This window comes from Sapajus apella, unplaced genomic scaffold (assembly GCF_009761245.1).
Source record: "Sapajus apella isolate SASKATOON/1434 unplaced genomic scaffold, GSC_monkey_1.0 scaffold158, whole genome shotgun sequence".
Classification (NCBI taxonomy): Eukaryota; Metazoa; Chordata; class Mammalia; order Primates; family Cebidae; genus Sapajus; species Sapajus apella.
In genome coordinates this window covers 2,064,302-2,127,902 of record NW_022437098.1, presented here as the reverse complement: position 1 = coordinate 2,127,902, position 63,601 = coordinate 2,064,302, and the positions used below count along the sequence as shown (strand labels likewise).

The 63,601-nt window shown below is 43.7% G+C and overlaps 2 protein-coding genes and 1 long non-coding RNA gene across 10 annotated transcripts in view; all 3 read left to right on the top strand.

Annotated features, from left to right (window-relative positions):
• Positions 1 to 2,978: 2,978 nt before the first annotated feature.
• On the top strand, positions 2,979 to 32,128 carry ZNF367 (zinc finger protein 367). The gene is made up of 5 exons (XM_032266349.1): positions 2,979 to 3,988; positions 22,884 to 23,034; positions 24,290 to 24,409; positions 26,763 to 26,901; positions 30,510 to 32,128. Exons 1-5 carry the CDS (start codon positions 3,584 to 3,586, stop codon positions 30,730 to 30,732), a joined length of 1,038 nt encoding a protein of 345 aa, XP_032122240.1. The 5' UTR covers positions 2,979 to 3,583; the 3' UTR covers positions 30,733 to 32,128.
• A 3,227-nt stretch (positions 32,129 to 35,355) lies between these two features.
• Positions 35,356 to 63,601, top strand: part of SLC35D2 (solute carrier family 35 member D2) — a 67,856-nt gene continuing 39,610 nt past the window's right edge. For 2 of the 8 annotated variants that reach the window (XM_032266419.1, XM_032266416.1), the window contains exons 1-4: positions 35,367 to 35,585; positions 49,179 to 49,212; positions 53,073 to 53,159; positions 57,069 to 57,136. In XM_032266419.1, coding sequence (XP_032122310.1) covers positions 35,428 to 35,585; positions 49,179 to 49,212; positions 53,073 to 53,159; positions 57,069 to 57,136 — 347 coding nt within the window. In that variant the 5' untranslated portion in view covers positions 35,367 to 35,427. Of the gene's footprint in view, positions 35,586 to 49,178; positions 49,213 to 50,220; positions 50,418 to 53,072; positions 53,160 to 57,068; positions 57,137 to 63,601 lie in introns of those variants that run through there. The other 6 variants (XM_032266420.1, XM_032266418.1, XM_032266415.1 and 3 more) reach the window with 5 other exon arrangements.
• On the top strand, positions 40,981 to 42,403 carry LOC116541911. Its single transcript, XR_004265001.1, has 2 exons — positions 40,981 to 41,570; positions 41,884 to 42,403. It is a non-coding gene; the product is annotated as an uncharacterized LOC116541911 (long non-coding RNA).

The window sequence follows — 63,601 nt, the reverse complement described above, 5'->3', positions numbered from 1 at the left end:
TTTTTGAGACGGAGTTTCGCTCTTGTTGCCCAGGCTGGAGTGCAATGGCGCGATCTCGGCTCACCGCAACCTCCGCCTCCTGGGTTCAGGCAATTCTCCTGCCTCAGCCTCCTGAGTAGCTGGGACTACAGGCACGCGCCACCATGCCCAGCTAATTTTTTGTATTTTTAGTAGAGACAGGGTTTCACCATGTTGACCAGGATGGTCTCGATCTCTTGACCTCGTGATCCACCCGCCTCAGCCTCCCAAAGTGCTGGAATTACAGGCTTGAGCCACCGCACCCGGCCTATGCTTCCCCTTTTTAGACCAAATGGGGTAACTTTCTGAGCTTGCCATGGCATTTGTAAACTGTCATGGCGCTGGTGGGAGTGGAGCAGTGAGGACTCGTGGCCATTTTGGTGTTGGTGGGTTTTGGCCAGCTCCTTTACTGCAACCAGCTTTATCAGCAACGTCTTTATGGCCTGCTGGTCTTAGTGCTGACCTCCTATCTCATCCTGTGACTTAAAATGCCTTAACCGTCTGGGAATGCAGGACAGTAGGTTTCAGCCTCATTTTACCCAGCTCCTGTGTAAGATGCAGTTGTTCTGGTTCACAGGCCTCTGACATTATGGGCTGTTAATTACATCTGAGGCAGAACAAAGACATCAGGAATAGGATCCACACACTTCAGACAGCTTCCTCATTGCATGAAAATGGAGCCAAACAAGCAAAGATCTGATATGACCTCAGCTTTGCTCCTGGAATCACCCTCTGCCCAGTTCACACATTCCTGGCATGTCTTTCATTCTCTTGGGGGAAGAGAGCAAGTGGAGTTGCCAGGTTACTGTTGATGAAGGGCAATTTTTAGAAGCAGAAAGTCAGCGTCCTGTGCTGGATGATTCATCTTGCCCTCTGGGGCATGCTCTGAATGTTAAACAGTAACTATTTGTTGGTGATTAATCTGTTGGATTTTGCTCAACCCCTAATTCAAATGTCCATGATGGATAGATCACTTTTTTCTTTACACTACCTGTCAAGTATAAAATAGATGGATAACATTTCCCTTCCAACTGACTCAGAAAAATATGTTACAATTATTTGGTATTAAACTGTAAAAACAAAATGTTTACTAAATTATGTTAAAGTAGAGCTTGAACTTTCAGCTTTCTAGATCAACCATTACAATATGAAATTAGATTTGCCCTTAAACCCTCAAAGTTCTGGAATATGAGAAATTGAACTCAGAAATGTGTGAGTCCCATTTTTCAGCCTTTTCTTCCTTTTGCTTTGCAGATACTGAGATATAACCCATAGGCAGTTTTCAGATCCATTCTTCCAAAGGATTATGTAATCTTGCACAAGCTTCAACTTTTCTCATTTGTAAAATGGGATTAATAATATACTGAATTGTTGGGTCAAATGTGAAACACCCATATATCATTGCATATCAGTACATATATGCTATTTTTGTAGTAGGCCTCCAGAAAATGGAGGCTATATTACTGTTTCTCTTTCCCTCTCTTTCTTACTTCTTTTCTTTCCTCCCTTTCTTTTCTTTCTGGACTACCGGCGCCGCCCACCACCATGGCCGGCTAATTTTTTGTATTTTTAGAAGAGACAGTTTTACCCTGTTAGCCAGGATGGTCTTGATCTCCTGACCTTGTGATCCGCCCGCTTTGGCCTCCCAAAGTGCTGGGATTACAGGCGTGAGCCGCCATGTCCGGCCCTATTTCTTAAAAGGATACTTTCACTTGGTTCAAATTTCAAAAGATACAGTTATATGTTGTATCTCTTGAAATCTTTTCATTTCTATTCCCAGCCACATAATTTCCCTCCATGATGTGTTAGTTTCTTTTGCATCTTGCCAGATATTTTGTATACGTCTAAAAGTAAAAATGTACATATTTTCCCTACTTTTACAATTTTACATAATATCACATTATTGCCTGTTTTGGCTTTTAAAATAAAAATACATTTTTGAAATTGTTCATATCAGTATTTGCTTTTAAACAATTGAAGCTTAATTTAGGCATAGCTGTGCATTTGCGTGTCTCTCAGAGAAAGCCTGTTCAGCTTATGCAGGCGAGTTCTAACTTAATTACCAATTCTAACCCTTAGCCACTGGATATTCATTCATGCAGTCAACAAATATTTATTGAGACCCTACCGCGAGTTAGCCAGGGCCCTGGGAATCTGTATTCCCAAGAACAAAACGCAGCTCCCCAGTCTACCTCCAGCGGGTAGGAGACTGGGCGCCCCCTCCAGCTGGTCCCCCGTTGCGCCCTCCGAGCCCCTCCCGGGCAGCGGTCGGCGCCCGCCAGGCGGGGCTGGGGCGGGGCGGGCCGAGGGCAACAGGGCTCCGAGCGTCCCGGCGCGAGGACCAGGACGCTGCCAGGGAGGTGGGGGCTGTGCAGAGCGGGGCGCCGGCCCGACCCCCAGAGGAGCCGCTGGGCAGAGCGGGGTCGCCAGGGTGGGCGATCCCCAAGGCGACTTCCGGGCATCGCTCCAGGGAGAGAGCGGACACTCGTTCGGCTCTTGTGTCCTCTGCGCCGCAAGCGGCCCGCGGGGACTTACGGAGGCCACTTCCCGAACTCCTCACTTGCCACAGACAAGGATCCCGAGGCCCACAGTGGGCAAGGGGGAGTCAGAGCGGCGCTGGCAGGGCTGGCGCACAGCGCATGCAACAGCTGAGCAGACGAACTCGATTAAGAAACCAAGCACGCCGGGTGCCCAACAGGACCTCGGGCAGCAGAGGCTCCGGCCGCCGGGCTCGTGGCGGGGCGGGCAGCTGGCCCCCAGCCCTTTAAACTCACTGCGCGCGGGAACCCCTGCCCAACAACCAACGGCGGGTGGGGCCGAGCGGGGCGCGCGCTCTGCCGCCCAACGATCGCCCCGACCCCGCCCCGCCGCTGTCCAATGAGCTGCCCTCTTGCCGCCAGTCTCCCCGGCCCTACGAACCACGCGGAGGGAAGGCGGGGCGGGGCGGCAGGCGGGTGTGTCCCGGCAAGCGCGGACGCCGCGCGCTCCGCTGGAGTTTCGAACGCTGTTGGCCCCCGAGACAGAAAAAAATATAAGAGCGGCGGCCAATGGCGAGGTGGGAAGGACCCGCGCGCAGACCCGGCCCCGCCCCCGCCGGAGGGACAGAAGGCCGGGCCTGGCCATTGGCTCGCGCCGCCTGTCACTCGTCGGTGCGACCAGCGGGCAGCGGCCTCGCGGTGACTGGTTCCGCCCAGGCGCGAAATGTAACGCGGGAAAAGCCAGGGCAGGCACCGCGGCGGCAGGTTGTTATTTTTGGGGGCTCAGCGCCGCGCGTCCTGCTTTCCTGTCACCGCAAGTGCCCGGCAGTCCGCCGCTTCCCGCGGTTGCAGCCTGCGCTGCGGCGTACGAAGAGCGGAGGGCGCTTGACCTGGGGCCGGGGTCCAGCCCTGCCCGCCCGTGCCGGCCGCTCAGTTCCTTAGGTGGCCGCTGCGCAGGATTCCGGGACGCGTCCGTCTGCAATGAGCCGGCAGCACTGAGCCGGCGACTCGGAGCAGAGCGAGCGAGGGACAGAGCGGTGCTCAGGGGTGCGGCCCGGGGCCGCCGGAGCTGCGGGTCGGGCCGGGCGATGATCCGGGGCGTGGAGGCGCCCATGGCGGAGAACCCGCCGCCGCCCGTCATCTTCTGCCACGACTCCCCGAAGCGGGTGCTGGTGTCGGTCATCAGGACGACCCCGATCAAGCCTACGTGCGGAGGGGAGCCGGAGCCGCCGCCGCCGCTCATCCCCACCAGCCCCGGCTTCAGCGACTTCATGGTGTACCCGTGGCGCTGGGGCGAGAACGCACACAACGTGACGCTCAGTCCCGGGGTCGCGGGGGCCGCCGCCTCGGCCGCCCTGCCCGCCGCCGCCGCCGCCGAGCACTCGGGGCTTCGGGGCCGGGGCGCGCCCCCGCCTGCCGCCTCGGCCTCCGCCGCCGCCTCGGGAGGTGAGGACGAGGAGGAAGCGAGCAGCCCAGACAGCGGCCACCTCAAGGTGAGCGGCGCGGGCGGGCGGGGCACGAGGCAGCCGGGGCCCGTTAACGGCGCGGCAGGCGGGGCAGACTTGAAAACGCGAGGTCGATCTGGCCGCGGCGGGGGCTGTGGCTGACAGGATGCTGACGTCACTACCGCGCGCCAAAAACCGGCCCCCGGCCGGGGGGGGGGCGCTGTCACGTGACAGGCGGGAGCGGCGCGGGAGACAGTCCTTGAGGCAGGTGCAGTGGGCGGGAGCGCGGCCCGAGTTCGCTGGGGAGACGGGTCAACGGCCCCTGCCATCCTCCCGGCGGGCTCCCGAGTCCTCAGTTCCGACAGGAAGGGAGGGGGATGAAGGCCTTGAGTAGTTCCACCGAGTGCGAGCGGGAAGGGAGCGCACAGTGTCTGCTCTGTTACTGCAGATCGCCCTGGCCCTGTTCAAAGATGCCCTGCAGAGACAGCCGAAGAGCAGGAAGGGACTTCGGGGCGTCTTCTGCGGCTGCAGTTGTGCTTCGCTGCCTTTCGTTTATCCAGCATACTACTTGCTAGGTGTTGAAAGCACGTAGTGGAATGGGACGCTAAAATTGCTGGCAGTCTCAGACTGCTTAAAGCTGGGAAGATTGTGACCACTGGTTCAAATCTACATTTTTCAGATGAGGCAGCTGAGGCTTAGAGTGATTAGTGAGGCGACCTCCCCATAATCGCACAGCTCGATAATGGGACCGCCGGGACTAGGTCGAGGCTTTGTGGCTCTTAGTTCTGCCTGTGTTTGGGGGGCTTTTCTGCTGACTAATACTGGGCTCTCTAGACTGTAAGCTCCAGGAGAGCCAGGAGTATTTCATCTGGAAGACCATATGACTTTAATATAATATACTCCGTAAAAGTGCTAAAAAATATTTGTGTAATGGGTGCTAACAGAAGGTTAATATCCAGGTTCCATTTGTTAAGTGGCTGTATAACATAAGCAATTTGCAAGACGTATAACGAGTAAATCACATAGTGGATATCTGCATCTGTACCACCACATGATGCATAAGTTGAAACGAGTTTGATCATTTTACATGCAGTCACGATGAAATTCTACATTGTTTGAGCTTTGAGGAAATGGATACATTTTATGTGACGTTATTATTAAATATAAAGTTATAAAACTATAGGTTTTGACACACTTCAACTCTGGAAACTGCACCTCAGTAAACATTTGAAAGAACAAGAGCCTGGTGAGGAAGTTCATGCCTGTAATCCCATCGGGAGGCTGAGGCTGGAGAATCACTTGAGGCCAGGAGTTCAAGACCAGCCTGGACAACATAGTGAGACCCTATCTGGCAGCCTGCACCTGTGGTCCCAGCTACATGGGATACTGACGCAGGAAGATCACTTGAGGCCAGGAGTTTGAGGCTACAGTGAGACATGATAGCACCACTGCACTTCCGCCTGGGTGACAAAGCAAGACTTCAACTCTTTAAAAAAATTGAAGCTTGCTGGGTGTGGTGGCTCATGCCTGTAATCCCAGCACTTTGGGAGGCGGGTGGATCTCTTGAGGTCAGGAGTTCGAGACCACCCTGACCAACATGGTGAAATCCTATCTCTACTAAAAATAGAAAAATTAGCCGGATGTGGTGGTGGGCACCTGTAATCCCAGCTACTTGGGAGGCTGAGGCAGGAACCTCGTTAGAATCCAGGAGGTGGAAGTTGCAGTAAGCCGAGAACATGCCATTGCACTCCAACCCGGGGGGACAGAGTGAGACGTCATCTCCAAAAAAAAAAAAAAAAAAATTGAAGAAACTAATAATAAAAGCATTGATAATATTGCTGAGTATTGCTGAAGGCTACAATTAGATATATGGGTATCCTAGATATTTTTGTGGTAATGATTTATAAGTTTTAGTCTTTTCTAAAAAACACATTAGATTATGTAGTTGAACAATATAAAGGCATTCATCCACAAATTCTTCTTTAAGATTTTGCCTTTATGATTTTATTATAAATCTAGTTCTGGGTCACCCAAGAAGATTAATGTTATATAAATGAAATCTATAGATACATTGTTTTTGGTCTAAAACAGACTTATCCTCACTCACCCAAACATTTTATAAAAGTTGCTAGCAGTGGCCAGGTACCATGGCTCATGCCTGTAATTCCAGCACTTTGGAAGGCTGAGGCGGGGTGAATCATGAGGTCAAGAAATAGAGACCATCCTGGCCAAAATGGTGAAACCTCATCTCTATTAAAAATATAAAAATCACCTGGGCGTGGTGGTGCATGCCTATAAGTCCCATCTACTTAGGAGGCTGAGGCAGGAGAATTGCTTCAACCTGGGAGGTGGAGGATGCAGGCTGCACTCCAGCCTGGTGACAGAGCGAGACTCTGTCTCAAAAACAAAAAAAGTTGCTAACAAGATGCATAGGTTTGAAGTGTATTTCCTGATGTATACCTCTTTTCAGAGGTAAAGTATACCAGAAGTTGTGAAAAACGTGTAAAAGTGAAAAGGCTGTTTTTATAGTTCTGCTTTTTTCCTTTCTCATGCAGTTTTTCCTATTGTAACTTTCATAAATTATTTGATCAATTGATTCGAATGTGTCTTTCTATTGAGGAAGCAATCCACATGCAGCTCCAAAAATTCATTTGTTTAGCTTTCCCACGGTAAGAGAGAAGGGTCTGGAATATATCTTTATTTAAGGAAGTTGCTAGACTGTTTTGTGGGGCAAGAAAAAAGGAAAAAAATGGGCCGGGCGCGGTGGCTCAAGCCTGTAATCCCAGCACTTTGGGAGGCTGAGGCGGGTGGATCACGAGGTCAAGAGATCAAGACCATCCTGGTCAACATGGTGAAACCCCGTCTCTACTAAAAATACAAAAAATTAGCTGGGCATGGTGGCGCGTGCCTGTAATCCCAGCTACTCAGGAGGCTGAGGCAGGAGAATTGCCTGAACCCAGGAGACGGAGGTTGCGGTGAGCCGAGATCGCGCCATTGCACTCCAGCCTGGGTAACAAGAGCGAAACTCCGTCTCAAAAAAAAAAAAAAGAAAAGAAAAAAATAAGGAAACTGCTTAGTTTGATTTGTGGTCAATACACTGAACTTAAAAAGATAGGTAGTCCCAGCCCCTTTTCTCTGTTTTGCTTCTTTAAAGTACTTTTTCTTTATCTCCATGTGTATCATAGGTGAATTGTGCTGACCAAGGCTCCTCATTTTTGGGGAAGACAGGAGACAAGTTAACATGCTCCCAATATGCCACATAGAGGCACTAACAGCTGTGGGTTTGAGAACAACATTTGTGTTCATTTACTGTCTATTCTTTGCCACTGCTCCCAGGGGAGGTGTTAACATCTGAGTCCTGCACACCCTGTGTCAGTTTTCTCTTTGTCTTTTGTTTGTTCCTGCCCCACACTGCCTCCCTCGCCTGTGGGAACACCTACCAGCTTCTTCTGGCTGCTCATCACACGATTGCTTAGCACTGTCGGCATATAATTATATATTGTCTTATTCTGGATTGCAGAATTCTGAGAGAGAAGAAAGCAGGTCTGACTGCCTTCTGCCACAGGATGTTCCAAGACTCCCCACCTTGTCCCTCTACTCAGACTGTGTTTGAAGTACTTCTCCACTGTGGGGCCGGTGGGGTCTGGGTTCTCAGATACTATTCACCCTGTAGGATCCACCAGCTGCCTATCCTGTTTCCCTTTTCTGTGTCACCTGAGCACTACAAACACCTAGACTGCACATACTATTACGAATAGCTGGCTTTTAAATACTTTTTGGGTAATACATAAATTCATACTACTTATGAATAGTACTTTTTGAGCACCATGTTAAACCTAACGTCATGTTAACGTAATAAGCACTATTTATTGCCTGGCACAGAGTAAGCATTTCATAATGTTAGCAGCAAACTAATGGGCTCTGTGTTGAGCATTTTGAATTATTTAATTCATTTTATCCTGTTTAACTGTTGAGGAATGAGAAATTGAAGAGTCCCCAAGACAAAGTTTAGTTAAGATTGTATGGTAAGTGGCAGAACTGATTGGAACCTTCCAGAGTCCCTGTTCTTAGTCTCTATACCACACCGCTCCTGGGACTATCACGTGTAAATGGACTTCAGGGTTTTGTTTGTTTTTTTGTTTATTTATTTTTGAGACAGAGCTTCACTCTTGCTGCCCAGGCTGGAGTGCATTGGTGCGATCTTGGCTCACTGCAACCTCTGCCCCCTGGGTTCAAGTGATTCTCCTGCCTCAGCCTCCTGAATAGCTGGGATTACAGGCACCCGCCACAATGCCCAGCTAATTTTTGTAATTTCATTTTTTTTTTAGACGGAGTCTCCCTCTGCTCTGTCTTCTGGTCTATTTTTACTTTTTAAATGTTAAGCTGATATAAGTAGACATAAGACACACTACTGGCCGGGCGTGGTGGCTCATGCGTATAATCCCAGTACTTTGGGAGGCCAAAGTGGATGGATCACTTAAGGTCTGGAGTTTGAGACCAGTCTGGCCAACATGGTGAAACCCTATCTCTACGAAAAATACAAAAAAATTAGCCAGGTGTGGTGGTGCATACCTGTAGTCCTGGCTACTCGGGAGGCTGAGGCAGGAGAATCCTTTGAACCCTGGAGACGGAGATTGCAAAGAGCTGAGGTTGTGCCACTGCACTCCAGTATGGGTGACAGTGAGAGATTCTGTCTCCCAAAAAAAAAAAAAAAACTTACTATTTATAGCTTATCTATATCTCAATTGAGGTGCTTTATAAGAGTGCACTCAATTCAGTAAACTGGAATTAAAATTTGAGAAGTGAAGATAGGTCAGGATGAGAAGCAGGGTTAGGAAGCATGTATGCGAGCCATGGAAAGTTTGCATCTAAATCTGAATGTGAAAAGGTTCACACGCCTCCCTCTGAGACTTATTTCCTTCTACATTGTGCTTGTACCCTTTATTTGAATTCTACTTAAATAAAAATGTGTCAAGGACTTTTAGGTTTTTTAGTTATCATATGACTAAACACTTTCAAAATCACTAATCTACATTCTAGAGGTATGGCGATTATTTTCAAAATTACATTTACTAAGGTATGCACAAGTTTTTTGGCAGTTTAATAATTTTGTGTTGCAAATCGTCAACAGTCTTGACAAGATTTGTCCCTTAGCCTACAGGTGCACCTGGCTGTCGATGAGTGTAATTGTCTGAAGATGCCTTGAAACATGATTTTCTTTTTTTTCTTTTTTTTTTTTTTTTTTTGAAACGGAGTTTTGCTTCTTTTTCCCAGGCTGGAGTGCAATGGCGGGATCTCGGCTCACCGAACCTCCGCCTCCTGGGTTCAGGCAATTCTCCTGCCTCAGCCTCCTGAGTAGCTGGGATTACAGGCACGCGCCACCATGCCCAGCTAATTTTTTGTATTTTTAGTAGAGACAGGGTTTCACCATGTTGACCAGGATGGTCCCGATCTCTTGACCTCGTGATCCACCCGCCTCAGCCTCCCAAAGTGCTGGGATTACAGGCTTGAGCCACCGCGCCCGGCCTTTTTTTTTTTGAGACAGAGTTTCACTCTGTTGCCAGGCGCCAGGCTGGAGTGCAGTGGCACAATCTTGGCTCACTGCAACCTCCGCCTCCCGGGTTCAAGCAATTCTCCTGCTGCAGCCTCCTGAGTAGCTGGGACCACAGGCGCACGCCACCGCGCCCAGCTAGTTTTTTTTGTATTTTTAGTAGAGACGGGGTTTCACCAGGTTGGCCAGGATGGTCTCGATCTCTTGACCTCTTGATCCGCCCGCCTCGGCCTCCCAAAGTGCTGGGATTACAGGCTTGAGCCACCGCGCCCGACCATGATTTTCTTATTGTTAACGCCAAAAGGAAGAGGGTCCTCTTTAAGTAATATTGCTTATTTTAATATGTATTGTTAAAAGATGGTATTTATTCATGTATTTAGCACATTATATGATTATTTGTCTTGTCTTATTTTCTCAGATAAAAGAATGCACTTATTAGCCAGGCGTGGTGGTGCATGCTTGTAGTCCCAGCTACTCTGGAGGCTGAGGCAGGAGAATCACATGAACCTGGGAGGCAGAGGTTGCAGTGAGCTGAGATTGTGCCACTATTCCAGCCTGGCGACAGAGCAAGACTCCGTCTCAAAACAAAAACAAACAAACGAAAGAACGCACTTAGTGAAACCCTTACCTGTATATGGCCAGTGTGTTGTATTATGCTGTACCCTTCAGCACTGCATTTCTCATTTGGAAAATATAAATGTGTTGCTGGTGGCGGAAACAGTCTCAGAGTTGCTAGGAGGCAGCCATATGGTTAACTTTTTTTTTTCCCCCGAGATGGAGTCTTGCTCCGTCACCCAGTCACCCAGGATGGAGTGCCGTGGCGCAATCTCCGCCCACTGCAACCTCCGCCTCCCGAGTTAAGGCGATTCTCAAGTCTCAGCCTCCCAAGTAACTAGGACTACAGGTGTGCATCACCATGCCCTGATACTTTTTATATTTTTAGTAGAAACAAGGTTTTACCATGTTGGCCAGTCTGGTTTCAAACTCCTCACCCCAGGTGATCTGCGCGCCTTAGCCTCTCAAAGTGCTGGGATTACAGCTGTGTGCCACTGCGCCTGGCCAGTTTTTGTATTTTTAGTAGAGATGAGGTTTCACCGTGTTGGCCAGGCTGGTCTCAAACTCCTGGCCTCAAGTGATCTGCCTGCCTCAGCCTCCCAAAGTGCTGGGATACAGGTGTGAGCCACCATGCCCTGGCCTATGGTTAACTTTTAATGTTTCCCCACTATTAGACATGCTTATTAATAGTAATGGTTAATCTTAAATTTTTGATGTTAACTAGTCAGTTATTTCAGATTGCAAGAGTCAGCAGTATGTTCTTGCATATTTATTTGTTGACTTGTTTTTTATGTTTTTGAGACAAAGTTTCACTGTCAGCCAGGCTTAGTGCAGTAGCACTGTTAGGGCTCATTGCAGCCTTGAACTCCCAGACTCAAGAGATCCTTCCACCTCAGCCTCCTGAGTAGCTGAGACTTCAGGTACATACCACATCTGTCTATTTTTTTTTTTTTTGTAGACAGGGGTCTTGCCATGTTGCCCAGGCTGATCTCAAACTCCTGGATTCAAGCAATCCTCCTGCCTCAAATTTTCAAGTGATAGGATTACAGGCATGAGCCACTGCGCTCAGCCCTTCTTACATATTTAAAAATACTAATTTTTAAATAGATTTTTTTTTTTTTTAGACCTTTAGCAAGCAAGACTTGAGCTAAGTGTGGCTACTGAGGATCACAGCCAAGGAGTAAAGAAGATGAAAGAATTTGAATTTGCCACAAGTTTATTTGTCAATTTGTACTTTAGTGATAAGTCATGGTCTTTTTAGGATCTTGCTAATTCTTGCTTCATTATACATGGAAATTTCTTGAGGAATTTAGTAAGGACAGGAAAAGACATCAGTTATGTACCTCTTTCGGCATTCTTAATATCAACAAATAACTGATGAGCTCTTTATTTCATCAACAGATATTTGTTACTAACACACTGAGTCAGTTAGCTTAGGCTAAAAAGCAGGCTGCAGAATGAAACTTCAAGATGGCAATCTCAGCCTCAACGTGGCTCATGTTATATGTTCTAGAAGGGTTAACCACAGGTGTGTTCCTATTCTGTTCATTCTAGAACCTGAAGGAACCTTTCCAAGCTGGGACAGATGGGCCTCAAAGCAGAGAGAAAAAGAGAGATGGTAGAACCACATGTTGTATTAGTCTGTTTCACATTGCTATAAAAGAATACCTGAAGCTGGGTGATTTATGAGGAAGATAGGTTTATTTGGCTCGTAGTTCTTCAGGCTTTACCAGAAGCATGGCACCAGAATCTTCTTCTGGCAAGGAACCTCTGGGAGCTTCCAATCATGGCAGAAAGCAAAGGGGAGCAGGTTTCACATGGTAAGAGAAGGAACAAGAGGGAGGGGGGAAAGTGCAGGCTCTTTTTAACAGTCAGGGCTCATGGTCACAGTGTGAGCAAGGACGCATCTAGAAGTTCATGGGGGATCTGCCCTTATGACCCAGAGACTTCCCACTAGGCCCTGCCTCCAATATTAGGGATCAGATTTCAACATGAGATTGGGAGGGGACAAACAGCCAAACCACACATGCTACTTTCACTCACATTTTATTGGTCAAAGCAAGTTATATGGCTAAGTTCCACTCTGGACCCACAGTGAGAGGGCCAGTGAATGTTTTTGCAATAATGTCTGCCACAGTGCCTTCTCACATTTTAAAAACTGTGGTTAAAAACCCCATAATATTTACCACCTTAACCATTTTTATGTGTACAGTATAGTAATGTTAACTATACATAAACGGTTGTGCAACAAGTCTCTAGGTTTGCTCCTCTTGTAAAACAAACTCTATACTCGCTGAACTCGCCTTTCCTTCCTCTCTCTAGTCCCTGGAGACTGCCACTCTTCTAAGAGTTTGATGACCTCAGATACCTCATATAGGTGAAATTATGCAGAGTTTGTCTTTTTGTTATTGGCTTGTTTTACTTAGCATAATTTCCTAAAGATTCATCCATGTTACGGCATATGGCCGGATTTCCATCTCTGAAGGCTGAGTAATACTCCATTGTTACTCACACACTGAATCAGTTAGTTAGGCTAACTGTATACAGCATTGGTTATCGAATCATCAGTCAGTGGACATTTGGGTTGCTATAGATTGTGAATAATACTGCAGTGAACACAGATGTGCAAATATCTCTTTGAGATCCTGTTTTCTTTTCTTTTGGATATGTAGCCTTCCCATATCTTCTTCTTTTTTTTTTTTTTAAATTATTTATTTATTTATTTTACAATAGCGACAGATTCTTGCTATGTTGCCCAGGCTCAAGTGACCCTATCACCTCAGATTCCCAGAGTGCTGGGATTACAGGTGTGAGCCATTGTGCCTGACCCCACATTCTTAATCATTTAAAAAGTTAACTGTAATGGGTAATGAGAATTTATACTATCAACAAAAAACATATTTCTTCAGTTATTAATAATTTTTAGGTGTTTCTGTTTAGTACACTGCCTGTATCTAAAGACTAAAGGAAAAATAGGTAAAGACTCCACTAAATCTTTTGAACACTTTCTATAGACAGAATAAAAGTAAGTATACAATTAAGTTGAATATTCATGCTATAAGACTGAAATCAGGTCATTAAGTTGTGCTGAATATAGATTTTATTATCTAAGGATTTTCTTAAAACATGATTTATCCTAGAAGGTAACTCATCCATGTAGGGATTGAGCTTTTCTTTCTTTCTTTTTTTTTTTGAGACGGAGTTTTGCTCTTGTTACCCAGGCTGGAGTGCAATGGCGCAATCTCGGCTCACCGCAACCTCCGCCTCCCAGGTTCAAGCAATTCTCCTGCCTCAGCCTCCCAAGTAGCTGGGACTACAGGCATGCGCCACCATGCCCAGCTAATTTTTGTATTTTTGGTAGAGACGGGGTTTCACCATGTTGACCAGGATGGTCTCGATCTCTTGACCTCATGATCTACCCGCCTCAGCCTCCCAAAGTGCTGGGATTACAAGCGTGAGCCACCGTGCCCGGCGAGATTTTCTTTCAATGTGAAAATTTGACTGAAGGGAATTTTGCTGTAGCTTTTTATTATCTGTCAAGGTTTCAGGCTGATGTTTAAGGCTTTGGGAAGACTTTGAGTTTTGATATTGAAAGCCCACGCCTGTAATCCCTGCACTTTGGGAGGCCAAGGTGGGTGGATCACGAAGTCATCCTGGCCAACACGTTGAAACTCTGTCTCTGCTAAAATACAAAAAATTAGCCGGGCATAGTGGTGCATGCCTGTAATCCCAGCTACTTGGGAGGCTGAGACAGGAGAATTGCTTGAACCCAGGAAGCAGAGATTGCAGTGAGCTGAGATCCCGCCACTGCACTGCAGCCTGGCTACAGAGTGAGACTTGTCTCAAAAAAAAGGCCCTAAAAGCATCTTCATTTTAGATGTAGTTGTACATGATCCTTTAATGGTTTTTTTTTTTTCCATGTAACTTGTATGTGTGAAAGTTCTCTTAACTGGGGAACAAAGTTTATTTCAAATAATGTTTATTTTACATTAGCTTTAGCTGTATAGAAAAGCTGTGAAGGTAGAACAGAGAGTTCCCATAAACTGCGCACCCAGCTTCCCCTGTTGGCATCTTAATCTAGTGTGGTACATTTGTAAAAATTAATGAACCAATATTGATGCACTAGTATTAACTGAAGCCCATGGTATATTCAGATTTCCTTAGGTTTTTAATCAGGGTGAATTTTAAAGTGTGAAATACAGTGACATTTAGTACATTCACAATGTTGTACAAGTTCCAAAACATTTTTATCACCTCAAAAGAAAACTCAATCTATTAAACCATGATTCCCTGTTCCCTACTACATGCAGACTTTGGAAACCAAAAGCCTAAATTCTGTCTGTATAGATTTACCTACTCTGGAGATTTCATTAAATGAAATTATATAATATGTTGCATTTTGTGTTTGGCTTCTCTTTTTAGCATACTGTTTTTTAGGTTCATCCACTTTGTAGCACATATTGTTTTCATGGCTAAATAATTCCATTATATATGTATACATATTTCATTGTGTATGTATATGTGTATATATATGATATTGATACAAAACTATCAAACTTTTCCACAGTGGCTGAGTCATTTCACATTCTCATCAGTAGTATATGCTGGTTCCAATTTCTCTACAATTTTGAGAAAAAACTATTTCCTACTTATTTTCCTTTTTTTCCCCCATTATAACCTAGTTGGTCCAAAGTAGTATTGTGGTTTCAATTAGCATCTCCCTAAATGACGAATGATTTTGAGCATCTTTTTTTTTTTTTTTTTTTGAGACAGAGTCTTGCTTCATTGCCCAGGCTGGAGTGCAACAGTGTGATCTCAACTCATTGTAACTTCTGCCTCCTGGGTTCAAGTGATTCTCCTGCCTCAGCCTCCCTAGTAGCTGGGATTACAGGCAACCGCCATCCTGCCCAGCTAATTTTTGCATTTTTAGTAGAGATGGGGTTTCACCATGTTGGCCAGGCTGGTCTTGAACTCCTGACCAGCCTGATTCACCTGCCTCAGCTTCCCAAAGTGCTGGGATTACAGGCATGAGCCACCATACTCGGCCGATTTTGAGCATCTTTTTGTGTATTTGCTGCATATATAACTGCGTTTGTTGGCTGTATAACTGCTTTGGAGAAATATCTGTTCAAGTCATTTGCCTATTTTCTAATTGGATTTTTATGTGATTTTTGTTGTTGTTGAGTTGTAAGAGGTCTTTTTGTATCCTTTATACTAGAACCTTATCAGATGTATGGTTTGCAAATATCATCTCCCATTCTGTGGGTTGCCCTTTCATTGTCTTTTTTTTTTTTTTTGAGGCAGAGTTTCACTCTTGTTACCCAGGCTGGAGTGCAATGGCGCGATCTTGGCTCCCCGCAACCTCCGCCTCCTGGATTCAGGCAATTCTCCTGCCTCAACCTCCTGAGTAGCTGGGATTACAGGCACGCACCACCATGCCCAGCTAATATTTTGTATTTTTAGTAGAGACAGGGTTTCACCATGTTGACCAGGATGGTTTTGATCTCTTGACCTCGTGATCCACCCGCCTCGGCCTCCCAAAGTGCTGGGATTACAGGCTTGAGCCACTGCGCCTGGCAGTGATTTTCTTCATAATGTCCTTTGATGTTCAAAAGTTTTACATTTTGATTCAGTCCAATTTATTTATTCTTTTATTGCTTAGTTCTTGGTGCCATATCTAAGAATCCATTAAAAACAAAGTAATGAAGATTCATCCCTATGTTTTAAAAGAATGTTACAGGTTTTGTTTGTTTGTTCATTTTTTTTTTTTTTTTTTTTGGAGACGGAGTCTCGTTATTGTTACCCAGGCTGGAGTGCAATGGCGTGATCTCCGCTCACCGCAACCTCCGTCTCCTGAGTTCAGGCAATTCTCCTGCCTCAGCCTCCTGAGTAGCTGGGATTACAGGCACGTGCCACCATGCCCAGCTAATTTTTTGTATTTTTAGTAGAGACGGGGTTTCACCATGTTGACCAGGATGGTCTCGATCTCTTGACCTCGTGATCCACCCGCCGCGGCCTCCCAAAGTGCTGGGATTACAGGCTTGAGCCACCGCGCCCGGCCCTGTTCATTTGTTTTTTTTGAGACAGAGTCTAACTCTGTTGCCAGGCTCAAATGCAGTGACGTGACCTTGGCTCACTGCACCCTCTGCCTCCTGAGTAGCTGGGACTCCAGGCATGCGCCACCCTGCTCGGCTCATTCTTGGCATTTTTGGTAGAGATGAGGTTTCACCATGTTGCCCAGGCTGATCTCACACTTTTGGGCTCAAATGATCCATCCACCTCGGCCTCCCAAAGTGCTGGTATTACAGGCATGGGCCACCGTGTCCAGACAAGATTTCTATAGTTTTAGTTCTTATATTTAGTTCTGTGGTACATTTTCAGTTAGTTTTTGTCTATAGTGTAAGGTAGGGGTCTAACTATCCTTTTGTGTATAGAAATCTGCTTGTCCCAGAACCATTTGTTAAAGAGACGATTCTTTCTCTATTGAAAGTTATTGGGTCCCTTGTTGAAAATCAATTGGCCTTTCATGTATAGGTTGGTTTCTGTACTCAATTTTGTTTCATTGGTCTATATGTCTTTCCTTATACCCTTACCACACTGTCTTGATTACCAGTGCTTAGCAGTAAGTTTTGAAATTGGGAAGTGTGAGTCCTCCTGTTTTGTTCTCTTTTTCAAGGCTGTTTTGGCTATTTGGAACCTCTTATAATTCCATATGAACTTGAGGATCGCCTTTTCCTTTCCTGCCAAAAAATAAAAAACAAAACTGGAATTTTAATAGAGGTTGCATTGTGCCTGTAAGATTGCTTTGGATAGCACTGCTATCTTCAATATTAAGTCATCTAATTCCTGAACTGTATCCTATAAACTTTGGTATGTTGTGTTTTTGGCAGTATTTGTGTCAAAGTATTTTCTTTTTTCCCTTGTGATTTCTTCTTTGACCCATTGGCTATTTAAGAGTTTCTTGTGCTGGGCGTGATGGCTCACACCTGTAATCTCACCACTTTCAGAGGCCGAGGCAGGTGGATCACGAGGTCAGGAGTTCAAGAGCAGCCTGGCTTAATATGATGAAACCCTGTCTCTACTAAAAATACAAAAATTAGCTGGGCGTGGTGGTGCGCACCTGTAGTCCCAACTACTCAGGAGCCTGAGGCAGGAGAATTGCTTGAACCTGGGAAGTGGAGTTGCAGTGATCTGAGATCATGCCACTGCACTCCAGCCTGGGTGACAGAGCAAGACTCTCAGAAAAAAAAGAATGTGTTATTTAATTTCTATATATCTGTTCCTGTTTTCCTTCTGTAAAGTTTCATTCCATGTGGTCAGAGAAGACACTTGGAATGCTTTCAGTCTTTTAAAATTCATTGAGACTTGTTTTGTGGTCTAACATATGGTCTATGTTGGAGAATATCTTTGTGGATCTTCTGCCTAGTTGTCTTATTCATTATTGAAAGTAGGGTATTAACTGGGCACAGAGGCTCATGCCTGTCTGTAATCCCAGCACTTTGGGAGGCCGAGGTGGGTAGGTCACTTGAAGCCAGGAGTTCAAGACCAGCCTGGCCAACATGGTGAAACCACGTCTCTGCTAAAAAATACAAAAATTAGCTGGGTGTGGTGGCATGTGCCTGTAGTCCCAGCTACTTGTGAGGCTGAGGCAGGAGAATTGCTTGAACCCAAGAGGCAGAGGTGCCAGTGAGCTGAGATTATGCCACTGCACTCCAGCCTCGGCGACAGAGCAAGATTCTGTTTCAGAAAGAAAGAAGCCGGGTGTAGTGACTCATGCCTGTAATCCCAGCACTTTGGGAGGCTGAGGCAAGCAGATCACCTGAGGTCAGGAGTTCAAGACCAGCCTGGCCAACATGGTGAAATCCATCTCTACTAAAAATACACACACACCAAAAAAAAAAAAAAAAAAAAAATCCAGGCGTGGTGACAGGCGCCTGTAATCCCAGCGATGGGATCCTGAGGCAGGAGAATCGCCTGAACCCAGGAGGTGGAGGTTGCAGTGAGCCAAGACTGAGTGCATCACTGCACTGTAGCCTGGGTGACAAGAGTGAGACCCTATCTCAAAAAAAAGAAAACTCAAAGAAGTAGGGGGCTCTGGCTGTTTTTGAACTATGTCTTCCTTTTGCAGGGGGCTCTGTTCTTAGGTGTATATGTACTTATAGATGTTATATATTTTTGTCTTTTCACATTCTTTTTTTAAAGGAGACAGCGTCTTGCTCTGTTGCCCAGGCTGGAGTGCAGTGGTGTGATCATAGTTCACTATAGCCTTGAACTTCTGGGCTCAAGTAATCCTCCCACCCCAGCCTCCTGAGTAGCCGGGCCTATAGGCACACACCACTGATCTGGCTAATTTTTAAATTTGTTACAGAGATGAGGTCTCACATTTGCCTAGGTTGGCCTCAAATTTCTTGCTTCAAACCATCCTCCTGCCTTAGCCTCCCAAAGTGTTGGGATTACAGTTATGAGCCACTGTACCCAACCCTGCCCTTTCACTTCTAACCTGTTTGCATTTTTGAATTAAAGCGAGTCTCTTGTAGATAGCATACATTTGGATCATGTTTGTTTTTAAATTCATTCTGCTAAATGCTGCCTTTTAATTAGAGAGTTTAACCTATTTACATTTAAATTACTGGTAAGGGAGAACCTCTGCCACTTTGTTACTTGTTTTCTATGTCATACCTATTTTGTCTCTTAATTTCTCCACTAATGCCTTCTTATGTATTTAACTAGTGTTTTTTGTAGTATTCTATTTTCTTTGAATTAATACCACCTTGGCTTTGATAGGGGATAAAAACTACTCCTATGCAGCTCTGTCCATCGCTTTTTTTTAGCTTGTGTTTACGCTGTTGCTGTCACAAATTACAAATTGTCGTCCCATTAACATGGATTTATAATTTCTTTTTATTTTTTTTGAGACAAAGTCTCTCTCTGTCACCCAGGCTGGAGTGCAGTGGTGTGATTTTGGCTTACTGCAACCTCCGCCTCCTGGGTTCAAGTGATTTTTTTTTTTTTTTTTTGGGGGGGGGACGGAGTTTCGCTCTTGTTACCCAGGCTGGAGTGCAATGGCGCGATCTCGGCTCACCGCAACCTCCGCCTCCTGGGTTCAGGCAATTCTCCTGCCTCAGCCTCCTGAGTAGCTGGGATTACAGGCACGCGCCACCATGCCCAGCTAATTTTTTGTAGTTTTAGTAGAGACGGGGTTTCACCATGTTGACCAGGATGGTCTCGACTTGACCTCGTGATCCACCCGCCTCGGCCTCCCAAAGTGCTGGGATTACAGGCTTGAGCCACCGCGCCCGGCCCTCAAGTGATTATTTTGCCTCAGCCTACCAGGTAGCTGGGACTACAGTTGCGTGCCACCACGCCTGGCTAATTTTTGTAGTTTTTTTTTTTTTCTTTTTTTTTAAGAAGAGACAGGGTTTTACCATGTTGGCAGGCTGGTCTTGAACTCCTGACCTCAGGTGATCCACTTGCCTTGGCCTCCCAAAGTGCTGGGATTACAGACGTGAGCAACTGCATCTGGCCATAATTACTGTTTTATGCATTTGGCATTTGTCTTTTATATAGGAAAGAGAAAAATGCAATAATTCTGGCTTTTGTATTTATGTAGTTACCTTTACTAGTGTTCTTTACTTCTCCACATAGCTTTGAATTACTGTCTAGCATACTTGTATTTTTGTGTAAAGAACTCCCTTTAGCATTTAATGTAAGGCAGGCAGATTTATTGGCAATGAACTTTGTTTTATCTAGGAATGTCTTTATTTCTTTATTACTTGAAGGATTGTTTTGCTGGGTATAGTATTATACTTTTTCCTCTCAGCACTTTAAATATGTCATCCCACTGTTTTCTATAGTTTCTCCTGGGAAATCAGCTGTTAATCTTTTTTTTCTTTTTCTTTTTTTTTTTTTGGATACGAATCTTGCTCTGTTGCCCAGGCTGGAGTGCAGTGGCAGAATCTCGGCTCACTGCTACCTCCGCCTCCCAGGTTCAAGCAATTCTCCTGCCTCAGCCTCCTGAGTAGCTGGGATTACAGGCACATGCCACCATGCCTGGCTAATATTTGTATTTTTAATAGAGACGGGGTTTCACCATGTTGTTCAGGCTGGCCTTAAACTCCTGACCTCAGGTGATCCACCTGCCTGGTCATCCCAATCAGCTGTTAATCTTATTGAGGACCCCTTGTGCATAATGAACCACTTTCTTTTCTTTCTGAGACCTAGTCTTGTTTTGTCCCCAGGCTGAAGTGCAGTGGCACGATCATGGCTCACTGCAGCCTTGTCCTCCCAGGTTCAGATGATCCTTCTTCTTCAGCCTCCTGAGTAGCTGGGACTACAGGCATGTACCACCACACTTGGATGATTATTATTTGTAGAGATGGGGTCTCCTTATGTTTCCCGGGCTGGTCTCAAGCTCCTAGATTCAAGTGATTCTCCTGCCTCAGCCTCCTAAAGTATTGGGATTACAGACTTGAGCCACGGTGCTTATCCAAGTACTACTTTCTTGCTGCTTTCAGGATTCCTTTTGTCATTTGACAGTTTTGATTACAACATGTCTTGGTGTGGATCTCTTTATTTTTCTTGAAGTTTATTGAGCTTCTTGGATGTTTAGATTTATGTTATATCAAATTTGGGAAATTTTCAGTCATTATTTCTTCAAATATTCTTTCTTCCCTTTTCTCTCTTGCCTCTGTGACTCCAATTATACATATGTTGGTATGCTTGATGGTGTTCCATAGGCGTCTTAGAGTCTGTTGATTTCCTTTCATTCTTTTTTCTTTCCGTTCTTCAGACTGGATAAATTCAACTGACCTATCTTCAAGTTTGCTGATTCTTCTGTCAGTTCAAATCTGCCATTGAAACCCTTTAGTGAAGTTTTTTTTGTTTGTTTTGATTATTGTAGTTTTTAGCTCTAGAATATCTATTTGGTCCTTTTTTTTTTTTTTTTTTTTTTTAAATAATTTTTTTCTCTTTTTTGGTTTTCTGTTTGTTGGGACATTGTTCTCCTGGTTTCTTGTCATTCTTTTTTTCACTTTTCCTTTTTTGTTTTTTGAGATAGGGTCTCGCTCTATTGCCCAGACTAAAGAGCAGTGGTGTAATCATGGCTCACTGCAGGCTTGACCTTGCATGCTCAAGTAATTCTCCCACCTCAGCCTCCCAAGTAGCTTGGGAGAAGTGCCACCATGCCTGGCTAATTTGTTTTTATTTTTTATTTCTTGTAGAGAGGGGGGTCTTGCTATGTTACCAAGGCTTCTTGTTATTCTGTATCCATGGTTTCTGTTAGCCTGTTGAACATATTTAAGACAGCTGATTTAAAATCTTCGTCTAGTAAGTCCAATGTCTATTCTTCTCAGTCTCTTTCTGTCAGTTTCTCCTGTGTATGTACCATACTTTTTAAAATTTATTTGCATGCTTTGTAACATTTTGTTGAAAACAGGATGTTTTGAATATTACAATGTGACTCCGGAAATGAGACCCTTCCTCCTGAGTTTTTGTTGTTTGCTGTGAGTTGTAGTTGTTCAGTGACTTTTCTAAACTCTTTCTAAATTCTCTGTTCTTTGCTGTGCTTCTTCTCTAAAGTCCCTTTCTTAGCCAGTGTTCAGCTGTTGCTTTATTTTCTGTTTTTAGAGATGGGGTCTCACTTGCTCAGGCTATAGTGCAGTGGCATCATGACTCACTGTAGCCATGAACTACTTTGCTTAAGTGATCCTCCCACGTGAGTCAGTGGGATTATAGGCATGAGCCACCACTAGTGTTTTGAGAGACTTTTTTGAATACCTAGAGCCTCCCTCTGCCACCTCCCAAAAAAAGAGTAGAAAGAAGAGAAGACAACAACCTTCTCCCCGTCTTTGCAGAATGGCTGTGTTGGGGGACACTCATTGCTTAGCTCTGCTGTTTATAGATCTGCCCTAGCCTTCATTTCTTGCTTGTGCTGAACCTAAAGTTCAGCTAGAGGCTCTTTTCAGATCTTTTCTGAGCATGCTTCCTGCCCTGGGCATATATGCATGACTTTCTAAATTCCTAACTTTAGTATAAGTGGACATTGTTGAATGCCCTAATTTCCAAAAGAAACTCTCTCCCAGCTTTTCCTCTCAGGCTGTTGGTGTGTCTGTTTCCCTCAACTGAAATCTTTTGCCCCTGGTGGCTGCAGATTGTTATTTGGGGTACAAGGTTTTTGAGCAATCCCCTCTAAATAGACCCCTCTTTGCCCTTTGCCAAGTTAAGGAAAACAAAGACAAACATATTATGTCAGTCCTTCAGGTAACCTTAAGATTCAAAACAGGGAAACGCAATTCTTTCAAATAAGTTGTACTCCCTCTGGAAGCAGGGACTAGGGAGTAGGTTCCCAGAATGAGAATGCAGACTGCTGTCTTCAAGACTGCCACTGGGGTAGGGAAAGAGAGAGGGCAAGTCAACATGCGGCCAACCTTTTCTACTGTTTTTAGTTGCTTTTTTATTGATTCAGTTTGCTGAGTTGCTATAAATGTATTTTCTGCAGTTGTGACAAAGCCGATTGTGACAGTTTTTGCTTGATTTTTCAGTCATCTGTGGAGGGATGGGCTGTTAAGAGTTAATCTACTTCACCATTTTCACTGATGTCCCTTAAGAAAGACTTTTCCTTTGTTTTTAGAGACAAAACAAAAATGTTTTGTGCTGTGTTGCCTCAAACTCCTGGCCTCAAGCGATACTCCTACCTCAGCCTCCTAAATAACTGGGACTACAAGTGTGTGCTGCTGTGCCCAGCTCCCAAGAAAGATTTTTAAAAGTTATATTATGATACATTGCTTTAATGAGTACAGTTCAAGAGATTATATTAATGTTTGCAAAAATTGTCAACAGGATGGAATCCGACGTGGTAGACCCAGAGCAGATACTGTCCGCGATTTAATAAATGAAGGAGAGCATTCATCCAGCAGAATCCGTTGTAACATCTGTAATAGGGTATTTCCACGGGAGAAATCGCTCCAGGCTCACAAAAGGACTCATACAGGTAAGTTGAGCAAATTTTATAGAGACTGTCAGAGGTAACACTTCTTTTTCTTTTTTTTGAGACAGAGTCTCGCTCTTGTCCTCCAGGCTAGAGTGCAATGGCGTGATCTCAGCTCTCTGCAACCTCTGCTTCCCAGGTTCAAGCGATTCTCCTGCATCAGCCTCCCGAGTAGCCAGGATTACAGGCCCCCGCCACCATGCCCAGCTAATTTTTGTATTTTTAGTAGAGATGGGGTTTCACCATGTTGGTCAGGCTGGTCTCGAACTCCTGACCTCATGATCTGCCTGACTCGGCCTCCCAAAGTGTTGGGATTACAAGCGTGAGCCACCGCGCCTGGTCAGAAGTAACACTTAACTGAAAGCTGATTTGAGGTTGGGAAATTGTTAGTTGGCTTATATTTTCTTACATTACCGCTATTGTGAAGTTTTCTAAAAAGGCAGTATAGTCAGTTTCTTTTTGGTGGAGAGTGGCGGTCTACAAATACCGGCTCCATGTGATTCCTCAAGTTATGGTAATTAACCTAGATATCATAGTCATGTTACTGGCAAATTTAGTTTTATCCTCTACCTACCTGAATTTTAATTGATACGCTTTTATCTGTGTCATTGTTAAAATTCATCTGTAGGCTAAAAACAGTTAATTGTCAAGTTTTTAATAGAATTTCTAGAGTCTTCAGTGTGCTATCAGAACGTTTGACCTAAGCATTAAATCTGTGGTGAACTATGGTAGGCAGCCATCCCAAGATTATTGTATATCTTTATTTGCATATGGAAATTGTAAATATCATTTAGAGAGCCAATATATATATATATATATATATGTGTATAGAGGGCCCTTGTTCTTGCTATAAAGTTAGCCCCAAAGGAAGGAACCTTTTAGTTCATCTAACAGTTTACAGGTGAGGAAACTGAGGTGCCAAAAATCCAACTACTGCTGGCTTACAATCAGTCTCTCATACCTTTAAGTGTAGAGCTACACCGCCCCGTACAGTAGCCACCATGACTCCTGAGCACTTGAAATGTGGGTAGTCTAAGTTGAGATGGGCAGTAAATAGAAATATAACCTCAAGGCCTAAAGAATAGATTGTGCTCCCCAGCAGATAGCTGCTTGGCGCCACCCAAGTGGTGCCGTTAGCATTTCCACCTGCAGCTCAGTTGCGAGCGTGGCATTTTGTTGTTACTGGGAGTCATGATCTTTCACCCTCCTCTTCTAGCCTTAGTGTCTCAGATATAATATCTAACATCTATTTACTTAGGTGAGAGGCCTTATCTGTGTGACTATCCAGACTGTGGAAAAGCCTTTGTTCAAAGCGGACAGCTCAAAACACATCAGCGTCTTCACACCGGAGAGAAACCTTTTGTTTGCTCAGAAAATGGTATGGTGTTAGAAGTTAAGTTTATGGAATAACTAGTTGTGACTTAACAGCTAAAATATCTTTTCCTTGAATTTTTTTTTGGGGGAAAGGTTTTTTTAAAACAAATTTTATAAAACTTTATAAGTTTTCTTCTTTGATAATTGTGATCCATGCTGAATTCCTCAGAAATGATTTAGAAAATTTGTTTGTTTTGATTTTTGTAGATACATAGTAGGTATACATATTTATGGGGTACCTGAGGTACTTGATACAGGCATGCAGTGCATAATAATCACATGGCAAATGGCCTCTCCATCCCCTCAAGCATGTGTCCTTTGTGTTACAAATAATCCAGTTATATGCTTAAGTTATTTTAGAATGTACAGTTAAATTATTATTGACTATAGTCACCTTGTGCTATAAAATACTAGGTCTTATTCGTTCTATTTTTTGGTACCCATTAACCATCCCCACCTCCCCTCATCTCCTAGCTCCCCTTCCCAGCCCTTGGCAACCATTGTTCTACTCCACTTTCTGTCTCCATGAGTTCAATTGTTTTGATATTAGATCCCATAAATAAGTGAGAACAAGTGATATTTGTCTTTCTTAAGAAAGACAAATGATGCCTGGCTTAAGAAATGATTGATTTTTAAATAAAGTAATCTTTTTTAATGAAACCTTAAAGGGCAATTAAACATACTATATCCAGTTGCAGGCAGTAGAAAAATCTGTTAAAGTAAATACAGCCTTTGGAGCAACATTTTAAACTTTTTATTTATTAAACTGAAGTAAGCATATTATCCTAAGTGATTTTCTTAATCTTTTATCAGTTTCTAAAGATGCACACTTTTATGCAGTTACGGCATATTTGAAATTCAGTGCAGTCTGTCTTGTTGCTCTGTAATTTTCTTGATTATTACAAATGTTGCAAAGGTCTGCCAACTTTTCATCTAGCAAGTTTGCTTAAGCCTGTACACAGTGGTTTCCTCTATGTTGGATAATGAATATTATTTAATTTTTAAAAAATTTTATTGTTTTGAATCGGAGTCTCGCTTTTCGCCCAGGCTGGAGTACAGTGGCATGATCTCGGCTCACTGCAACCTCTGCCTCTCAAGTTCAAACAATTCGCCTGCCTTGGCCTCCAGAGTAGCTGAGATTATAGACGTGTGCCACCACGTCCAGCTAATTTTTGTATTTTTAGTAGAGATGGGGTTTCACCCTGTTGGCCAGGCTGGTCTCAAACTCCTGACCTCAGGTGACCTGCCTGCGTTGGCCTCCTAAAGTGCTGGGATTACAGGCGTGTAATCCCGCCTGATTCTCTCCCTATTACCGCGCCTGGCCTGAATATTTAATTTGTTTTTTAAATGTTCTTGTTACCAGCAAAGCTGAGGGGAATGTTTGCACTTGTAGCTTTATTCGTCTTTTTGCATGCTTCCTTGTGATAGATTCCACAAATAGAATTCCCAGGTCCAAGGTTTTGAACTTTTTTTTCCCCCCTAGATGGAGTCCTGCTCTGTTGCCCAGGCTGGAGTACAATGGCTCAATCTTGGCTCACTGCATCCTCTGCCTCCCTCTCAGGTTCAAGCAATTCTCCTGCCTCAGCCTCCTTAGTAGCTGAGATTTTTTACAGGCACAGGCCACCATGCCCAACTAATTTTTGTATTTTTAGTAGAGATGGCATTTCGCCACATTGGCCAGGTTGGTCTCTTTTTTTTTTTTTTTTTTTGAGACGGAGTTTCACTGTTGTTACCCAGGCTGGAGTGCTATGGCGCGATCTCAGCTCACTGCAACCTCTGCCTCCTGGGTTCAGGCAATTCTCCTCCCTCAGCCTCCTGAGTAGCTGGGACTACAGGCATGTGCCACCATGCCCAGCTAATTTTTTGTATTTTTAGCAGAGACAGGGTTTCACTATGTTGACCAGAATGGTCTTGATCTCTTGACCTCGTGATCCACCCGCCTCGGCCTCCCAAAGTGCTGGGATTACAGGCGTGAGCCACCACGCCCGGCCTTTCAGGTTGGTCTCTTAAGTCCTGACCTCAAGTGATTCACCCACCTCAGCCTCCCAAAGTTCTCGGATTACAGGCATAAGCTACCATGCCCTTCCATTTTGAACATTTTGAATTCATGCTAATAAACCACTTTCTATGGTGTTGAACACACATGGCCATGACCAAAATGTGACTGTCTTCCTTCCCTGCTTTGGCATTGATGAGACTGTGCTAAGGCCGGTTTGGTTGTTTTCTCCTCCAAATTATAGATCCTAAATTTCACCGTGTTAATGTACCTTTCTGGATACCAGTGAAACTGAATGTTGTCCACATGTCTGTGTGCTGGATGTCTAGATCCTGACAGGTGCTAACCTTGTGTTTTGAAGGCTGCTTGAGCAGATTCACCCATGCAAACCGCCACTGTCCGAAGCACCCGTATGCCAGGCTGAAGAGAGAGGAGCCCACGGACACACTCAGCAAGCATCAGGCTGCCGACAACAAGGCCGCGGCCGAGTGGCTGGCAAGGTCAGGAATGCTGCCTTCAGTCTACCACAAAGATGCGTAGCGTGGGCTTGGGCTATGTTAGGGACTTGGGCACTCCTGTCATTTTAAATAAGCTGTGTCTATATACGTTTTGTAACGTAATTAGAAATGACCTCTGATTTTCTATAAAATTGTTACGAGTTCTATTAGCATCTTAGAATCTGTGTGTGACAGAAAATTACAATATAATTAGAGTGCGCAGATCACAGTTTATTTTAAAAGAAAGAGTTTTCCCATTTTGAAAGAAGTTTTATGTGTATTATGTTTCATTTGTCATGAATGCTACCCCTCTTCATTTTCTTTATGTTAGCATTAGCTGTGTGCCAATTAAAACAGGGATAGACAGCTGGGCACAGTAGCTCACACCTGTAATCTCAGCAGTTTAGGGGGCCGAAGCAGGTGGATGACTTGAGGTCAGGAGTTCGAGACCAGCCTGGCCAACATAGGGAAACCCCGTCTTTGCTAAAAATACAAAAATTAGCTGGGCAGTAGTGGTGCGTGCCTATAATCCCAGCTACTTGGGAGACTGAGGCAGGAGAATCGGTAGAGCCTGGGAGGTGGAGGTTGCAGTGAGCCGAGATGGCCCCACTCTACTCCTACACTCCTACCCTCCAGCCAGGGTGACAGACTCAGACCCTGTCTCAAAAAAAACCAGGGATAGATGTTAGTGGTTCTCTTTAGCTGAGGTTCCAAAGATACCAATTTAATTTTTTCCAATGGCAACAAGGAGGCCAGTATAAAAGAATTTCTGTAAGTATATTTTTGTCGAAAGACCCTGTCTGCTGTGCACAAGCTGGCAGCAGCTGCTCAGGCCTCTCCCAAGCTTCACTGGCTGCTTAGGGGGAAGTCCAGGATTCTAGCCGTGCTGCCGAAGCCCCGCCTCCCTCTGGTAAGGCAACTGTCCCATGTCACACCAGGCTGTGGCTTTCTCAACACAGCTGCCTTTGTATCAAGGCCCATGTGCACCCTGCTCCCTCTGCCTGGAGCACTTCCCCACTTGACTTAGCCTCTTGCTCGCCTTCATCTCTTACTCAGGGAGCCTTCGCTGACCTGCTCACCAGCTCCTGAAACAAATGGCCTGGGACCCACTTATCAGATGCTTTCCTTTTCCTTTTAAAAACATCCATCACAGTTTTATTTGTTCATTGTCTACCTTCCCTGCCAGACTGGAAGCTTCCCGGGGCAGGGATATTTGTCTTGTTTATTGCTGTAAGCCTAGGACCTGGCATAGCTTATGGGCCTTGATAAATATTTGAAGGAATACACTCTGTTTCGTTTGGATAAAAATACATAAGAATTAGATAATGGAATCTGGAAATACTATTTGATTATTCAAGTCCAGGGAAATTTGTTAGCACTGTCATAGAACTTGTCTGTTTAGGTGGGCTATTCTAGGGGTACCTTAAACTAAGTATCTCCATCACTTCCTTCCTCTTTCTCCTGGTTGGCTCCTACTGCCCCATTATTTCTAATTTTGTTCAAGCCAGAAGCTTACTGGTCATCCTTGTCTTTCTTTTTTTTTTTGAGACAAGGTCTCACTCTTGTTGCGGCTGGACTGTAGTAGCAGGACTATTAGCTCACTGGAGCCTCGACGTCCTGGATTCAAGTGAACCTCCACTTCAGCCTTCTGAGTAGCTGGGACCACAGATGTGTGCCATCATGTCCACCTAATTTTTAAGTTTTTTGTAGAGACAGGGTCTTGCCACGTTCTCACACTAGTCTCGAACTCCTGGGGTCAAGTGATTCTCCCACCTTGGCCTCCCAGAATGTTGGGATTAGAGGCATGAGCCACTGCACCTGGCCTCCTTGTCTTTTTCCTGTCTACTCAGTGACGAAGTTATGACATCTACCTCCTTAGTAACTCAAATTTAGCCACTTGAATGCTCTCAATCTGTTTTTCATGCTGCTGCCAGAGGGATCTTTCTAAAACGTCAGTATGATCCTCAGCCTAAAGGCTAAGCCCTTTATTATGGAATTCAAAGCCCTTCATTACCTGGTTCCTGCTGACTTGGCTGAACTTATCTTTTGCCATTCTCCTTTTCTAGTCATCCTTCAAGTTATACTGAACGACTTGCACTTCTTTTTTTAGACCTCTGTGGGCACTGCCAAAACTTTTCTACTTTGAGTAGTCTGGGTTTCCTGAAATCTGGTAGTTGTATTATTATTTTTTGTGTGTAATTTTTAAAAACAGCTTTGTTGGGGCTGGTGTGGTGGCTTATGCCTGTACTTCCAACACTTTGGTTGAGGTGGGTGGATCACTTGAGGTCAGGAGTTCAAGATCAGACTGGCTAAATGGCAAGACCCCATCTCTACTAAAAATACAGGCCAGGCGCCGTGGCTCATAGCTGTAATCCCAGCACTTTGGGAGGCTGAGGTGGGCAGATCACCAGAGGTCAGGAGTTGGAGACCAGCCTGGTCAATATAGAGAAACCCCGTCTCTACTAAACATACAAAATTAGCTGGGTATGATGGCGGGCGCCTGTAATCCCAGCTACTCAGGAGGCTGAGGCACGAGAATCACGTGAACCCAGGAGGCGGAAGTTGTGGTGAGCCGAGATTGCGCCTCTGCACTCCGGCCTGGGCGATGGAGTGAGACTCTGTCTCAATAAATAAATAAATAACCGCTTTGTTGGTATATAAGTGACATATAAGAGATTATGCTACATTTAAAGTGTACAATTTGATACATTTTAAAGTATACAGTTTGACACATTTTAAAGTGTACAGTTTGATACATTTTGACATATGTATATACTGTGAAACCATCTCCACAATCAAGATGGTGAATATATCCATCATTTCCAAGTTTCCTCATGCCCCCCTGTGACCTGAACCACACATTCCTCCCTGTTCCCCTTCTCTTCAAACAACACCGATCTGCTGTCACTGTAAAATAGTAGTTTTATACAAAAGTAGTTTGTTTATTCATTTACTTGTTGATGGGCATTTGGGTTATTTTTGGCTATTACATATAAAGCTACTATGAATATTAACATACAAGGCTTTTTTTTTTTTTGTATGTTCTGTTACTGTCATTTAAATATGCATTTTTTAAGTTACCAAAGAGTTGAATATTTGCATTTTCTCTTGTAAATTATCAGTTGGCTTTGTAGTAGAATAAGGGTAGTGTTTTCAAGTTTTTGAATAAACTCTGTCCCAGATCTTAATCACTTTGTCATAGCCTGTGACTCTAATACTTTACAGAGTTAACGCTGTCAGTTACCATCCCTCTGTGGATAGGATAAATAAGTTTCTAAAGACTGTTTTTTCTACTATTTCTATATTTTACTCTAGTCCATTTCACACAGGATCTTTAAGGCAGCAATAGTTTAATGGCAAAAACGTGATTTGAGAGCGAGTAGAAGATCTAGAACTGCCAGGTTTATTATAGAAACCTGAGCACATCTCTTAACCTTGTTGAACTTCAGTTTCTTTCCTCTATAAATAAGAAATGTACGTTAAATCGCTTTATAACTTTATAAACTGAATCACATAAAAGTAATATTGTGGTACAGAACTTTTTTAAAAGAAAAGTAAACATTTGGCATTTCATGTCTGCCATGTAACTAATTCAGCTGCATTTCACATAGGTATTGGGAAATGAGAGAGCAGCGCACTCCTACCTTGAAAAGCAAGCTGGTTCAGAAGGCTGATCAGGAGCAGCAGGACCCTCTGGAATACCTTCAGTCTGATGAAGAGGACGACGAGAAGAGGGGGGCCCAGCGCCGGCTGCAGGAGCAGCGGGAGCGCCTGCATGGAGCCCTCGCGCTCATAGAGCTTGCCAACCTGACTGGGGCGCCACTCCGACAGTAGCCTGGACACTGACTGTTCCACTGTACAGAATTACTGCCCAGTGTACTTAAAAAGTAGATCCTTGGGCATAAGCTCAGCACCTTATTTGCTTATCATAGGCTGCTATTCTGTAGAAATTTATGAAGAATGTTATTGCCCCAGAATATGGGGTGAGAGAGAAATGCACTTTTTTTATATGGAAATAGATTTGATGTAAAGTTTAAAATATTTTGTAAATATGGACTGCACAGTACAGGGTAGAAAATGACAGATTGTGGGAAGCTAGATTTTGCAAGTTTAATGCATTCATTGGAAGTAGTTCTCACAGGAAGCACTTTCTGAATAAGACACTTGCATAAAAAACGGAATGGTACAAATAACCAAAGAAGGTTGAAACAGATTATTTATAAGATCATTTTTAACAATGTATATTGGTATGTTTAACAATACTGTAAACACTGAAGCAAGCAAGAAAGTATAAGATATGTAAGATAGATAATTTTAAATTGCAAAATACTGCGCCCACTAAGGCTAGAGAAATGGAAGGCTATTTTGGAAGATGTTCTAAGTAATGGACTTAGAAGAAAATAGATATTTGAAGATCTTGGTAAGATGCACAATAGCTCAGAATTTTTGAAATTGGAGCAAAATCAGTCTTATTCTATCTTTCTGGGGCTTTACAACTCAGTATAATGTTTAAGTTTGAAAAGCGCTTGTCATCCCTAGCATGTTAACTTGGGAACTTTTGCACATTTCATATTTCTTATTGGCTGAAATTGAGTGATTAATCTTGCAAAGTCTAGGTAACATAGTGATTGTTAATTTTAAAAGTAACATTAAGGGCCCTGTAATGAGATTTGGCACTTGGATTTTTACTAAAGGGACACCTACAGGGTTGTTTTGTAGTGAAATGTTTTAGATCTTTTGTTAGCAAACACTACATTTTAATTGTACTGCTTGTTTAGAATTATTAGAAAATTGAAGCCTCCATATTTATATTTTCAGTGCATAAAGCCACTTTCTTGCTTTACTTCAGAGTAACATGCCAAGCTATTTTATGTTCACTAAATTTAGCTATCAGTTAAACACTGCAGAAAATATTAGCTACTCAAATAAGTAGGCTTCTGAAATAGTTTTAACTGCAAGTGTGTTAACTTGTATGGTGGTTTTAAGCCATTTTTCTAAATAAAGTTAAACACCACTTTATGACTGAAGCATGAACAGAAAAATCAAGAGCTGAGCAGACCACCTCCTTTACGTAGGCAAAAACTTCCATCATTTTGGCTTTTGACATGCATAGCATGGTAATTTACAGATTGCTTAATTGGAGTAAAACTCATAGTAGTAGAGGGAAATATGGGCTCTTCAGTGCCTTTTTAGCTTTTTTGAGTTGAAAGGGTTCCTACAGATGTAGTTTAAACATTAGAAAGTAGGCTTCTTTATCCAAAAATCCCAATGTGTCACAGTACACAGATAGTTTAAAATATGTAGCCTTGGGGAAGGGGAGGCATGTCAATGTCTTGGAAGAGGAGAAGAAGTATGAAAGGAGATGTGATAGTACCAATAATGTGTATGACGAGGACATACTTTAAAATGTAATTCCTCTGTGCAGTGAATTACAAATCTTTAGGGATTTAATGTGTATGACGAGGGCATACTTTAAAATGTGATTCCTCTGTGCAGAGAATTACAAATCTTTAGGGATTTAATGTGTATGACGAGGGCATACTTTAAAATGTGATTCCTCTGTGCAGTGAATTACAAATCTTTAGGGATTTAATGTGTATGACGAGGACATACTTTAAAAATGTAATTCCTCTGTGCAGTAAATTACAAATCTTTAGGGTTTTTTTTTTTAAATAAGAGAATTTATATTTGTAATGGTCTAAGAATTTTGTTTTTAATGTGGTATATAGAATTTTAATTTGGAGCACTTACAAGCTGGTAAGAGAGACTATAGCATCTGAATTGCCTTGGTTTATGTTTCAGCATTTCCTCTAGAAGTTTTCTTCTCAAATACGTGATTTAATGAACTAAAAACAACACTCATCAGTCTTAGGAAATTTAAACTTTGATCATCTTAACTAAAGGGTAGTAAGAAGTTTTCAAATACAAATATTTGCCAACTCACAGACGATAACATTTAAGGCCTTCAAAAGTAAGGGTTTTCTTTGTTTCTCCACTCAGCTTCAGTCAACAAATAGGTTTTTCATAAACATGTTTTATTTGTATAATTACAACAGTTTAAGAAATTACTACAACTATTTGCTATAGAAACATTTAAAATGTTCTCTTTTGATATAAGCTATATACTTGGATAAAATTGGTATCTAAAATTTGAGGTGTGTTAAGACTGCTTTTTGTTTTAAAAAATGTGGTTTACATTCAAATTTTGGAAGTGTTTTATGCTTCATATGGCTAAGATGTAGCTTGGCAGAGTTAACAGCATAAGAATAAACATGCTGTAATTTTAAAGGATGCTTTGAATAAAAATTTATTTTAATTTAAAATTTGAAGTACATGGTAATTCTTAAAGCCTGTATAATTTGTTTTCCTATCAAAAATATAGTAACCATGATATGAAAAATTTTAAATGATAGCAACATCACCAACAGTCTTATGTTCATCCATCAGCATTATTTCAGTACATGTTTGCATAGTTATAATTACAGTGTGAATTGTTTTTCTTACTTTAATTATGGCCTTTAAGATTATAGATGTTTAACTTCCTTATCTGGTTCATTACTATAGTATTAAAAACATACTGCTGCTGTGGATAAGTATTAAACTATTGCCACCCCATCCCCAGGCCTTAAACTAGGGTAATAAGGAACTGGGATTTCATTTCACTTATATTTAGGATGGGTTGACTCTGGGGTCACCTCCTCAAGAATCCTCTTAAAGCCTGTGTATTTTTCTTTCTTTTTTCATCGGTTATTTCTGGTAGATCTTTAGTTATGTATTCGCAATAGCAAGGGTCAGTCTGTCCTACCCTTGTGCAGCAGAATATCACAAGCAACTCCTTAGTGTGAGCTGCGGTTTAAACAGTTAGTAAGGATGAGATTTTGACAGGTAAGGTCCTGGAAGTATGTATATACAAGCAAATTAAATGCAATTATGATGAAGGCCATCATTAAAGGTGACTTTAAAATATTCTTTTTGCAGTCGAAACATTTGGGGACTCACAAGAACACTGAATGTTCTGAGGAAATTAACCAAAATGACTGTTCAACTTTAATATGAATTCATTTTCTCTTAAAATGGACTTACATGTCTTTTTTTTTTTTTCTTTCTTGTTTTCGGTAACTTGGGTTCTGGTCTTTTCAGTGCTATTTTTACACGTTCTGCTTTAGTTCTTATCAGGGCTGAAAATGTTTCTCAGTTTTCATTTTCCTCGTTGTTCAGTGCCTTAGAAAAACAATTCTCTGCGCGTCTATGCAGTTAGGCCCCAACTTTTATTTAACTTGGAATATTCAGGTTTTCTAAGAAGCTATAAGTTTATATTTTTGTTTTATTTATTTATTTACTTTTTGAGACGGAGTTTCACTCATGTTACCCAGGCTGGAGTGCAATGGCGCGATCTCGGCTCACCGCAACCTCCGCCTCCTGGGTTCAGGCAATTCTCCTGCCTCAACCTCCTGAGTAGCTGGGATTACAGGCACGCGCCACCATGCCCAGCTCATTTTTTGTATTTTTAGTAGAGACGGGGTTTCACCATGTTGACCAGGATGGTCTCGATCTCTTGACCTCGTGATCCACCCGCCTCGGCCTCCCAAAGTGCTGGGATTACAGGCTTAAGCCACCGCGCGCGGCCTAAGTTTATATTTTTAAAGACGAGAGTAGGCAGTTCTGAGAAGTTCTTCAACTGACGTGGCGCAAAGGCAAAGGGCCCACCGTGAGGAGTGGACCTCCCACAAAGCACCCAGCGGACACCCAAGTCCCAAGGCTTCACCCACCTTACTCTCAGCCACGCCACTCCTAGATACTTATTGAAGAGAAATGAAAACACAGGTCCCACAAACGTTCGAATTTTCCTGGGAGCATTTTTCCTAATGGTCCTAAGCTGGAAACAACCAATGGATACACAATTTGTGATACTGCTCAACAATGAAACAAACCACATGGGCGAATCTAACACATGGACTGAAAAACCCTGAGAGCACATGCTCATTCATAAATTCTAGAAAGCACCCTGTTCATTTGAAATTGCGAAAAAGGCAAACCTAACTGACAGCAATGGCGATGAGATGCGGGCGTTAACTCCAAAGGGGTAGCGAAGAGAACTTTCAGAAGTTAGCTCGGGTGGATGCCCTTGCCGAGGCTCATCTCAAACTGTGGACTGGCAAGATGTGTACATTTCATTGTACGTCAATGAAAAGCTAAACAAAAAAGCTGTAGGAAAAATTAAAAAAGCAGAACAGGCCCTGAGACTTGCTGAAGCGTTTCTCCCCAGGGAAGTCTGGAAGAAGGCAGCGCTTTTCGACTCTTCAACGCGTTTCTGGCCCTGGAGACCGAAGGAGGTGCCTGGAGCCAGGGTGAAGCCCAGCGCGCAGGGGCCTCCAGCGCCGGCTTCGGGGCGCTCTCAGGGGGCGGGCCGGGACCTGGGGTTGCGCCGGGCTCTTCCTGTTCCTGCCGCGCCCTCTTCCCCGGCCCGGCCGGGCGGGACCAGTGCGCGGCTGAGGCTGGCGGGCGGTGGGGTCCGCTCGGCAGCGGGAGATGACTGCCGGCGGCCAGGCCGAGGCCGAGGGCGCGGGCGCGGAGCCCGGCGCGGCGCGGCTGCCCTCGCGGGTGGTCAGGCTGCTGTCGGCGCTCTTCTACGGGACCTGCTCCTTCCTCATCGTGCTGGTCAACAAGGCGCTGCTGACCACCTACGGGTGAGGCAGGCCGGGGCTGGGGGGTCTGCGGGAGCGCGGGGCTGCCCCTGCCCTCCTTGCGCTTCGGCCGCTCCCGGGCCAGGGCGGGTGGGGACGGGAACCCTGGAGTCTCAGCTGGGCGCATTGGCCGAGTTTCCCAGGCGCCCTCCTGAACTTGGGCAGATTTCTGCACTCAGGCCACAACCTGAGAAAGTCGTTCTCTTCCTGAGCGCGCCGGCTCTGCTGCCAGGCGCCCCGTCCCGGGCGGGCTGGTGGCGCTCAGACATGATTTCACACACCCGGCGAGCTGAAAACAGGGGTTCACATGCCTGCCTCACAGATCCTGATGTTCAACGGTCAGGTATTCCCGTGCCTGTAAGTCTGTTTGTATTGATTGACTATTGGTTCTCAAATGACCAGCGAGTTCGCGGAAAGCTCGGAAAAACAATTGGAAGTTCATATGAAGTACTTTTTTGGGTTAGTGTGAAGTAAACCAGCAAACTTGTGATTGCCTTGAACCTATTTGTAAGGACTAGAAAATCCTGCTTAATTCTGCTAGCATTGTAGCGGCACTGACAAAACTGTGGATTTAGCCTCAGCTCTGCCGGTTAACAGCTGTCGCTTTGGACCAGTCGCACAGTCAGCAATTTTTTTCGGATGCAAAAACTGAATGATTACAATCGTGTTAATTACCTTCCAGGGCTCTGCATGAGCTGTTATACATGAAGGCTCTTTGTAAACTCTACTGTGTTGCAAGAATGTACCATCAACATTTCAGAGCCCAAAGAGACCTAGAGAGTATCTTTGCTAGAGAGTATCTTAGAGTATCAGCTTTCTTATTTATATATATGTGTCCCGATTGAGCTTATGTGGGTCTCAGTTTTCTCGAATATAAACTAAGAATGCTGAGGCTGGATGAGGTGGTTTGCAACTGTAATCACAGCACGTTGAGGGGCCAAGGCAAGCATATGGCATACATATACATATACGTATACATACATATATATATATATATATAATTTTAAACAGGATTTCACTCTGTTGCCCAGGCTGGAGCATAGTACTCATTGCTCACTGCAACCCCAGCCACCCGGGTTCAAGCAGTCATTCTGCCTCAGCCTCCAGAGAAGCTGAGACCATAGGATAAGTGTGCACCATTATACCGGCAATTTTTTTATTTTTTGTGGAGGTGGGGTCTCAGTGTGTTTCCCAAGCTGGTCTTAAACTCCTGGCCTCTAAACCTGCCTTGGTCTCCCAAAGTGCTGTGATTATAAGTGCAAACTATCTCATCCAGTCTCACATTCTTTATTTTATATTTGAGAAAACTGAGACCCACATAAGCTGGATTGGTTGCACCTCCAACAGATATTTACTGAGCACCTACTAACTGTTGAACCCATTGCAAACACCACAGAATCCTCTATGAACAGCACAGAGCCCCTGCTCTGGAGATTCTGCTTCAGTGGTAGAGACAGGAAATAAACAAGTAGCTTCATGAATAAACAAGACACTTTCAGATCTGACAGGAGGGGCAGAGCATTCCAGGCAGAAGTGTGCAATGTGCTGAAGTGGGCATGAGCTTGGCTGCTGGAGGAACAGAGAGAAAGTCACTGTGGCTGGGCAGGGAGGTAGGCAGGGAAGGTGGGAGTCAGTGCTTTCTCTCATTCCATAGCTTTTGCTAAGCCCTGTGATGTGCCAGCACTGTTTGGGGAGAACAGTATTTTCCCACTGTTCTTGGGAAAGAAAAGTGCAGAGAGCAGATTGGAATCCCTGACCTCTTGGAGCTGCATCCTTGTGGACCAGTAAATGAGCCAGTAATATTTACATTATGTCAGATGTGGCCAAGGTGCTGGGGAAAAAATAAAACAGGAGAGAGAGTGAGGGAGAGAGGGAGGGGGGAGTATGCCATGTGAGCGTGATCAGTGGAGCCTCAGGAGCAGATGGCATTGGAGCCAAGACCGGAGTAAGGTGGGGACATAAGCCGCACTGGGGGACGGGGGAAGAGCATTCCAGGCCTGGGGGAGTGAAGGGTTTGAATGGGAATGGTACCACATGGGGTCTGAGAGTAATGGATTGCTGGCCTGTGTGGGGCCTTGGAGGCCACTGTGAGGGCTCTGGCGTCAGCTCTGAGTGAGGTGGCAGCCACGCAAAGTGTTGGACAGGGGAATTACATTACCTAAATCACTCTGGCTGCTGTGTTGAGAGCAGATATCTGGGACCAGGCTGGAAGGATGAGACTGGATAGTTTTAGTTTCATGCAAAATGCAACTGGAAGTCCCTTAGAAGGTTAGGACATGGGAGTGACCTGACACAATTTGTGTGATTAAAAAGATCTCTCTTTGGGGGGAAATAGGGGAGGGACAGCGGGGGGTGGGGAGTTGGGGAGAGAGAGCATGGGGAGAAATGCCAGATGTAGGTGATGGGGAGGAAGGCAGCAAATCACACTGCCATGTGTGTACCTATGCAACAGTCTTGCATGTTCTTCACATGTACCCCAAAACCTAAAATGCAATTAAAAAAAAAAAGAGATCTCACTGGCTGATGGCGAGTAGAGAACTGACAGTACTGGCGGCAGGGAGAGGGGCTGGAGAGGGTTCCAGGTAAAGATGGTGTGGACTGGGCAGCCATAGCAGCAGAGGTAAAAGGAAGGGGTGGATTGGGGGTATTTTTTGGTGATCCTGTGGCTGTCGGTATTCTTGACAAGGTCTCTCCAGTGTGTTGCAGCCTGCTGCCTGGTGTCCATGGAAACACAACCCTACCTCAAGGAAATGAACACCAACATACTGTACCTAAACCTGGAGCATTTGACACTGAAGCTAATGAAGGAAAATGAAAACAAACAGGATTAAAAACAAAAAAACAAAGGCGGGCGTGGTGGCTCACGCCTGTAATCCCAGCACTTTGGGAGGCCAAGGGGAATAGATAGCTCACCTGAGGTCAGGAGTTCGAGACCAGTTTGGCCAACATGGTGAAACCCTGTCTCTACTAAAAATACAGAAATTAGCCAGTCGTGGTAGCAGGTGCCTACAATCCCAGCTACTCGGGAGGCTGAGGCAGGAGAATCGCTTGAACCTGGGAGGTGGAGGTTGCAGTGAGCTGAGATAGCGCCATTGTGTTCCAACCTGGGCAACAGAGCAAGACTCTGTCTCAAAAAAAAAAAAAAAAAAGAAAGAAAGAAAGAAAGAAAAAGGAAGAAAGGCTCTAGCCTATCCATCTTTAAATTGTTGAGTTTCATGATTGAAGGAGAAAATTGAATTCTTGCCTTAGGAAGGTCAAAACCCTCATAATCCTTTTAAATAAACATTCAACATTTCTGTAATGTAATACACAGTTGGAGAACCCTTGTCACATAACATTGTTCATTGTTTCCTCTCCGAATGCTTTAAGCACACATTATTGACGGGGGAGGGCTGGGGTGATGTGGTTACAAGAAACCATAGAAATCGGATCCAAGCATGAGCTGTGTGAGGGCAGAATGTTGTGTTGTGGGATAGAAGAAAGGACCTTTTGGTAGTTACCTAATTCACGGGGTCGTGGGAATGTAGCTCAGGGGATGCTTTTTTCTCTTTCTTTTTGGGCAGATAGTTTCTGGTCTGGGTACAAAACAAATGGGTAATCTTAGTGATTGGTTCATTTTGTATTCATTGTAATGCCAGATTTACCTGGTTGGACAGAGAGGCCTTTGAAGGCTGTGAACTGTGAGAACCTATTGGGGTGAGAGGGGAAAATAAGGGCATTTAAGAGTTTGTGGCCAGTTGGTTATGCTGTTGTTTTTTTTTTGAGACAGGGTCTCGCTCTGTTGTCCAGACTAGAGTGCAGTGGCACCATCACAGCTCATCTCAGCCTCTACCTCTGTGCTCAAGTGATCTTCCCACCTCAGCCTCCTGAGTAGCTGAGACTACAGGAGTGCAGCACCACACCTGGCTAATTTTTGTATAGATACGTATTTTTGTAGAGAGGGGTTCTTGCCCTGTTGCCCATTCTGGTCTCAAACGCCTGGGCTCATGCAGTCTGTCCATCTTGGCCTCCTGAAGGGTTGGAATTTTAGGCATGACCCCCTGTGCCTGGCTTGATTGCGCTCTTGGTCCTTTGGGATCAGGCTCATAAGGGTTGTATAATTGTTCTGGAGTTGTGGATTTTTTTCTCTTCTTTCTTTTGAGATCGAGTCTTATTCTGTCGCGCAGGCTGGAGTGCAGTGGCACGATCAAGGCTCACAGAAGCCTCTACCTCCTGGGCTCAGGTGATCTCACGTCAGCCTCCTGAGTAGCTGAGACTACAGGTGTGCGCTACCACTCTTGGATAATTTTTGAATTAAAAAAAATTTTGTTTTGAATTTTTCATTTTTACAGAGATGGAGTTTTGCTATGTTGCTCAGGTTAGTCTCAAATGCCTGGGCTCAAGTAATCCTCCTGCCTCAGCCTCCCAAAGTGCTAAGTTTACTAGTGTGGAACCGCCACACCTAGCTGGACTTTTCCGTTTCAATATTGTACGCCTAGTCTATGACATGGAATAATTTACTAATAATGCTTAATAAAAATGTCTAACTTTGCTGTATTCATTTCAACAAATATTTGCTCAGTATTTGCTATATATGTTTATTATGCATCCCAAGGCTTGATATCTTTTTTGAGATAGGATCTTATTCTGTCACCCAGGCGTAATTTCAGCTCACTGCAATCTCTGCTGGCTCAGGCAGTCCTCCAAATTCAGCCTCCTGAGCAGCTAGGACTGCAGGTGCACACCACCATGCCCAGCCAATTGTTTTTTTTTTTTTTTTTTTTTTGAGACGGAGTTTCACTCATGTTACCCAGGCTGGAGTGCAATGGTGCGATCTCGGCTCACCGCAACCTCCGCCTCCTGGGTTCAGGCAATTCTCCTGCTTCAGCCTCCTGAGTAGCTGGGATTACAGGCACGTGCCACCATGCCCAGCTAATTTTTTGTATTTTTAGTAGAGACGGGGTTTCACCATGTTGACCAGGATGGTCTCGACCTCTTGACCTCGTGATCCACCCGCCTCGGCCTCCCAAAGTGCTGGGACTACAGGCTTGAGCCACCGCGCCCGGCCTTTTTTTTTTTTTTTTTTTTGTAGAAATGGAGTCTTAATATGTTGCTCAGGCTGGTCCCGAACTCCTGGGCTCACATGATCCACCCGCCTTGACCTCCCAAAGTGCTGGGATTACAGGCATGAGCCATCACGCCCAGACTAGACACAGTAATTTCCAGACCTGCCCAGTAGTCTGAATCACTTGGAGAGGTGTTTTTTTTTTTTTTTTTTTTAATTTTTAATTTATATTAAAGATGGTGTTTCACCATGTTGGTCAGGCTGGTCTTGAACTCCCGACCTCAGGTGATCCGCCCGCCTTGGCCTCCAAAGTGCTTGGATTACAGGCATGAGCCACTACACCCGGCATGTTTTTGTTTTTTAATAAAAGCTACTAAGCTGGAATCTTCAGTGGTGGGAACTGGAATTCTATATCCCAAACCAAAAGCAACTCCTAATGTGCTCTTACTTTAATGAAAACGTGGCTCTGTCCTGAAGGCGCTGCTCCCTTGAGCCCCCTTGATGGAGCTGGCTCTTTGCCTCACCCACCAGACCTGGGCCAGGAGATGAGCTTGGGTCCTCCTAGCTCCCAGCTGCTCATGCTCTGTTGAGACTCTGGATGTGCTATCCTTTCTGCCCTTTGTAAAATGGTGCCTGAGCTTCTGGTGACTGATTCTGTTAATCTTAGCCTTCCTCTCCACCTAGCTCCGGTCAGCTTTCCTGTGGTTTCAGGGTTCACATGCTGAGCTGTCACAGTCTACTCTGATCACCAGCAAACTCTCCTGAATCCTGCTTCCCACGACCCTCTCTGCTGCCAGGACCCTCTCCTCACAAGTGTCAAAATCAGAATAAAAGTGTGGAGACAAGGCTCTGAATTTGATGTTTTATTTGGGAAGAAAGAATTGCAATGTGAGTCATACATGCAATCTCGGTGGTCTTTGGTATGTCTGAGGAACAAAGAGAAGGTTCGAGGTTTTTTTTTTTTTTTTTTTTGAGACGGAGTTTCACTCTTGTTACCCAGGCTGGAGTGCAATGGCGTGATCTCGGCTCACCGCAACCTCCGTCTCCTGGGTTCAAGCAATTCTCCTGCCTCAGCCTCCTGAGTAGCTGGGATTACAGGCACGCACCACCATGCCCAGCTAATTTTTTGTGTTTTTAGTAGAGACGGGGTTTCACCATGTTGACCAGGATGGTCTCGATCTCTTGACCTCGTGATCCACCTGCCTCGGCCTCCCAAAGTGCTGGGATTACAGGCTTGAGCCACCGCGCCCGGCCTAGGTTCGAGGTTTTATTGGAAAAGAAGAAATGTTACGTACGGTGCTGGGAGAAAGATGATTGGCACTGTCAGGGTTCGGGGAGCTGGCAGGCTCTGACTGGTGAGCGAAGGTGATGGGTAAAATGAGTCCCGAAGCTGCAGCACGTGGTCTCAGAAGCTAGAGATAAAACTGGTCTCAGGTTACAACAAGCAGTTCCAGCAGTTGGGCTTGCAGAGAGTTACATTCCGGGAGCAACGGTTTGTACCCTGAGTGCTTTTCCTACCTGGTTACTGTTTTAGTTTGATATGATAACAGTGGCCCATTTCGGATGATCAGTGGTAACGCAAGTAACCGCCCCTCTCCGAGATCTCCCCTGCAGGCTGTCCACGCTTGGCCTCCCCGGATCTCCTCCTTACTCCCTTCCTGTTGCTGTGACTGCGCCTCCTGGCATTGTTTCCCTGCTTGGTCCGCTGAGAGCCACTCTAGGAAGGACACGTGAGACTCCTTTCCTCTCACCTCGGCATCCACTTGTCTTCTGCTTGCTTCTTTCAGCACTTGAACAGCTCTTGAGCCAAAAACCACATCTGGCTGGCTGGTTTGCTTTTAAATTGTTGACCCCATGGCCGGGCGCAGTGGTTCACACCTTTAATCCCAGCACTTTGGGAGGTCAAGGCAGGTGGATCACTTGAGGTCAGGAGGTCGAGACCAGCTCTGGCCAGCCAACATGGTGAAAACCCGTCCCTACTAAAAAGACAAAAATTAGCCGGGCGTGGTAATCCCAGGACAATTGGCATTGTAGGGGGAAAAGAAGAAAAGAAACTTTTTATCTATGGGATTATCAGGCAAAGAGAGGCTCTGGAATGTAACAGCAGCCATATCAGGACTCAGAAGTGCATATCAAACTTAGGAGTGCAGTGGCATGATCTCGGCTCACTGTAATTTCTGCCTCCTGGGTCCAAATAATTCTGCCTTGGCCTCCTGAGTGACTGGGATTACAGGTGCCCACCACCACTCCTGGCTAATTTTTGTATTTTTAGTAGAGACAGGGTTTTACCATGTTGGCCAGGCTGGTTTCAAACTCCTAACCTCAAGTGATCTGTCTGCCTTGACCTCCCAAAGTGCTAGGATTACAGGCATGAGCCACTGTGTCCCACTGCTGGCTAACTTTTGTATTTTTAGTAGAGATGGGGTTTCGCTTTGCTGGCCAGACTGGTCTCGAACTCCTGACCTCAAGTGATCTACTTGCCTCGGCCTCCCAAAGTGCTGGGATTACAGGCCTAAACCACAGCATCCAGCCAGAATCAGAAGACTCTTGAAAGAGTTCTGTCCACAGGATCTTCACTTTCTCATGTTCACACCTGCAAGAACTCAGTTAAAACATTAGGGATACAGAAATGAGCAAAGAAGACAATAATAATTCCCACTACCTAGAATTAATACTTTTTTTTTTTTTTTGAGACAGAGTTTTGCTCTTGTCTTCCAGGATGGAGTGCAATGGCACAATCTTGGCTCACTACAACCTCCACCTCCTGGGTTCAAGCAATCCTCCTGCCTCATCCTCCTGAGCAGCTGGGATTATAGGGACCAACCACCACGCCCAGCTAATTTTTGTATTTTTAATAGAGGCAGGGTTTCACCATGTTGGCCAGTCTGGTCTTGAACTCCTGACCTCAGGTGATCTATTCGCTTCAGCCTCCCAAAGTGCTGGGATTATAGGTATTCGCCACCATGCCTGGCCATCAGTACCTTTTGGAAGAAAAGTTATTCTGTTGTGATTATTATAAAGAATTCAAACAAAATAGAAATATTAGGGTGAGATTATAAAAAATTTACTATAATGCACACGAGGCAACAGTTTCACATATCGTTTTGGGTGGATGGATGGATACAGATAAATAGATGGAGACAAACATAAATGAATTACTTTTTATAAAAATTGATTCATATTATAAAAGCTATGTATTTGTAAATTATCTTCTTTAATCCAAAAAAAAGTTGAAAAGAAGGGGGCTTTAATTTAATTATTTAACTTTTTTTTTCTTTTTTAATTTTTTTTTTTTTTTTTTTTAAGACGGGGTTTCACCATGCTGGTCAGGTTGGTCTTGAACTCCTGACCTCCGGTGATCCGCCCGCCTTGGCCTCCAAAGTGCTTGGATTACAGGCATGAGCCACCATGCCTGGCCTAATTATTTAACTTTTATGAGGATTACTTAGATTCCTCCTCCCCCAAACTTTTTATTGTGAAAAGTTTCAAGCATACTGAAAATGAGAAATAAAGGAGAGTGAACACACAGTACTGAGACTCCCTCCAGCCATTGAAAGTAAGTTGTAAGCTCAGAGCACTGCCCTGTCAAATACTTCAGTTCGCCTCTCCTGAGGCCTCAGGACATTCTCCTATATAGTATCATTTCACTTTTAACAAACTTAACGATAACTTCCTAAAATCATCTACTACCAAATAAATCTATAATCATCTGGTCTACCTAAAAAGAAGCTGAGGCAAAATTAATACAGAGAGCTGATTTGGGCTGAGGTTGAAGACTGCAGCCTGCGACACTTGAAATAATTACAGGTTTCTTTGGGGAGTGCTCAGGAGAACAAAAGAGAGGCTCAAGTTTTTAAAGAAAAAAAGGACAAATCAGGGAGGGGTGATTACAAAGTGGTTTGTCAGGAATTCTCACTGGTTGGCAGAAATAACATTGGTTAGTAATTGGCTACACATTGTCCAACTATAGGGTGTGTGACATTTTGTGGCTACTTGGTATCAGTCTAGCTCCCACATAGCAAGTGGCTTTAAGAGGTAATTATTTAGCTCAAAGAGGAGTGATATGACTACTGTTACATTCCAGAGCCTCTCTTTGCCGGATAATTCCTTAGATAAAAAGTTTCATTTCTCCTTTTCCCCCCACAATGCCAATTGTCCCAAAGATGTTTTTATGGTTTTATGATGCAATCAAGGCTCATGCAATACATACCGGTTTGTCTTTTTAGTTTCTTTTAATGTAGAAAAGTTCCCTATATCGCCCCCTCCACATAATACTGACTTTGAAAAGCCTGGACCAGTTGTTTTGTAAAATGTCCCACATTTTGGATTGTCCAATTTATTTTTTGAAGTCTCAATTAACTTATCTTCTGCTATTTTCTAACTGAAAGTTAGATCTAAAGAATCGATTTCATTTGGTTGAAACATTTTTTGGCAGGAATACTTGATACCCACCCTGGGAATTTCATCTCGAATCGTATCAGGAGTGGCCACAGTGAGTCATGCTGGCTGCACTTGAAGAGTTATTTAGATGGGGAGTGTCATAGCATGTGTATATGAAATTTAGTTTTAACTGAATTGAATGGAGAAAAGAGAAATAGAACTTCAACTGAAAGAATGACTGACTTTCAAATATATTTTTCTTCATTACAAAGATTAATATGTCTTAAAAGGGCCGGGCGTGGTGGCTCACACCTGTAATCCCAGCACTTTGTGAGGCTGAGGCAGGTGGATCATGAGGTCAAGAGATTGAGACCATCCTGACCAACATGGTGAAACCCCCTCTCTACTAAAAATACAAAAATTAGCTGGATGTGGTGGCGTACGCCTGTAGTTCCAACTACTTGGGAGGCTGAGGCAGGAGAATTGCTTGAACCTGGGAAGCAGAGGTTGCAGTGGGTGGGGATTGCATCACTGTTCTTCAGCCTGGGAGACAGAGTGAAACTCCATCTCAAAAAAAAAAAAAAAAAAAAAAAAAGTCTTGAATGATCCCTCTAAATTTAAGAGGTCTAAGATCAGTAAAAAAATATTAAAAACCTAAGGTCATTGTGTTTCCTTTAGACCCCGTGTTTCAGTTTTATTTTCATATTTTTTTGAGATGGAGTCTCACTCTGTTGCCCAGGCTGGAGTGCAGTGGCACGATCTCAGCTCACTGCAACCTCTGCCTCCTGGGTTCAAGCGATTCTCCTGCCTCAGCCTCTTGAGTAGCTGGGATTACAGGTGTGTGCCACCACACCTGGCTAATTTTTGTATTTTTAGTAGAGATGGGGTTTCACCATGTTGGTCAGGCTGATCTCAGGTGATCCAGCTGCTCAGCCTCCCAAAGTGCTGTTAAAGGCGTGAGCCACAGCATTTGGCCTATTGAGTAGTTTAATAACTCAGTAAGGTGATTCAACTTTAATTATAGAGTAGAATTCAATATAAAGTTATGGAATATAGTCTTCTAAAGTCGAGGTCCAGTAACTAGCCCTGTATGGTGGTGGTTTTCTGTCTCCCAGACTGATTGATCTTTTAGAGTTTTCTTCTGCATGCACTATGATCACCTCAGGTGTTGATGATTCCATTTCCAGCAGTGGCCATTTAGCTCCTGGGTGTTTCTAGAGGTATTTCCTCATGTGGCAGTTAGGTTGTGGGATCCTCGGTTGGTTTCCTTAGGTCTGCATGCCTTCTTTTCATCTCCTTTGACTCTCTCATCAACTTAACTTTGAGCTCTTGTTTTTTTTGGTTTTATTATTTCTGAGGTGTTCTGTGGCCTGAAGCAATTAGGAAGACTTCCTTCTCCTCCATGCATTATATTTTCTTCTAGGCTGGGCTCTTTGTCTTACCGTCTGTGCGTCTTTTTGTTGTTGTTTTACTGTTTATTTCTTCAAAATTAATTAATTAATTAATTTTTTGTAGACAAAGTCTCACTCTGTCGCCCAGACTGGAATGCAGTGAGTGGTGTGATCTCAGCTCACTGCAACCTCCACCTCCTGGATTCAAGCCATTCTCCTGCCTCAGCCTCCCAAGTAGCTGGGATTACAGGTGCCCACCACCATGCCCGGCTAATTTTTGTATTTTTAGTAGAGACGGGGGTTTTCCATAGTTGATCAGGCTGGTCTCGAACTCCTGACATCAGGTGATCCACCCCCTCAGCTTCTGAAAGTGCCAGGATTACAGGTGTGAGCCACCGTGCCCAGCTATGTGACCGCTTTTTGTTGTTGTTTTACTGTTTGTTTATATTGTTGCCTTGTGATTTTGCTTAATGTTACAGGTTGTGTTCTCAGAGGCTTAGGAAGTGTGTTGGAAAGTGATCCTGGGAAGCTGAATTAGGCAGAGGGAAAAGTCGAGCTCTGATGCAGTTACAGGAAAGGCCTTGTCCTAGGGGCTCTAGAGCCAGACTGGCTCTGCAGAGCTGTCCTGAATTGGGGCTGGGGTGTAGCCGTTAGGCCCCTGCAGAGACCAACAGTTAAAATGCAGGCTATGCTCAGGGAGTAGACATGCTACTATCAGACAGCTTTCTTCAGCAGAGAGCCCAGCTGGGGAATGGGTGCTTCTATGAGGAAGGGAGTGTATGGGTGGGATGAACTAGCACTCACTAGAGTTAATTTTATTTGCATGCTCTTACTGTTTTTTTTTTTTTTTTGGGATGGAGTTTCGCTCTTGTTACCCAGGCTGGAGTGCAATGGCGCAATCTCGGCTCACCGCAACCTCCGCCTCCTGGGTTCAGGCAATTCTCCTGCCTCAGCCTCCTGAGTAGCTGGGATTACAGGCACACGCCACCATGCCCAGCTAATTTTTTGTGTTTTTAGTAGAGACGGGGTTTCACCGTGTTGACCAGGATGGTCTCAATCTCTTGACCTCGTGATCCACCCGCTTTGGCCTCCCAAAGTGCTGGGATTACAGGCTTGAGCTACCGCGCCCGGCCCCATGCTCTTACTGTTTAGCCATTCATTCTGTTTTCTCTGATAAGGTATAAGGTAGATTTGTTCCTTATTCTCTTCTTAGCCTGTCTGAGATAGGTGTGTTTCCCCTCCAACATACAGGTTGATGGCTGAGTTTTATGGGGCATTCCAGTTTTGTAAGTAGCCTGAGAAGTGACTGGGAGCCAATGAAGGGTTGAGCCAGTGCAGGTGTGGTCCTGCCTTGTTAAATATGATGTGAGGTAGGGGTCAGGAGTCTGCATCCAAATCACCCAGTGCTGAAAGATCTGGGTTTGCTGAAAGATCTTTTCCCCACTGCTCTGCAGCGGCATCTGTATCATAAATCAGGTGTCCATATATGTGTGTCTTGGTCTTGACCTTTGTTCTTTCCCATTGTCCCGTTGGATTACCTTTGTGCAACTACCACCCAATCTCATTTATTGTAATTTGAAAATGAATTCTGACATCCATTAGAGTAATTCCTCTGATTTTGCTTATCTTCAGGATTGTCTTGGGTGGTTTGTGCTCTTTGCCTTTTTTTCATTCAGCTTTAGGATCAGCTTGTTAGTTTCCACAAAATATCTGTTGATATTTCTGCTGAGATTGCACTGATTCTATAAATAAATTTGGGGATAATGGACATCACTACAGTATCAAGTTTCCAACCCATGACCTTTATTTTAGTTCTTTAATTTTTAGAATATTGATGTATAATGATTTATACAGATGCCTTTCTTGCAAATCTTTGATTAGATTTGTTCCTGGGTATATTATCTTTTAAAACGAGTATAATGAATCACTATGTAACTATTACCCAGAGTCCACAGCTTTGCTGCATTTGTATCCCTCTCCCACTCACTCCACCATTGCCCCCCCAAAGTATTTTGAGGCAAATTAAAAATATGTCATGTTTAGCTGGGCACAGTGTCTCCCGCCTGTAATCCCAGCACTTTGGAAGGCTGAGGTGGGTGGATAACTTGAGGTCAGGAGTTTGAGACCAGCCTGACCAACGTGGTGAAACTCCATCTTTACTAAAAATACAAAAATTAACTGGGCACGGTGGCGCAAGCCTGTAATCCCAGCTACTCAGAAGGCTGAGGCAGGAGAACCACTTGAACCTGGGAGGCAGAGGTTGCAGTGAGCTGAGATTGCAGCACTGTACTGCAGCCTGGGTGATAAGAGTGAGGCTCCATCTCAAAAAAAAAAAAAAATGCACACACACACGCACACACACACATATATGTTTACAAAATATATATATATATATATAAATGTATGTATATATAGTTTAGCTGGGGGTGGTGGCCTGTGCCTGTGGTCCCAGCTACTAGGGAGGTGGAGGAGGAAGGATGGCTTGAGCCGTCACACCACTGCACTCCAGCCTGGGTGGCAGGAAGCTGAGGTGAGAGACCTTCTGAGCTCAAAAGGCTGAGACTCCAGTGAGCCACGTTTACACCACTGCATTCCAGCTAGGGCAACAGAGCAAGACACGGTCTTAAAAATAAAATTAAAAAAAAGAAATAAACGAAAAGTGAACAAGCTTGATAAATTTTCATTTTCTCAGACTTTTTAATAACTTGTCATTATTTATTATGTACTATCTTCAGATTGTTATATTTGCTTAACTGATTTGTTGTTCTGTGTTCTTTGTAGTTTCCCGTCACCAATTTTCCTTGGAATTGGACAGGTGAGTGGAAACATGGAATTAACCTCCTATTTTGCCATCAGTGTACGTAACGACATTTTGAGTCCTTTTGTTTAAAGCTGTGGTTTGTAAATTTATTCAGCTGGCAGAGGACCAGAGGCTCATGGCACTCTTGGTGAGACAACAGGACTTATTTTATTTAAGTCTACAATTTAGGAACACTCGTATTTATGGGAAAAGCAGCTGCTTATTTTAAGTTCCTTAACTGAATTTAATTACTCTAAAGCAGGGGAATACAAGACTTAAAGCCCCCAAGGCCTGGAGGGTAACACATGAGTTGACTGAGGACTGGGTGGGAGAGAATCCTTGTCCCACTTAAAGTGTGAGCTTGATACTTAGTTTAAGCCATTGTGCCTGATAGGAAAAGGGTTGGGACGTGGCATGGGACTCACCATGCTGCCCTGATTATTAGCATCAGGTGCTTTTCAAGAGAGAGTTTGAATTTTTTTGATTTTTTAGACAGAGTTTTGCTCTTGTTGCCCAGGCTGGAGTGCAATGGTGCAATCTTGGCTCACTGCAACCTCTGCTTCCCTGGTTCAAGAGATTCTCCCACCTCAGCCTCCTGAGTAGCTGGGATTACAGACATTTGCCACCATGCCCAGCTATTTCTGTATTTTTAATAGAGAAGGGGTTTCCCCATGTTAGCCAAGCTGGTCTTGAACTCCTTACCTCAGGTGATCGCCCACCTTGTCCTCCCAAAGTGCTGGGATTGCAGGCATGAGGCACCACGCCCAGCTGAGAGTTTGATTTTTTTTTTTTTTTTTTTTTGAAGCAAAGCCCAGGCTGGAATGCAGTGACATGATCTTGGCTCACTACAACCTCTGCCTCCCAGGTTCAAGCGATTCTCCTGCCTCAGCCTCCCAAGTAGCTGGGATTACAGACGCACGCCACCATGCCCAGCTAATTTTTTGTGTTTTTAGTAGAGACAGGGTTTCACCATGTTGGCCAGGCCGGTCTTGAACTCCTGACCTCGTGATCCACCTGCCTCGGCCTCCTAAAGTGCTAGGATTACAGGCGTGAGTCACTGCGCCCGGCGAGAGTTTGAATTTTTATATAAAATCTTCAAATTCATAAATGCTGGCAACTGATTCAAATTTTTACAAAACTCCCTATGTGCCAAACAAAACGTTTGCAGTTTGCTTCCTGGAGTTTGTGATTTTTGCTCTGAAGTACAAGGATGAGCTTGGGTAAGCTTTCAAACTATGCCCATTTGGCAGTTTCTGAAATTTCCCATTCATGTTAATTTGTGGCTCATTTATTCTTGTGGTTGTATCCTGGTGATTTCCAGATAAACAAGTGTAACAGGCCCCAATGTTTTTTGTTTGTTTGTTTGTTTTGATTTTGCTTTAATTTATAGACGAAAAAGCTTAACATTATGAAACTAGTATCTGTTAACTAAATTTTTAATTGTGAATCTGGAAAAGCCTGTCATTTATGTGGGTAAACATTATTCTGATTAAATGTCTTGCTAATAAGCAACTCTTTGCAGCATCATTTTAGGGAGAAAATTTGTAACAAGAATTTTCTTACAGTAAAAAAATTATCTTTATATTTCAATGTAAAAATATTTTAAAAATCACATTAAAAAAAAAAAATCAGGCCAGGAACAGTGGCTCATGCCTATAATCCTAGCACTTTGGGAGGCCGAGGTGGGTGGATCACTTGAGGTCAGGAGTTCGAGAGCAGCCTGGTAGAGATGACGAAACTCCATCTCTACTAAAAATACAAAAATTAGCCAGAAATCACTTGAACATTCACTGTGAGGCAGAGGTTGCAGTAAGCTGAGATTGCACCATTGCACTCCAGCCTGGGTGACAGAGCAAGACTGTGACTCCAAAAAAAAAAAAAAAAAAAATCAGTGATAAGGTGCCCTTTGTAATCACCAAGTGAAATAAACTCATTACTCTTTAACCCACTGGCTTATACTCAAAGGTGAAGCCTTTCTAATTTGCAATTTGTTGAGGGAAGAGGCCAGTCAGACCTAATTTTAAAAGTCTGAATTACATTTATTTTAAGTAAATGTTTGTACATTTATTTTATTTTATCCTTCTTTCTTTTTTTTTTTTTTTTTTTTTTGACAGTGTCTGGCTCTGTTGCCTAGTCTGGAGTGCAATGGCGTGATCTTGGTTCACTGCAGCCTTGACCTCCTGGGCTCAAGTGATCCTCCTGCCTCAGCCTCTCAAGTAGCTGGGACTACAGGCATGCCCCACCACACTGGCTAATTTTTTAAATTTTCTGTAGAGATAGGGTTTTGCCATGTTGCCTAGGTTGGTCTTGAACGTCTGGGCTCAAGCGATCTGCCACCTTGGCCTCCAAAGTGTTGGGATTATGGGCATGAGCCACTGTGCCTGGCCAATGTTATTGTATTTTTTTAAGAATTATAAAGTGAGGCGTAAGTACAAAGTACAGTTATAATTCAGGGTAGTCTTAATTACATAAATATATGATAGGTATTAAGTTTGTAAACTCAGGAGCAAGGTATAGGATTATAATCATGTTGAAGGAGTCTTAAATTTTTGCATCTTAATACAGAGAAAATTAAGTTCCAAAACTTGCATGGAAGATGACATTAAATTTTTTAATTTCATAATAATGATACGGAGTATTTCCGGTATACAAAGGGTACTCCAGATTAAGAGGATTTGAATGAGGCATTCTTGCTATACCAGCTAGATTGAAAAGTAAATCTCTCTTTAACCTTTTTTTCTCTTTGTTAGTCTTCTGTTTTACGGAAATAATGGACTTTAAAAAAATGTGCTTATGTGTGGAGTTTCTTTTAAAAGAATGTCCCCGTGCCTTTACGGGGGAAGATGACTGTATGTTTAGTATACGGGAAGCAAGGTCCAGGATTAATGTGTCGCCTCACTGACTCTGGCCACTTTTGCACATTTGTCACTGTCAGGGACACCACCCCCTTTCTCCTTCTGCCGCAGTTCCGTTCCTAGAACCCCTTGAGAGAATGTGTATGTGTAAGTCTATTTGATATTATTTATATATATATTATTATGATGATTTTGAGATAGAGTCTTGTTCTGTCGCCCAGGCTGGAGTGCAATGGCATAATCATGGCTCACTGCAGCCTTGACTTTCCAGGCTCAGGTGATCCTCCCACCTCAGTATCTTGAATAGCTGGGATCACAGGCACACGTCACCAAGACTGGCTAAGTTTTTGTATTTTTTGTAGCGATGAGTTTCACCATGTTACTTAGGCTGGTCTAGAGCTCCTAGAAGGATCAGGTGATCCTCCCACCTTAGCTTCCCAAAGTGGTGGAATTACAAGCATGAGCCACTGCACCCAGCTGATATTATTATTATTATTATTATTATTATTTTTTAGACAGTGCTGTGTCACTCTGTTGCCCAGGCTGGAGTGCAGTGGCGCGATCTTGGTTCACTGCAACCTTGGCCTCCTGGGTTCAAGCGATTCTCAGGCCTCAGCCTCCTGAGTAGCTGGAATGACAGGTGCCCACCACCATTCTTGGCTAAGTTTTGTATTTTTGGTAGAGACGGGGTTTTGTCACTGGCCTCAAACTCCAGGCTGGTCTCAAACTCCTAGCCTCAAGTGATCTGCCCGCCTCAGCCTCCCAAAGTGCTGGGATTATAGGTGTAAGCCACCTCATCCTGCCCAACATTACATTTTTTGCCTAGATTTCTGATGGAATCTGCACTGTGGCAAGAAAAACAATTTTAATATTCTAAGAAATAGTTGTTTTTTCTGGAACTTGGAAAATGAATTTTTTGCCATATTTCTTTTGATGAATGTGTTTTCTTCCGATGATGTCATTGCACCTCCAGCAATCTGCAGATATTTTGCTGAAGTTTCTCTCTCCCTTTTTCTTCAGATGGCAGCCACCATAATGATACTATATGTGTCCAAGCTAAATAAAATAGTTCACTTCCCTGATTTTGATAAGAAAATTCCTGTAAAGGTATGTAATAAAAAGTATATACAGCTGTGATAGAAGATGGGAAAATACACATTGATTTTAGAGTACAGGTCCATTTCTATACACACTGTACTTCCTCCCTGCAGTTGATAGAAACCTTTTTTTGTTTGAGATGGACTCTCGTTCTGTTGCCCAGGCTGTAGTACAATGGTGCTATCTCTGCTCACTGCAACCTCTGCCTCCTGGGTTCAAGTGATTCTCCTGTCTCAGCCTCATGATTAGCTGGGATTACAAGCACCTGCCACCACACCAGGCTAATTTTTTTTTTTTTTTTTGAGGCGGAGTCTCACTCTGTCACCAGGCTGAAGTGCAGTGCATCTTGGCTCATTGCAACCTCTGACTCCCGAGTTCAAGCGATTTTCTGGCCTCAGCCTCCCTAGTAGCTGGGACTACAGGCATGCACCACTATGCCCAGCTAATTTTTGTATTTTTAGTAGAGATGGGATTCACCATGTTGGTCAGGCTGGTCTCGAACTCCTGACCTCAAGTGATCCACCCACCTTGGCCTCCCAAAGTGCTGGGATTACAGGTGTGAGCTACCGCTCCTGGCCAAGAAAATTCTTAATAAAGATTGTATATCATTCAGTTGTTCATTTATGTGATGGAATAGTAGTAAAAGTATATGCTTAACAACATACATCAAATGAATGAATACTCTGACTGTGTGTCTTCTCAAGTGAGAGAACTCTAAATTAAGGGTTGGCAAATTTTTTGGTAAAGTGTCACATCATCTCTTGTAATCATTCACCTCTGCCGCTATACTACGAAAGTAGCCCTAGATGACATTTAAATGGATTGATGTTCATGTGTTCTAGTAAAACTTTACTAACATAAACAAGAGCTGGGCTGGATTTGGGCCCTAATTTACTGATTTCTGTTTTCAGTGTTCATTTTTAGCCTGGATTGACAAAAGCTCTGAGTGGAATGAAGAATGCAATTTGATATACATAGAAATACGGAGTTTTTTCCATCATGGAACTAGAAACAAAATCTGCCATTCCTTCCTGGACTGTGGAATGGAACTAATATTATTTGTTGAACAGTTACTGAGTTCCAGACATTAGGGCAGGCATTTGGTTCTTGGACCAGTCCCATGCAACAGGTGGGATTAAATGGATTATGACAGTATTTGGATTTAAATTAGACTGTCAGTTCCCTGAGGGTGAGGACCCCATGTGGCTGGTTTGCTGCTGTTTCTCTAATGCTTGGAAAAGTGTCAGCATCTAGCGGTGGATTATTTATCAGACAGACTAAAGAAGCACATGCTTACAGCATCCGTAATCAGGGGAGCCCTGTGCGGTGGCTCATGCCTATAATCCCATCAATTCGGGAGGCAAAGGCAGGAGGATCACCTGAGGCCAGGAGTTGGAGATCAGTGTGGGCGGAGTAGTGAGATGTTGTTTCAAAAAAAAAAAAAAAAAAATTAGGGACATCCAGAAAAAGAGAAATAAAAGGTTGAAGTATATGAAGGCTGTCAACCTAATCATCATGAGAAAAAACAGAAAATTGCTGGGCTTGATTACTCTTATTTATGGCATATTATAATTTTAAAATGGTAAAATCTGATCTATACATAGAGAAAAAGGCATCCTATTTGAATGTGTAGTTGAATGAATAATTAACCTTGTAAAACATTACTTAGGTCATGAAATGGGATCACAAAGTCTTCCTTACCCACTGTCCTAACTTTTCTAACAATAATTTTCTTGCTTTCTTTGTAATTTTTCTAAATCTAGATGCATCCCTAAATTCTTACCTGCTTTTTGACTTGAGATAAAGGGAATATACTCTATCTTATTTTGTATCTTGCTTCTTTCACTTACTATTATGATAGTGAAATTCATCTGTGTTATGTGTGACTGTATTCTTTTCATGTATGAATATACCACAATTTACTTATCTGTTCTATTGTTGATGGTAATTTGGATGTTTCCAGTTTGGGGGCTAGAAAAATAAGAAGTACCATTCTGATCATGCTTATAGTTGGACCCTGGTGCACATGTGTTACCCGGGGCTGCCATAACAAAATACCCCAAGCCAGGTGGCTTCAGCAACAGAAACGGGTCTCCTCACAGTTCTAGAGGCTGGCGTCCGGGACCAAGGTGCTGGCAGGGTTGACTTCTGGTGAGGCTTTGCTTCCTGGCTTGCAAATGGCCACCTTCTCACTGTGTCCTCAGTGGCCCTTCCTCTGTGTGTGCACTCCTGGTATCTCTTCCACTTCTTTTTTTTTTTTTTGTTTTTCTTTTCTTTTCCTTTCTTTTTTTTTTTTTAGACGGGATTTCGCTCTTGTTACCCAGGCTGGAGTGCAATGGCGCGATCTCGGCTCACCGCAACCTCCGCCTCCTGGGTTCAGGCAATTCTCCTGCCTCAGCCTCCTGAGTAGCTGGGATTACAGGCACGCACCACCATGCCCAGCTGATTTTTTGTATTTTTAGTAGAGACGGGGTTTCACTATGTTGACCAGGATGGTCTCGATCTCTTGACCTTGTGATCCACCCGCCTCGGCCTCCCAAAGTGCTGGGATTACAGGCTTGAGCCACCACGCCCGGCTATTTTCATTTTTATTATTATTATTTTGAAACAGGGTCTAGCTCTGTTACCCAGGCTGGAGTGCAGTGGTACATCCACAGCTCACTGCAGCCTCGAAATCCTGGGCTCAAGTGATCCTTCTGCCTCAGCCCCCCAAGTAGCTGGGACTGATGCATTTGCTACCATGCCTTGCTAATTATGTTTTTTTTTTTTTTAAGAGTCAGGGTCTCACTATGTTACCAGGGCTGGCCTTGAGCTCCCGGGCTTAAGCTATTTTCCCGCCTGGGCCTCCCAGTGTTACGATTACAGGTATCAGCCACTGTACCTGCCCTCTTCTCTTCATATAGGGACACCATTCCTGTTGGTCTAGAGCTCTGTCACTATGCCCTCATGTAACCTGAATTACCTTGGTTGAGACCTCATCTCCAAATACAGTCACATTGGGGATTAGGCTTCAGCATATGAATTTGGGGAAAGACAATATTCAGTCCATAACAATGCATATGAATGAGGAATGTATCCATTAGGGAGTGGAACTGCTGGCCCCTGGGGTGTGCGTATCTTCAGTTTCAATATGTAATGTTGAACTGTTCTTCATGGTGGCTGCACCAGTTTACGTTCTGACAAGCATGCATGAAAGTCTCTGTTGCTTCATATTCTTGCTATGCGAGTCATTTTAAATGTTGCTAATCTGGGCGGGGTGTGGTGGCTCACACCCGTAATCCTAGCACTTTGGGAGACCAAGGTGGGTGAATCACCTGAGGCTAGGAGTTCGCGACCATCCTGGCCAACATGGCAAAACACCGTCTCTACTAAAATACAAAAAATTAGCCGGGCGTAATGGCAGGCGCCAGTAATCCCAGCTACTCAGGAGACTGAGGCCAGAGAACTGCTTGAACCTGGGAGGTGGAGGTTTCAGTGAGCCAAGATCACACCATTGCACTCCAGCCTGGGCAACTAGAATGAAACTCTGTCTCAAATAAATAAATAATAAAATTTGCTAATCTGGTGAGTGTGTCATGACATCTTATGGGCTTTAATTTGCTTTTCCCTGATGACTAGTGAGGAGGAGCACCTTTTCTTTCTTTCTTTTCTTTCTTTCTTTCTTTGTTTGAGATGAAAAATACAAAAAATCTCGCTCTGTTGCCCAAGCTGGAACTGGTCTTGAACTCCTGACGTTGTGATCCACCTGCCTCTGCCTCCCAAAGTGCTGGGATGCCACCACAGCCTGCCAAAATTGTTTTTTAATGCCTTTTTGAATATCCTCTCTGGTGAAGTATCTGTCACCATTTTTATATGTGAAGGAAAATGCCTGTTGGAGTTCTAACCAAATATTCATTCTTTTTTTTTTTTTAATTGAAGCTATTTCCTCTGCCTCTCCTCTACGTTGGGAACCACATAAGTGGATTATCAAGCACAAGTAAATTAAGGTAGAGTGCGGGATTATGGCTCTGCTGCCCAGTGGTACAAAGACCAAGTTTGATTTTGCCATTGATGCTGCTTGCACTATATATAGAAGACAGTAACGTTTAGTAATTTAAGAAAGCAAGGTGGAGTTTTGAGTTTAATTTGTCGATGATTTTAGGAATGTTAAAAAGCTTATGTTTTATATTGTATTCAAGCCTGAACATAGCACATGAGAGCTGTAACATTAAGATAGAGAAAGTCTGATTTATTCAGTAGGATTGTTGGTATGAATGTGGTTTTGTGTGACTTTGGTTTCATCTCAGTTTTGTTTTTTTTTTTGAGAGGGACGGAGTCTCGCTTTTCTCAGGCTGGAGTGCCTGGGATGGCTCGCCGCCCGCTCACCCCACCGCCTCCCGGGTTCAGGCAATTCTCAGCCTCCTGAGTAGCTGGGATTACAGGCACGCACCACCATGCCCAGCTAATTTTTTGTATTTTTAGTAGAGACGGGGTTTCACCACGTTGACCAGGATGGTCTCGATCTCTTGACCTCGTGATCCACCCGCCTCGGCCTCCCAAAGTGCTGGGATTACAGGCTTGAGCCACCGCGCCCGGCCTCATCTCAGTTTTATAAGAGCAGGAACATCGCCTCAGGCTTGGTGTAGACCAGGTTTGGTGCAGGGAAAAAGAAATGGCAGATATTTTCAAGTGTGCTATGTAATTCTGAAATTCGCATCTACATTTATTTCCGTTTTTTTTCTTTTTTTGTGAGACAGAGTCTCATTCTGTAGCCCAAGTTAGAGTGCAGTGGTACTATATCAACTCACTGCAACCTCTGCCTTCCGGGTTCAAGTGACTCTCCTGCCTCAGCTTCCCAAGTAGCTGGGATCACAGGTGCCCGCCATCATGCCTGGCTAATTTTTGTATTTTTAGTAGAGATGGGGTTTCACCATGTTGGCCAGACTAGTCTTGAACTCCTGACCTCAGGTGATCTACCTGCCTTGGCCTCCCAAAGTGCTGGGATTACAGGTATGAGCCACCGCGCCTAGCCTATTTCTGGATCTTTTGATTATGGGGCACATAATACCTTGTCCTTCCTGGAATGCTATTAAATGGATCAATTTCACTGTTAATGATTTTATAGGGTTGATCTCTTGTCCCTTCCTTACAAGGTTCACAATCAATATTACCCGTAATTGTTTTAACAGCTGTTGATAATCATTGTCTAAATTTATTATTGAATTACAAATTGCAAAATAGTTACCTTCTGCCTTTATTGTCTAAACATTTTCTTTTTCACTTTTTTTTTTTTTTTGAGATGGAGTCTCACTAGGTCATCCAGGCTGGAGTGCAGTGGCGCAATCTCAGCTCACTGCAACCTCTGCCTCCCGGGTTCAAGTGATTATCCTACCTCAGCCTCCCAAGTAGCTGGGATTCCGTGCCTGCCACCATGCCCAGCTAATTTTTGTACTTTTAGTAAAGATGGGGTTTCACCATGTTGGCCAGGCTGGTCTCGAACTCCTGACCTCAAGTAATCTGCTGGTCTTGGCCTCCCAAAGTGCTGGGATTACAGCCACGAGCCTGGCTTAAACTTTTTCAATAAGGACAAATTTTCATTACTTCATATAGGAAAAGCAGGATAAAAACTTCCTTTATCAACGTTCAGACTAATCAGTTAGTGTCCTGACACCTTCATTAGTGACTGGGGAGGGTTGTTTTTTCCTATCATGGATTTATGGCTTTTCATTTACTTGTTACAAGTCCTTTATCAAATATGTGTTTTGCAAATTTTTCTTCCTAGTTTGTGGCTTACCTTTTTATTTAATTAACACTTCTTTCACAGAGCTGAAGTTTTAAATTTATTTTGAGATGGAGTCTCGCTCTGTCATACAGGCTGGAGTGCAGTGGCGCCATCTCGGCTCACTGCAACCTCCGCCTCCCGGGTTCAAGCGATTCTCTTGCCTCAGCCTCCCGAGTAGCTGGGGCCACAGACGTGTGCTACAACGCCCAGCTAATGTTTGTATTTTTAGTAGAGACAGGATTTCACTGTGTTAGCCAGGATGGTCTCGATCTCTTGACCTCGTGATCTGCCCACCTTGGCCTCCCAACCAAAGTGCTGGGATTACAGGCGTGAGCCACCACACTTGGCCTTGAGGTTTTTAATTTTAATGAAGTTCACAATCAATTTTTTTCTTTCATGAATTATGCTTCTGGTGTGGTATTTGAAACTCATCAACAAACCAAGATCACCCAGATTTTCTAGGCTATCTTCCAGATTTTTTATAGTTTATATTTTACATTTAATTCTCTACAAATTTGCCTACTCTAGACATCTTATACAAGTGGATTTGTTCAACAGTTTTGCCTTTTTTTGTCTGATTTATTCACTTACATAATATTTTCACGGTTTATCCAGGTTATATTAGGTATCAGAATTTAATTCCTTTTTCAGGCTGATTTGTATTTCATTGCAGGTATATATATTACATTTGGTGTATCCGTTTATAAAAATGTTATTTATTTATTTTTCGAGACAGGGTCTCGCTTCATTACGCAGGCGGTAGTGCAGTAGTGCCATCATAGCACACTGCAGCCTCAACCTGCTGGGCTCAAGCGATTCTCCTATCTCAGTCTCCCGAGTAGCTGGGGCTGCAGGTGTGTGCCACCATGCCTGGCTTATTTTTATACTTTTGTGGAGACTAGGTCTCGCCATGTTGCCCAAGCTGGTCTTGAACTCCTGAGCTCAAGCAATCTGCCCGTCCCAGCCTCCCAAAGTGTTGGAATTACAGGAATGAGCCACTGTGCCTAGCTTATAAAAGTTTTAAAATTTTTATGAATTCTAGTTTTTCTATTTTTTATGTTTTGTTGCTTGTGCTTTTGATGTTTTACCTAAGGCTTTGCCTAACCCAAGGGTCATAAAGATTTACTCCTATACTTTCTTCTAAGAATTGTATAGTTTGGGCTCCTATATCCAGGTCTTTAATACATTTCAGTTAATTAAAAAATTATTTGTTTTAAGTGATGGGGTCTTTCTATGTTGCTGTGTTACCCAGGCTCAAATGCTGTAGCTATTCACCGGTACAGTCATGGCTCACTGTGCCCTCAAACTCCTGGGCTCAAATGATTCTCCACCTCAGCCTCCCGAGTACCTGGGACAACAGGCACATGCCACAGAACCCAGCCGGTGGGTTAATTTTTTATGTATGGTGTGAGATAGAAGTTCAGATTCATTTTTTCGCAGGTGATACCAGTTGTCACAGCACCATGTGTTAAAACGACTGTTCTTTTTCCATTGTATTGTCTGGGCAGCCTGGTTGAAAATCAAGCGTAATTTTAAGAGTGTATTTCTTGACTCTCAATTCTGTTCTATTGATTGCATATCTACCTTTATTGTTATTTTTTTGAGACAGGATGTTGATCTGTCACCCAGGCTGGAGTGTGGTAGTACTGTCAGCACTCACCATAGTCTTGAGCGTCCAGGCTCACATGATCCTCCCAACTCAGCCCCCCAAGTAGCTGGAACCACAGGTGCGCACCACTACACCTGGCTAATAATTTTTTTTTTTAAAATTTTTTGTAGAGACTGTGTTTCACCGTGTTGCCCAGGCTGGTCTTAAACTCCTGGGCCCAAAGGATCTGCCTGCCTCAGCCTCCTAAACTGCTGGGATTATTGGCATGAGCCACCATGCCCAGCCATATATATTTATATATCTTTAAGCCAGTACTAGCTAGTTTTGATTGCTGTAACTTTGTATTAAATTTTGACATGGAAAGTAGGAATGCACCAACTTTGTTCTTTTTCAAGATAGTTTTGATTTTTTGATTCCCTTACATTTCTTTATTAATCTTAAAATTAGCTTGCTAATTTCTGCCAAAAAAAAAAAAAAAGAATAGATCAAGCCAGGTAAAAGCTAAGATTTGATAGGGATTGTGTTGAATTGGTGACTTTGTTGGTGTTGCTGTAAAGGACTACCTGAGGCTGGGTAATTTATCAAGAAAAGAGGTTCATGTGCTTCACAGGTGTGCAGGCTGTACAAGAGGCATGGCACCTGCATCTGCATCTGGTGAGGGCCTCAGGCTGCTTCCGCTCCTGGGAGAAGGGGAAGGGGAGCCAGTGTGTGCAAAGACCACGTGGCAAGGTGGGGCGGGTGCTATCAGGCTCCTCTAACAATCAGCTTTCATGGGAACTCTAGTTTGAGACAGGTTATCCCTCGGTTGCCCAGGCTGGTCTCGATCTCCTGGCCTCAAGCAATCCTTCCACTTCAGCCTCCCAAAGTGCTGGGATTACAGGCATGAACCACTGTACTTGGCTTCTTTAATTTTTTTAAACAGTGTTTTGTAGTTTTCTCCACACAAGTCTTACACTTCTTTTGGTTAAAATTGTTTTTAAGAATTTTATTCTTTTTGATGCTTTTGATGCTATTGTTGATGAAATTGCTTTGCTAACTTCATTTTTTTTTTTTTTTTTGAGATGGAGTCTCGCTCTGTCACCCAGGTTGGAGTGCAGTGGTGTGATCTTGGCTTACTGCAACTTGTACCTCCCAGGTTCAAGCAATTCTCCTGCCTTAGCCGTCTGAGTAACTGGGATTACAGGCATGCGTCACTACGCCCAGCTAATTTTTTGTATTTTCCATATAGGTGGGGTTTCTCCATGTTGGCTAGGCTGGTCTCAAACTCCTAACCTCAAGTCATCCACCCACCTCGGCCTCCCAGAGTGTTGGGATTACAGGCATGAGCCACTGTGCCTGGCCTAATCTCATTTTTGGATTACTCATTGCTAGTGTATATTTAGAGTTGACTTTTGTATATTAGTTTTATTTCCTGCATATATGCTTGATTCACTTATCATAGTTCTAATAATTTTTAAGTGGATCCCTTAGGATTTTCTGTATATAAGATGTTCTCTGCAAATACAGATAGCTTTAGTTCTTCCTTTCCAAATGAGATGTTTGTTTTATCTAATTGCACTATCAAAACCTCACTGAATAGATACAATGCTGAGAGTGAACATCCTTGTCTTGTTCCCGATCTTAGAGGGAAGATATTTTAACCATTAAATATACTTTATTTGCTTTTAAAAGGCATAATCTAAAATACTTTTTGGACTTAATTGAAAATATAGAAAGTTTTGTTGTTATTGCAGCTTTGAAAAATGTAGGTCCAGCCAGTCTCATAAGTCATCTTTAGGTGTGAATATAAAATTCCTGAACATTCTTTCTTAGCTGCTCTCTGGATGCACTGTGTTTGACAATGTGAAGCCCGTGCTGGGTCTGGTTGGCTGAGCTGCCACTCTCCCTGTGCTGCTGTTCCGGCTCTGACTTTCTTTCTCTAGCTCATTGGCCGCTCAGGGTCGCATCTGGAAGCAGGTGGAGATGGGCTATTTCAGCCCTGGCAGTCTGTTGACTATGCATTGAGCTGCATCCTGGAATCTCTGGGTGTTAGGAGTGGGTGAAAGGTTCGTAAGTATATATTTTAAGGCAGTATAGCCTCATTACGTAAAATTTGGGCAAGAAAATCACCCATAAGTCTACCCTTTAACACACAATTTTAAATACTCATTTTCAGCCCAGCGCGGTGGCTTATGCCTGTAATCCTAGCACTTCGGGCGGATCACCTGAGATCAGGAGTTCGAGACCAGCCTGGCCAATATGTCGAAACCCTGTCTCTACTAAAAATACAAAAATTAGCCGGGTGTGGTAGTGGGTGCCTGTAATTCCAGCTACTTGGGAAGCTGAGGCAGGAGAATCGCTTGAGCCTGGGAGGTGGAGATTGCAGTGAGCTGAGATCATGCCACTGCACTGCACAGCCTGGGGGACAGAGTGAGACTTTATCTCTAAATAAATAAATAAATAAATAAATAATCATTTGCAGCCTTTTTCCACATACAGAATGTATCTTGTTATAGTTGCAGACCCTACATGGTTTTGTATCCATTCGTTTTATTTAATATTCATTTTCCAGTAGTATTTGTACTGTAGAGTTATAATGTCAGGTTCCCTCAAGTACGTACCCTAATTTATTTAACCATTGTGATGCTGTCTGACATTTATGTTTTCCCACAGAAAACTGTTCACTGCAGTGAACACATTTATGCATGCGTTTTTTTTCTTTCTTTAGATTATTACCTTAGAATAAGTTTCCCAATAAGAAGTAATTAGATGCAAGGTTAGAACCTTTTTTTTTTTTTCTGAGAGTCTTCGCTCTGTTGTCCAGGCTGGAGTGCAGTGGCGTAATCTTGGCTCACTGCAACCTCCATCTCCCGGGTTCAAGCGATTCTCCTGCCTCAGCCTCCCAAGTGGCTGGGACTGCAAGTTCCCACCACCACACCTGGCTAATTTTGGTACTTTTAGTACAGATGGGGTTTCACCATGTTGGCCAGGGTGGTCTCGAACTCCTGACCTCAAATGATCCACCTGTCTTGGCCTCCCAAAGTGCTGGGATTATAGGCGAGAGCCACCGCTCCCAGCTGGTCAGGACCATTTAATGATTGC

Bases quoted from the DNA above. Each gene is read 5' to 3' on its own strand.
- ZNF367 (XM_032266349.1), top strand. From the start codon at position 3,584: ATGATCCGGGGCGTGGAGGCGCCCATGGCGGAGAACCCGCCGCCGCCC. The intron at 3,989-22,883 runs GTGAGCGGCGCG...AATTGTCAACAG, and splicing joins CAGACAGCGGCCACCTCAAG to GATGGAATCCGACGTGGTAG. The intron at 24,410-26,762 runs GTATGGTGTTAG...TGTGTTTTGAAG, and splicing joins TTTTGTTTGCTCAGAAAATG to GCTGCTTGAGCAGATTCACC.